General features: G+C 41.5%; 1 protein-coding gene across 1 annotated transcript; it reads right to left on the minus strand.

Moving 5' to 3' along the window:
• Positions 1-9,814: 9,814 nt before the first annotated feature.
• On the minus strand, positions 9,815-29,747 carry ZNF365 (zinc finger protein 365). The gene is made up of 4 exons (XM_028124020.2): positions 29,005-29,747; positions 17,221-17,401; positions 10,818-10,855; positions 9,815-10,076 (listed from the first exon to the last, which is right to left on the minus strand). The coding sequence occupies exons 1-4, from the start codon at positions 29,745-29,747 to the stop codon at positions 9,815-9,817; spliced, it is 1,224 nt and encodes a 407-aa protein (XP_027979821.1).
• Between the last annotated feature and the right edge of the window lie 42,342 nt (positions 29,748-72,089).

A 72,089-nucleotide genomic window follows, 5' to 3' on the forward strand; every position in this document is an offset into this window, starting at 1 on the left:
CCAAAGAGGCAAAGGATCTGTACTCAGAAAACTATAAAATACTCATGAAAGAAATTGAAGAAGACACAAAGAATTGGAAAAGCGTTCCATGCTCATGGATTGGGAGAACCAGCATTGTGAAGATGTCAATGCTACCTAGAGCAATCTACACATTCAAAGCAATCCCCATCAAAATACCATCCACTTTTTTCAAAGAAATGGAACAAATAATCCTAAAATTTGTACGGAACCAGAAGAGACCCCGAATAGCCAGAGTAATATTGAAAAAGAAAAGCAAAGCTGGCGGCATCACAATTCCGGACTTCCAGCTCTCTTACAAAGCTGTCATCATCAAGACAGTATGGTACTGGCACAAAAACAGACACATAGATCAATGGAACAGAATCGAGAGCCCAGAAATGGACCCTCAACTCTATGGTCAACTCATCTTTGACAAAGCAGGAAAGAATGTCCAGTTTCTTCAACAAATGGTGTTGGGAAAATTGGACAGCCACATGCAGAAGAATGAAACTGGACCATTTCCTTACACCACACACAAAAATAGACTCCAAATGGTTGAAAGACCTAAACGTGAGACAGGAGTCCATCAAAATCCTAAAGGAGAACACAGGCAGCAACCTCTTCGACCTCAGCCGCAGCAACTTCTTCCTAGAAACATCGCCAAAGGCAAGGGAAGCAAGGGTAAAAATGAACTATTGGGATTTCATCAAGATAAAAAGCTTTTGCACTGCAAAAGAAACAGTCCACAAAACCAAAAGACATCCGACAGAATGGGAGAAAATATTTGCAAATGACATATCTGATAAAGGGCTAGTATCCAAAATCTATAAAGAACTTATCAAACTCAACACCCAAAGAACAAATAATCCCATCAAGAAATGGGCAGAAGACATGAACAGACATTTTTCCAAAGAAGACATCCAAATGGCCAACAGACACATGAAAAAGTGCTCCTCATCGCTCGGCATCAGGGAAATCCAACTCAAAACCTCAGTGAGATACCACCTCACACCAGTCAGAATGGCTAAAATTAACAAGTCAGGAAACGACAGATGTTGGCGGGGATGTGGAGAAAGGGGAGCCCTCCTACACTGTTGGTGGGAATGCAAGCTGGTGCAACCCCTCTGGGAAAACAGTATGGAGGTTCCTCAAACAGTTGAAAATAGAGCTACCATACGATCCAGCAATTGCACTACTGGGTATTTACCCCAAAGATACAAATGTAGGGATTCGAAGGGGAACGTGCACCCCAATGTTTATAGCAGCAATGTCCACAATAGCCAAACTGTGGAAAGAGCCAAGATGTCCATCGACAGATGAATGGATAAAGAAGAGGTGGTATAAATACACAATGGAATATTATGCAGCCATCAAAAGGAACGAGATCTTGCCATTTGCAACGACGTGGATGGAACCGGAGGGTGTTATGCTGAGTGAAATAAGTCAATCAGAGAAAGACATGTATCATATGACCTCACTGATACGAGGAATTCTTAATCTCAGGAAACAAACTGAGTGTTGCTGGAGTGGTGGGGGGTGGGAGGGATGGGGTGGCTGGGTGATAGACACTGGGGAGGGTATGTGCTATGGTGAGCGCTGTGAATTGTGCAAGACTGTTGAATCACAGATCTGTACTTCTGAAACAAATAATGCAACATATGTTAAGAAAAAAGAAAAAGAGGAAGATAGCAGGAGGGGAAGAATGAAGGGGAGTAAGTCAGAGGGGGAGATGAACCATGAGAGACGATGGACTCTGAAAAACAAACTGAGGGTTCTAGAGGGGAGGAGGGTAGGGGGCTGGGTTAGCCTGGTGATGGGTATTAAAGAGGGCACGTTCTGCGTGGAGCACTGGGTGTTATGCACAAACAATGAATCATGGAACACTACATCAAAAACTTATGATGTAATATATGGTGATTAACATAACAAGAAGAAAATTAAAAAAAAAGAACCACTTCTCTATATGGGTGCAAATGAATCATACAGAAATCCTATTAAAATGCAGATTCCAATTCAATAGATCTAGGGAGGGACCTGGGGTTCTGCATTTCTAACAAACTACTAAGTGATGCTGGAAGCTGCTGGTTCGCAGATGATTTTCAGAACCAAGGTTTTAGGTAAATTCAAAAATAACCTAAAAATTGGCCACTCCCGCTGTTAACTGTGAGCCACTTTAAGATAGAGTGTTTGAAATTCTCCTAAGGAGAGAGAGGGGTGCCCAGTGGTTGTGCTTTTGAAGTGTTTACTAAAGTATATTCTGAACACTACTCTTATAGTCACAGAAAAATGTTAATGCATGCTCCCTAGAACTAAACAGTTCCATGGTCAGATAAGTTTGGGAAGCATTTGTATCCTTTTTTCCCCTCTAGGAGATTCACAATGCACATTTGCATTTTAACGATTCTGAACCATCTGCAGTAGGGAAACATGTTTACCCTGATAATTCATTTATTTAACTATTAACATTCTGAGAAACCGGTGTTCCATGGAAGAAACTTCGGGAAATGACAGCTATACACATCAGTAGTTTTCAAACTCTGGTGCGTATCAGAATTAGCTGGAGAGCTGAGAGAGAACACAGGTGCCGGGGTTTGCTGAAGTAGGATGGGTCCTAGGCCTTTGTATTGTCACCCAATTCCCCAGGCGATCATGATTCCCACCAATGTTTGAGAATAACTGCTATAGGTTAATCCCAGAAGAGTTCATGACCATCTGGGGACACACAGCCCCTGTGAGTCCAGTTTCCATCTTGCAGAAACTTATGCTATCTGGGGGAGGACCAGCATCAGCTGTGAAATACTGTCATCTAAGAAAGAACATTAGGACCACATGGGGCACCCCAAAGATTCCTCTCTGTATTCTACATACTGGAGGGATTCTTCCAACTCTCTTTTCTTCTTTTGTAACCTCCCAGTCAACAGAAAGGGAGCTATTCCTTAGCCCTGCTCCAAAGCAGATCTCCTGAGAAGGGGTCTCTCTAGAACCAACTCATTTGTTCATTGAACAAATCTTCATTGATCAGCATTTTGGCAGTATTCAGGGGAAAAGACAGGCAAGGCATTCCCATGAGGCAGGGGTAAGGGGACAGACAATAAACAAGTAAATAAATAATTTCAGATACTAATCCATGTCATGAAGAAGATAAACAGTGTCACAGGACAGAGGGTGACTGAGTCAGGATTTTGTTTACATATTGCGCTCCTAGAAGACTGCCAAAACCGCAAGGCCAGTCAGGGTAATGTGGACACCATTCCAGATGCCAGCAGTGACTGAGATTGGCCTTGACGGTTCAGAAAACTTCACCAGCCACCTCCAATATATGTGGTCAAGAGGCAGCCTATATCCCTTGTACCTACTACAGTGTTTGGCTTATACAGAGTCCCAGTGAATACTGAATGGCTAGTTGGATGGATGGATTGTTGGATATGTCCTTAATTCTGGTGATTTTGACAGACAGGCAAACATGGCTTGTATTTCACACAGGTGAAATAACCTTATTTCCCAGGTCTCACTGGTCCTGTGCCTTCTCCCTCTATGGCTCTGCTCAGACTTCCTAAAATGCTCTCCTTTCTTCTGCCACCCCCAAGCCTACTCAGCCTTCAAATGCTACTTCCTCTTTGATCCTCCCCAGCTGGAAGAAAATGTACTTTCTCGCTGTTCTTTCTTTTTTTTTTTTTTAACATATCTGATGGTCACATACTCTGCAAATACTCCCTTACTGAAGACCCACTCTGTGCCAGGTACTACACCTGGCACTGGGGACATACTGGGGATAAAAGACATAAACATGTCTTCTTGTTCATGGAATAATGGGCTAGTGGGGGAGGCAGGTCTGAGTCAAGGAATCACACCATTAGATCTAAAGGGACACCTGGGATTCTTCCTACAGGGGAAAGGTACATGGTGTTATAAGAGTTACAAGGCTGCCTTGGGGAAGTGACAATTGACCTGGAATCTGAAGGCTGAGTAGAAATTAACCAGGTGGAGAAGAAAAAGAAGGGCATTCCAGACAGAGGGCATAACCTGCCATAACTGCTGTGTAGTGGGAGAGCAGGGTATTGGAAGGGAGGTTCTGGAGGGAAGCCAGTGGCTGTCGAGGGGCAAGTCAGCACTGAGGGGCTAGAGGAAATAGGAAAGGCAGGCCAGAGCCAGAGCACAAAGGCAAGCTCTGGGCTTTGTTTTGCATCCTATTAACTGCATCCCCACTCATTTGCCCTGACCATCCCCCCACCTCAAAGTTATCTGTGTTTCTGCTGGGGTGTCCCTCACCTAATAAGAATCCTGGTTCCCTCCACCAGCCCCATGTTTAGGATTATATAAGAAATTGCAGCTATGCTGTCAAGTTAGAGGTAGACTTAAAGAGGAATAAAATCAAAAGGGTGCATTCTTGAGAATGAGGGAAATGGACACCCTGCCTTGAACAAAGACAAGGAACTGAGATCTAGAAATCAGCTCTTTCTCTGATACATCCAGTCAGGTAAATGCAGTGCCTTGCGCATCAGTCTGCAAACTACCAATCTGAAGTGTCCAAAAATGTGTGCCCTAAACTCTGACAGATCTGACACTCTGGAATTCTTTGCCAAGCTGGGGTGGCTCTGTTATAAGGAAGGTGTCTAGAGATTACGAAGTGGTGATATTTATACCCCTCCACAGCAGCTTGCATTAAGGCGGTGAAATCATTGATAATAAATATAAAACTGAATTTTAGGACATGGGGAACCACTGTGCGATCAACAAATGTGCAGATTTAGGGACATTTTCTGGGACTCTTGTCAAGGAGATGGCACAATGTGGTGAAAAGAGCCCAGGCTGAGATTCGGAAAGATGGTATTCGGGATCTCACTCTGGCTCTGTCGTGAAGGAGCTCTTGGGCCTTGGACATTTCCCAACAATTATAAGCCCCACCTTCATTGTAAAATATGGTGAAGTCAGGTTCTTAAGTATCATCAGGAAGCAAAAATCAAGTATCATCAAAACCACCTGAAAAATGCTTGAGGAAGGCACGATATTGGAGCCTGATGTACCACACGTCATCTCTTCCTAAGTCCAATGTTGCTGATTCCCCCTACCCCCATCCCCAGCGTTGGACAGCATTGCTGTTGACTCAACTGAACACCAGATGAAGTGGCTGGCTTGCATTCAGGAGCCACATTGTAACCAAAAAAGCATACTCTTTAAACACTGAAACCATGTTCAGTGAGGTGAGATTCTTCCCAAGAAGCACAGGGTCCCAACTGAGGCAACGGGGCCAGGGGTCTATCTCCCATTTCCCCGATACTGTTTCTGCACATGCTAAAAGGAGAAAACGATACCTCCTCATCACTACCCACCTCAAAAACATTTTATGAGATTAGCTGTGGAAACACGTCACAGGAAACTTCACAAAGTCCACGTCAGTGAAGTAAAATTTCCAAAACCAGTTTGTCGCAACCACATTGACGCAGCCAACATTTACAATAATGAAATATCTGTACTTATGATAGAATCTCAGGGCTCAATGTTCTTTGAAGAATCCAGTCCAATTCCCTACCCGAAGTAGAGTCCCATCAACCACAACGAAGGGAACTGCACAGAGAGGGAGCACACTTTTCAACGAGGTGACCTACTCTGCGTTGCACTTAGACATGTTTCACTCAATGACTTAATGTCTGCTTTTGCAGAACTTTCATTGATTTTTGTAGTGCCTTGTGTAGATACACAAAATAAGTATTCTTGCATGCGACAGCACTTCAGATATTCAGAGATAGCAATCATGTCTCCTTTTCCCACAGGACATGGGTACCAAAGTTTCATTCACCATCCCCGACACCTGCCTCCACATATACAAAATTTACCAGTGTCCCCACTACAACGTGGGCAGGAGAACCAGGCCTACCTATATGTGAGGTTCCTCTAAGAGAAAAACTCATTTCTTAGAATGGCTTAGAATGTCTTAGAATAATGGCTACAAATGCAGAGTAAACACATCATAGTGCTACAGATTAAAGATCCTTTTCTTTTCTCTCTTTAGATTTATTTATTTGAGAGAGAGCGCGACCGTCAGGGGGAGGGGTAGCAGGAGAGGGAGACAATCTCAGGCAGACCCCACTTCTGAGTGTGGAGCCCGACGCAGGGCTCGATCTCACAACCCTGAGATCATGACTTGAGCCAAAATCAAGAGTTGGACCCTCAAGCAACAGCCACCCAGGCATCCCGAAGATCTTTTTCATAAATGAAAATTTCAGGTGTGTCCATTTTATTGATACAGAACATGGACAGAAAAGAACGGGAAAAAAAATTCACCACCTTAATTCCACGCACACACACACAGAATCCAGTATCTAAAGCTCCCTATTATTTAAAGTTTGAAATGGTTCCAGGGTTCGTGTTTGGGCCTGCATGTATGCTGTCTCCAGAATTCATTTTTTAAGGATCCAGCCTAAACAGAATCAAGATACTGGGATTTATTTATGTTTTCTAACACCCAGAGATAATTGAGAATGTCACAGTTATTTGTCAAGAACATTATGACCTGGTGAATCCATCAACTTTAACACGAGTAATTATAAGAACAGACTAAGGTTATCTTCCTAAAAGCCCTAACAGCTCCTAAACAAATGGCATCCCCTAAATTTTCTTAATTCCATGGCTCTTAAAGGACCAATGGCTGAGTAATCTACCAGTGATATACAGTACTTCTCTCTGTTATCTATTGTAATCACTCTCTGGGTCTTGCAAAGACTGAGATGTATGGCCTATACAAGTTGGGATATACACTGTGAAATCTGTCCATGGTTTTTGCTAAGAGTTGCCAAGTTTAAAATAGAGTGTAGGAAAATTACTCATAGTGTGGAGGAAGATGGGAGAAAAGCACCAAATGGGCTTTTAATGAGGACTTCTCAGTGTGAACATATGTAAAAAGAACTTCTAGATATAGGCATTGTGATAAATAAAAATGATCCAGCTAAGTTCTCAAGAAAGCTTATTAGGTACAAGATCATGGTGATTATATGTACAGTGAACAGCTTATTCATGAAAGACCATTTTGTTCACTGTTCAATGGACCAGCACACTTGGCTCCCCAGAAACACTTCAACTAGACAAAATATACCAACACATTAGTCATAAATATAGCTTTATTATTATAATATTTATTTCATAATCTAAAAAGTTTTTCTTTTGAATTCTGGGAAAAGAAAATTCCAACTTCCATACAACTGATCTACCCTGCAGAATGCTGGAAAACAGTGTCTAAGCAACCTGAACTTTGCAGTTGAAAATCTATAACCTAGCTTGGGAATAAAAGAATGAAAGACCAGTTCAAAGAAAAATTTCTTCCTTACAGAACAAATAATAAAATTAGATCCATTCTTCAGTTTAGCCTTGAACACGTTTTCCCAGAAACTTTGGTAATTTCTCCAAAAATCAACTCGCAGGCTGACTGCCCATGTGGACAAAATATATATGTATATATATATTTGAAAATAAGACCCAAGTGGGACACGGTACATGGCCCAGGCCATGGCATGTAAGGGAAACATCCCTTAGAGTGAGCCAGCTCCCATGTTTCAACAGCAAATTTACGTCTCTAAGGAAGCACAACATATATAATGCATTTCCTTGTATGATGGTCAGAATTGAGTTGGAATTAAAAAGAATTTTTAATATAATAAATCTTAAAATCAGTTGTCTTGTGTAATGTATGTAGAGTAGATATGACATTATGGCGCTTTCTGAAGATAACGGAGTACCACTGTCAAAGAGAGCTATCACGCCCTCTAGGCATATTAAATAAAAACTGAAACTGTAGGTTACGTTAAATCAAACAAAGAAAACCTGGCTCTACCACCTTTAAAAACAAGTTGTTGTCATTGCACACACGTGTTACGGGACAAAGGGCATGCAATACAACCAACAAGTCAATTTTTTAGTATGTAAAAGGCTAGAGTGCAATCATGGGATAAACATCAATAATAAATAACTTCGGAGGAGATTAAGTCTCGAAATAAACAATAATTGTAACACTACAATTTTTACAATGTTAGCCTAAACAGTGATATTCACTTCACAGCAATGTTTTTTCCCACTTGATAGTTGCCTATACACCAGATGAATGGCCCTCCCCCGTGAGCCAGATGTCAAAGTGAAGGTTCAAAAATCAACGTTTTAACTATGATAGGTTCAAAATGTTTGTATAATGGTAAGTTACACTTTTCAACTTACTGGCATTTTAAGTAACTGTGTTATACCTATTTTTAATGCATTGCTAATCTGATGTTTATTGCAATAACAATTATTCTACAAATGTTAATTAGGTTACACTTTTAATTTTCAAAATAAGAGAACTGAGCTTACATGAACTAATGTATATAGTTTAAAAACCACCCACTACAAACACACACCTTTTGCATGAGTATTTAAAAATAAATTATTAATATACCTGACATATATATTTTGTGTTATATATATATATATGTATATGTATACATTTGTGGACATAACTACTCTTTTTTCCAGAAGGATGTCAGCACTCGTAAACTCTGTAGAAGACCTGATGATATTGTTAACATTAAAAAAAAAAAGTAATGTGGAAATTCATTCTTGATGAGAACCATAAAGCAGGAGGTTCTTAACAGATGGTTCTTTATGGAATTGAAGGCTTTTTTTGGGAGGGAGAGGACAGTCTCAGACTGTGGATCCCACATGCACTGTTTGTTTCAGAAACTACTTTAGAAAGCAGTGTCCAGTGAACGCCTCAAACACCTGCTTGGAAGGTAAGAACGTATATCTAGTCATCAAAGGGCACAGAAGCAGCAGGAGGTGGAAAAGAGAGGCCAGCAAGATGACAGCATGCCCAGAGCCCCCAGCGGCCACTGCTACTACCAGGGCAGCAGGAAAGGGCTGAGGAAGGTCTGCAGTGTTGCCAGGCCCTGGCTCACGATGCACGAGACGTGCAATCCGCGGCTGCTCCAGCCCTGCAGACCCGGAACTGTGATGGGAGCTGATCAAAGAGTTTCATGGCTGTAAGGTTTGTTGGGGTTTTCTGTCCCAACCACAGACAACACTAACGGCTTTGAAGACAGAGGCTGCAACTTGGTCTCAGGGTGCAGAACACTCAGCCGAAGGAGAGAGCAGAAGCGACCCAAAGTCAGAATAAACATGCATCCAGAGAAACAACAAACCTGAATCGAACAAACTGGAAATGGGAACTGAAGTCTAACGAGATGAGTCCTGGAAGCAACCCAAACGTTGAAATATTGATTAACCAGAATACTTGGGGAAACAGGAATCCTTATTTTTGGAAGCTTTCAAATTAATAGAGGGCAAAGTTAAAAACAAATAAAAATATTACTATTTCACTGCCATTAAGAAAACTTTGCATTCCCATTCTTTGCCCACAATTTAGACAGCAGTAGACACAGAAGACTTTCTTCCTAGTGCCTGACATCTTGTGTGGCCTTGGGCCTTGGCTGAATCACCCCTGCACAGAACCCCAGATGCAGACACTATTGGAGAGTGTTCTACTTATTTCACAAGTTGGAGCCTTCTTTTAACTAAAATTTTGGAATAAGACTGTTGTCATTTTTTTTTTTCAATTCTTTCTGTAATCTGCCTCTTGCTTCTAAAAGGGGCCTGTAATAAATTTCTGGTTCCCCGAGATTCCCGTTTGTTAAATTCTGGTTAGTCCAGGTGCCTGAATGGCCACGAAATAAATGTGTTATGCCCTTTTTTCCAACGTGTCTTACTATGGGATGTATCCCAAAGGGCATTATTGTTGGCCCCCAGAATAACATTCTGCAAAGCCCGGCAATGATAGTCCAGGGCCACCACCCTTTTAGATGATGTTCACAATTGCTGTTGGCTTTTTTTTGGCCATTTTGGGCCTGATGTTGCCTTTCCGGCTAAACCCCAGAGGCTCCCCTTTCTTCGATGGTCTGCAGAGTTCTCTTGGGGACTCAGCCTGTTCGTGAATGGATTTAGCAGGCTGCATGCTGGCTCTGTCATCCTTGGCTTTTCTCAAGTAGCTCCTTCCTTTTGGATGAAAATGGGTCTTGAGATCAGCGTGGTTACACACAGGATGTGGGTGCCCTCTACTTCTACAGATGGCCGAGCAGAGGGAGATGAGCAGAAAGAAAGATTTTGTTTAGAACCTTAAAAGAAAAAAACAAAACAAAACAAAACCATCCACAGCACAATCACTCCCGCATGCCAGAGTAGCAGAAATGCTGCCAGTTAAGTCAAATACAAATCGGTATTTTTCTTTCAAAAAGTCCTGTGGCCTTCATGAAATGATCTCATGATGCTGAATTCCCAGGGAGATGTTACTCGTTCTCTCACCAGAGACAAAACTGAGACAATGAAAATGTAAGGGACTCTCTAGTATAATACATACAGTTGGTCTATGGGAAAGATGAGACCAGAATCCAAACCCCTTGACTCTTTAAGTGACTGTATATAGTAGTAACAGTCATGTAGGCATCATAAAGTATGTGATTCCTAGCATAAATTTATACATATATTATATATGATGTAGTATACATGCATTAATACTACTATAGAGCTATTATGATTACACTATACCTCAATAAGAGAAAGTTACATTATAGAATACTGTAAAAATACTCCTGGACCACTACCGTACCACCATATACTAATAGGCTATTAGCATAGTTAAAAGTTGTATCCACAATTTACAAAATTAGGTACCCAGGCAGGTACATTTTCATCGGAGACTCTCAAATCCATTTCGAATACAGATGTTATATACATAAAATGTAACAGGAAAACACATTATGCAAACATTATCAAATGGCCCAAGTATAAAAAGATATACATACAGGCATTTGGATTTCCTATTTGAGATGATATCTGTAAGCTGAAGGAAAACAAATAAGAAAAAACATTACTTCGCTTGAAGGTTGGATTTGGCTTTAAAAATCTTTCTTGCTTGTATTTTTAAGAAACTGTTCCCATTAAGGAAGCCGGGAACTGTTATCAGTAGCACGGCCCACGGCACCTTCCGCCACAGCAGGGAACAAGAACATCTCGTGCTCGGCCTCTGCTTCCTCGGGGAGCCTCTGTGGCTCGCTGTTCTGAGATTTTCAAGAAGCCATTATCACTCGATCTAAAAAACTTCAAAATGTCAAAGGGCCCTCTAATGGAGCAACATCTGAAGAAACATGTTTTTTAAAACTAGAATGATGTGCCATTATTTCTTGATTAATTCAGGCTGCATGTGCAGCTAATTTACTACAGCTGTGCTTGGTGACAGTGTATCAACTAAAGGGAAAATTGGCATAAAATGTTTATTGCCTAAAATACATCATTTCTAAACTGAGAGCCTATGAAGACCAACTCCACAACTGTCCCTGAGGCCATCTATCATTGAGATTATTTTCCACTCCCAATGAAGTATCTGCATGCCCTTTTGTGGCTGGGCTCAAATATCATTTGCGGAACAAATTGAGAACTATCATTTTGTGACCATTCACTTTAGAGGCAAACCCAGTGTACTCCCAACCTTCATTCCTGACCTCCCTCATGTAGCCTTCGCTAAAAGAAGTGCTATCACAGAAGGAGGCAGACCCACAGAAGAGGATAATAAGGAAAATGTGCAGAAAGGGCCATCTTGGTGTTGGGGCCCAGTGTGACCAAGACGAGAGTCCTACCATATTCAAATAATCAGAGAAACCAAGTTCAGTATAACAGGGTCACTCTCCCCGGGTCTCCTGTCTGCAGCTTGAGCTGTAGTCAGAAACAAATCAGAAAGAAGTTTCCTTAAACAAACTTTTGAGGGTCATGTCCCCAGGAAGGCAAGATGAGATTCCTGGCTTCTGTCTTCTGACTCAATCAAAAGTAAGCTTTACTGTTGACCCTGTTCACACTGGCTGGATTCAACAGATTAATAGAGGTGGACAGAAAAAGGCACCCTCAAGGAGGGTCTTGAGATTATGCAATATACAAAGAAGGTTGGACAGACGGCTCACGCAAGCGTCAGGCTGGCAGCTTCTGGGAAACCCAAAGGTTTCAGCATTTCCATCTTCCTGCCATGGCCCCGCTACCACTAGTAAGGGTTTCTTAGCTCGGCTCCTGGAACGGACTTTAGTATTATGCATAAATTGTAAAAAAAAAAAAAAAAAAAAAAAAGCTTACAGTTTTTCTTCCTTTAAATTGCTTCCTTCTTTTTAAAGTTATTCTTAAAGGCATAACAAATTTTTTTCACTTTATATATGTATGTAAGCATATAGTTTGATGATTTGTTGCATATGTACATATAATACTCTTTGGAATTTTATGTAAAGTTAAGTGTGTGTGTGTATGTGTATTGTGTGTGTGTATTTACATGCATATGCATACTTTCCTCCCTGGGGAAAAGCCCAACAATGTTATCTAATCCAAAGAGGTCTGACTTCCAAAATGTTTTAAGAAGCAAAACCTTGGTGCCTATGAATGTCACTGATGGACCCTGCTGGGACCTTAGGAAATTAGAAGAGTTTACTGTGTGTATTACCGAAAGGTAAATGCACAAATAAATATGGGTAGAGATGAGCCATAAAGCTCACCTATACACAGATATATAAGTACCATAACCTGTGCAGGTCTATACGTCACACACTGGATAAAATGCTGACTATATAACCACCACAATTAATCCTCAAAACAACCCTATGAGGTAAGCATTGTCATCCCCATCCTACAGATGTAGAAAGTAAGGCTGAAAAGTTAAGTAGCTGGTTTGAAGCCTGAAAGCTTTACCAGTTTTAGAGCTGGGCTTCAAACCCAAGTTAGGATATTCCACGTCCGAGCAAGACTTCACACTGTTCTGCCTCCTTAAGGAGCATGTGTTTGTGGAAGAACCAGCAAGTTTGTACACAAAAAGCTCAATGGAATCCATGGCTGGATCTGAATCTCTCCAGGGATTCTACAGATCATGAGGCTTGGCTGGAGGCAGGGCCTGCTACCACCTTCCCAACAGAACCTCACATGCTCTCCTCCCTGTGAACACAAGAGGCCGCTGTTCCTTCTGGCCCCAAAGCCTCAGGCAGATGGAAACCCTCTGCCCCCTTAGGTCCCCTCATTGGCTCTATTTTCTCATAGTCCAACTACTTTGTAGGAGGATGGGGATCAAGAGAGTCCTTAAGGAAGGTTCTGGAAAAATATAAATAGCTGCACAGAGAGCCCATCTGAGTGCAAACATGGTGTCTCAGTTTGTTTTGGGTTGGAGAAACTAGGCACCCGGCCCTCCTCCCACCTCCCCTCTGTAAATAGCAGCACTGTATACTCAACTGTTCAGGCCAAAATCTTAGATTCATTCTCGATTCTTCCCTTTCCTTCACCTGCTAAAACCTAATCCTTCAGCAATTCCAGCTGGTTTAGTCAACACTGTCCTCAGGATATATCCTATACCCGCCATTTCTCTCCGCCTCCGCTCTCCCCAAGCTGCCGTCCCCCTTCCCCTGCCACACCATAATGGCCTTCTAAACTTCTCTCAGTCCCGTACCCCTCTAGTCTATTCTGCACCCATCAGCCAGAGGAATTTTGCTAAAACATAAATCACCTCCTGCTTACAACCTACCAACGGCTTCCCTCTGTGCTCTGGAACGGATCCAAATTCCTTCTGTGACCCAGAAGCCCCGGCATGATCTGGAACCTTCTCACATCTGTGACTTCAGCTCATCCCTCAAACATGCCAAGCTTGTTCCCTTCTAAGTCACTTCCCAATTTTCACAGGGCCGCCTCAGTCCTGTTATTCAGGTCACAGTCCAAATGCAGCCTCCTCTGCAAGGCTTCTCCTGACCACGGAGGAATGGGGGCGGCCACTCACACACCTCCTCTCACTTTTTTCTTTACAGGGGTTATCACCCTCTGAGATCATCCTAGTTATGTGTGGACTTGTTTCTGGAGTCATCACCCTCCTCACTTAGGGCAGGGGCCTCACCCACCTCATTCACCCTGTTCCCCCAGCGCCCAGTAAGTGCTGCATTCCCAATAAACACATACTAAGTGAATGGCTGCTAGCCCTGATGTACAACCTGCAGGAACTAACTGCAACACTTGAGATGATCCGAGCTTTTCATGACCTTCCCTTTGAGCAGGTCTGTGCATGATTTTGGCAGATGGGATATTAGGTCACTTGATGTCTAATTCGACAGCATTTTTTAGAGCACAAAGACAAAGTATCTGAGTAAGCATGTTACATTTTTAGAAATCAGCCAGGTGAAAACGCAAATGCTCAAGGGAATCAAGGGGAACTACAGATGCCAAAACATCATTTCAGAAAAGGCATTTACTAAACATGAGGGGGAATTTTTCTAGGGCATAAAAGAATCTTAAAGCTAGAACACACCTTGGAAAGAAGCACCTCCTCTATCAATCTAGAAATTTCACTGCTGTCTGGAGGTGGTAATGAGAAAACGAGGGATGGGACAGACACTGCTTCTCAGTGCGGCCTTGGTAACCATGAAGAGCCAGGTCGGCTGGGGACGGCATTCCAGGCTGTCCTGAGCTGCACCGTGGAAGGCCTGGGTCAGAATGTTCTGCTCCATCTCAGGGTGCACTGGAGCAAGGAGCTCTCCTGGGAGGGGCTGAGGCTCCAGAAGCCAGAGCTCCTCACTGTTCTGTGGCTTCACTAAGCTGGACCAAGTCAGTCAATAAAGCGGCGATTCAAAGCTTTTCCTGCTAAAAGCATCCAAGTTCTTCTGTGTGTGGATGGCCACAGGAACCCTGGGAGGCCAGACTTAGCACTTGCCTTACATCAAAGACACTGTTCCTAATTTCAGAGGTGCGTGTATATTGTTAAGATTAAACAGCTGAAGGAAAAGGGAGAAATGGTCTGAGGGTCTGCCGACTGCACCATACATAATGTGCTATGTTACGGTCCAAAGGGGAGTCTGGAGGACTTCCATGAACACAGGGAAAGTGCGTCTATGCTTGATCCTTTCAGAAACAAAGCACCTCATTCTTGGTCCTCTGAGGGCGATGCGTCTTCCCCACAACAGTGACAGTATGCCTCACTGCAGCCTGACTGTGCCTACTCACAGACGGCTCTCACTTCTATATTCCCCACTACCACCTCAACTGCATTTTCTTTTATTTCAATCAGTCAATTCTTCCTCGGGTAGATCAAGTCTGACGAGGGCAGATCGTGTCATGTTTGGGACACAGGAGATAGAAACATGGATTAATTCCCTGCTGTATTTGTATGTACAGATGAATGTGTGCATGTGTGCCTGTAAATCTGTATTTATGTGTGTACATGCGTGTGCACACACACACAGAACTTCGTATATACACAGCTGACTAGAAGGCCTGAGGCCTGTCCAACTTTTGATGGCATCTACCATCTCGGTGAAAATAATCACTGGCAATGTCTCGTAAAGGATGTTTAATTTTCAAGCTGGAAAAATAAACTGAGCAGAGGGAAGTGAGCACAGAAATATAAATCAGAGAGAGAACGAATGGCTTCCTCTCTTCCTCCTTGCCTTCCATTGCTTTCTTTCTTTAAGATCCTCTTGGCTTTGTACAGAATTTTACCCATTTCTTAGCTCTGCGTTACTTGTAAGCCTAAATGCTAAGACTATTCATGCTACATTTTTATTTTAGAATTCTTAACCACCGAAGTCAGGTGACGATCAGAGAATTTAAGAGGCCAAAGACCCTAGCGAGCATCTGGTCCAACTGCTTCATTTAATAGAATTATAGGCCCCAGAAGACAAGGAGCAGGGCAGGAATGATCTGGAAGCCAGGCCTTTTCACCTCACATCTGGGCCCCGTGACCCCATGCCACACTATCTCCTGATAGCAGGATGGGAAGAAGGCAGGTAAGGGTTCAGAGCGTCCGTCCAGCCACACTGAGTTAGGACGGCACTCACAGATTCCCAAGGAGGTGAGAGAGGAACTGAGGAGGGAAGTGCAAGCTCCCTCTCAGGAGATCACAGACACCAACAGGAAAATAATAAACATGTCAGGTGGCTGAAACTGCTTTGATTACAGTTACGAGAATCTCACAGAAGTAACAAACTTACTTCTTTCCAGCCCACTTTTGTTCTTGACTGGAAAGTTCTGGAGCTCCCGTTGCTGCCCTGCTCTAAAGTTGAGTGTACATTACAGTAAGATTGTATAACGTTTCTTCACTTCTTCCTTCCCCCCTCTCTCCTTTTTTTCCTGTTGTCTGTCTGTCCCTCCGGCCTTCCTTCTTTTATCTACCTTTTTGTCATCTCATTCCTTCTTTTGTGATTTAATCATGCTTCCCTTTAATCTTGGCTTCCAGAATGCTCAAACTAAACTTTTTAATCAACCAGTAGCAACTTTACCCACATTTTGGTTAGCATAAATGTTCCCTATTTTTCTTTCCGTTATATGTACAGTCCATTTGCAGGGGAAGTAAAAGAATCATTTTAAAATCTTTGGGGAAGGGGCTAAGCATAAATAAAATCAAACAGATCATGAAAATGTTATAAATAAACCACTTTGGGGTTTCAAAAGTCCTTTTTTTGGCTTTGTTATCAAAAAAACTGTTTAGAGGGCAAACACGAGCCCCCATCTCCCTCATCTAGAGCGTGATTATTTTTACCTCCTCCCCAACCCCCAAAGAGACCAGGGAATCTTGATCAAGCCACTTAGCAGAATCTGGACCTTCAGCCATATCCACGGTTCTTGTCTGGGCTCTGGGGGTTTCTTAAGTCCCTGAAACAATATACAAACTTGTACGCAAATATTTATTATAGAACTGCCACTTGTGAAATTCCCTAAGACTTTGTGAAAATCTACTTAAAGAATGTTTCACCTATAGAGACTATCAGATGGTGGTGTCCTTCCTCTTAAGGAAAAAAAAGAGGTATGTGGTTAGATTTTGCTACTACAAAGAAAGGCCAAAGCTTTCTTAAGATTGTCTTGAAGAGCTCCCAAACAGGATAATACCTCCCCATCTACTTGAGCACCCGGGTTGAGACCGATGATTTCTTCGGCAACCTCCAACTCTGTTATTCTCTAATATAAAAATATCTCTACCTATTTATGTTGGTGTAGCAGTGGTGGGGTAAAGACGACCGTGCATCCGGAATTTCTCTTACTTCCAGGTGTCTTGGATTCACCTGTATGACTTCGTAACACAGGGATGGCTGATGCTGATGTCTAGGAGGTTCCCGCAAGTCATTCCCCAGCTCCCCTTTCCTCTGTCCTTGACCCAATCTCACCATACCCAAGGACCGCAGGCATGGTGGCTGGACCTGTGTGACTTACCACGTGCTCGCTGAGGTCTCGGCAGAGGCCGGCAGCCTGCTGGCTTTGATAGTACTCTAACTGCTTTTCTGCCAGTTCTACCCGTTGCAACAGATTCTCAATAAAGTCCTGGAGCCGGGCTTTCCCTTGGACCTCCTTCTCAGCGGCTGCTTCCAGGAAATGGTTGAATGTAACAACTTCTCTGCAAGGCAAAAATGTCAGAACACAAAGCGGAAAAATGAGCCAGGACTTCATATTCATTTAACACATATTTATTGAGTGCTGACTCTCTGTCGGGCACTGCCCTTGGCACTGTGCTCGCAGTGATGGCAAAAGAGATAAAATGACATTTTAGTGATTCTATTTCGAGATTGCACTGCAGTAGAAAGAGAGTGTCATTATCGAATATCCCAAATAAATATCTAGGTCAGGGGTGATAAGCACTAAGGAGGAAACTGAAATCGGGTGCAAGGGGACAGAAAGTAACAGAAGAAGGGAATGTGTGGGTGGTATTTTAGAAAGGGGTCAGGGACAACCTTCAGGATAGGGAAACAGGGCAACAGATACCAAGGAATAAGCCAGGTGGGTTCGCAGGGAGACAGGTCTGACGGACAGCAAGGAGGGCTGCCTGGCTGCAGGCGGGGACTGGGAAGGACAGAAGGAGTGGGGGCCACTATGATGACTCCAGATTTTCTTATAAAGGAGATGGGAAACCAATGGACGCTTTTGAGAAAAGTTCTGACTTAACATTTTAAAAGTCGAGCTGCTGGGGGAGAAGAGAGCACAGGGAGGGAAGGTGTGGAAATGAAAGGGCATGCAGAGTAAAATGAGTCACCTTGTCCAATTGTGCATTTTTGAGCTAAAAGTGAAACAGTCCCAGAAATGCCATCCTGAGGTTGACCCAAGGTCCGCCGGGAAAGCTATGTTAGCTGACATGCCCTTCCCCTCAAAAGTTGAGCAAAATACCTCAAATAATATTCCTTTATCTACATAATTCATTGTCATTTACAGATCCAGAAAAATTTTAATAACTTTATTACTATTTGATATCTTTTTATTTATAATGCATGGATGAAATCAACACTTTCCTGACTTAAAATGAAATCCATTCTTTATAAAGATTCAAATACATGAGGAAGGAATATAAAGAAGAAAATACCATCTGAAACCCCATTATTCTGAGACCACCACCTGTAACAATTTGGTAGCCATTCTCATGAGCAACTCTGCAAAAACACACATACACACAAACACACAGGTGCTTGGCCTTTTTGTCAGGCCAAGCACCAGGTAATCAGCATGACCAACAGGTGCATATTATCACAACTCTCTTCATCCAATTCTCAATAAGAAATTATGAAGATCTTTCAGCCTTCCCCTTGGTATGTCCTGCCACACCCACCAGGAGTAACGAATTCCATCATTTTACCACCTGTTGGATATAGTACTTCTTGTATGTGTCTTCAGAATCTCTCTTGACCCTCAAGGTGTACCCCCTCCTTTACCTGGCCACTTTCAACTTAATACAGAACCAAGATTCTAAAGACTGCTCATTCTCCTCCCAGCCTCTTTCATTTCAGATTTAGAAATCCCATTTTAAAAAAATCTAACTCCATCAGTTGTTCTAGATAGTTGATGAGATCCACTGCCTTCTCTGCACCTTCCACTTAGGTCCATAATTTCTTGAGAGCAGAACTTCAGGTAAGTCTGACCCAGGAAGTTTTGCAGAAGTTTTTTGCAAAATAGTTGGTAGTGGTTTCTTGCTCCTTTATTCTGTACAGTTAGTCAGTGACTCACTTTTACAATTATTTGTGATTTTTTTTCTCTCACAAATATGTCACACTTGGCTATATTGAAACTTTTCTGACACTTCCTTCAGAGTCAAACATCTCTGCAAAACCTTAGAAATTACATATTTATAAAATAGAAAAGAGACTGGTTCTGACATGATTCATCACAGAATTGCTTATTATACTAGCCCCCCTTTTTTCTAGTTTCCAGGATCAAACATAAACCCCAATTCCATAATAATTCTATTATCTTTCAGTAGCTAAGAAAAATTCACATAAAAGAAATGAATCCCTTTGGAAAGGAGTTTTCTCCCATCATCAAGTCTCAAGTTTATTTCCAGATGTTTCCGTATGAGCCCTGCACGGAGGACATGAACTTTTCAAGCTGTTCAGGCCATGGACACAAGCCAATTTTAAAGCTCTACTGTCATTCAACCTAAGTAACCTTAAACTAGCAGCAAAATAATGGAGGGCCCGTCTGAGGGCCCGTCTGGGTGCTACATCCAGCATGCCACATCTGTTCATGGCTCTGAGGAATGGCTGAAATCCTTTAGATGGAGCTCAAAAGTACCACTAGAAAACAGAACTTGAGCAATGGCTATTCCTTCGTCTTTCTGACATTAAGGCTTCCATTCATTCAGAGTCAAGTCCACTGTAGAGACTTCGTAGAGGATATTTAGGATATCTGAATCATGACAGGAGTTTCCAAACTCCTGTCCACAACCAAAACCCACGACCCTCTCCCTTACCCAAAAGAAAAACATAGACAAAGAGCCAGTGTATTTTTTTCAATTCATTTTGGTTTGTAATATTTACACCTCATTACAGAAATATTTTACATTTATTTTGGGAAAGATAAAAATAGACCTATTAAAAGATCTAAAACTGAGGAAGGGCCAAATCAGCTTTTTTGTTCCCTGCTCTAAGCCCATCATTGATATAATACATGACATATAATGTTCAATATATATTCGTTGTAATGAATATTTTAAAGGACAAGGAAGAAACAAAAAATGACCCATAATCCCAACACCCAGAGGTACCGACTATCAACATCCTAGTATATTTTTCCAGTCTTTTTTTTTTTCTATGCATATTTACTATTTGGGGGTTCTCAGGCTGTAAAGCTTAGAATGTAAAACAGCAATATTTGACAGCTTAATCCCACAGCATTAACATCTCAAAAGCAAGAAAACAAACTTGAGTGCAATACGGTTTATGACTGTGTCTATATTTTTAAATCATGGAATGTTTTGCTACTGGTTCTATATAAAACTTTTGCAAATTAACTTCAATGCTCCTAGCTGATCCCGGAGTGTTATGTCATGTTGTAGAAGAGAAGCATCTTTTTTCTAACCTCTTCCTCATGCAATTACCTTGTGCCCTGAAGCTGAGAAGTTAACACCCTTTGCATTTTTCAACCAAACTGGTGTCGATACTAACTTAATTTCAGTTTATGAGTGGTTCACATCAACTAAAAAAAGAAAGAAATAGAAAAGACAGTTAAAACAAGCCTGATGATTTAATTTCAAATAAGATGTTATATAAGATGATGGCTGGAGAAGTGCCTCATGCTGAGAATATGTCTGGGTGTCTGTATTAGATAAAAACGGTAACCAAAGCCAGTGACTAATTGTGGACTAGCCTGTGTGTACAACTTCAGATTCCCCTTTCACATCCTGTTCAATCTGGACCAACAATATCCAGAAACACCTCATATTTCCCCAAGGAATCTTGGGAATTTCCTGAATGAAAAAGAATGATGTTTAACCACATTGCATTTATTACTGCTTTAATAATTAGACCAAACTGTCAAATATCCATTCAAAGTGGAAGACAGACCAACAGGTTTCAATATAAGGAAGAACAAAATATTCCCTGATAGGATTTCAGATCCCGTATCTCAGTGAATCTTGAAGAAACTACCAATTGTCAACTTCTGGCATAGTACCAAAGCAGAATATCCTGTTCTCAGACAAAGCTATTAGAGCACCCCTCCCTTTTCTTACTACATATATATGTGAGGTTGGATTTCCTTCATCTACTTCCACCAAAACAACAGATTTGCAACAAATGAAATGCAAAAGTAACAAGGTCCAGTTGCCTTCTATTTAAATCAGATATTAAAAATATTTGCAAAACTTATAAAACCATGCTACTCTTTTTGCTAGAGTATTGTTATCTTATTGTTATTTTTAAATAAATAATTGTATTTTGAATTAAGTTTTAATTTCTTTTTTTTTTAAAGATTTTATTTGGGAGAGAGAGAGAACTCAAGTGGAGGGGAGAGGCAGGGGGAGAGGGAGAAACAGACTCCTTGCCGAACAGGGAGCCCGACGCAGGGCTTGATCCCAGGACCCCGAGATCATGACCCAAGCTGAAGGCAGACGCTTAACCAACTGAGCCACCCAGGCGCCTCTAAGTTTTAATTTCTAATACAGTAAATATTGATAGATAAAACTCATGCTAACAAAACTTCTGGGGATCCTTAGATTTTTTTTATAGCAATATAAGGAGAAGTGGGGCCAACCAGTTTGAGATACTGCCAGGCTGGGAACAGGTGCTCCTGAATCTCAGAATGTGGGTGAGAGGTGGGCAATGAGGGCTGGAACCCCAGGAGAATGTGGTCACAGTCCACACATTTATTTGTTCCACTATTCGGTAACTCAACAAACACTTATTGAATGTTAGCGGGGCATTCCTGAACCCATGGCTATCCTCATGAAGCTTACTGCTGAATCCAGCATCAGCCCACGTTTCTTGAAGGACTGGGGAGTATATATTTCAGGCTCTGCAGGCCATCTGGTCTCTGTCACAATTACTCAACTCTGCCTAGTGCAAAAGAACCATAGAGGCTGTGTAACAATAAAACTTTATTTATGGACACTGAAATTTGAATTTCATATAATATCCATATGTCGTGAATTATTATTTTTCTTTTGGATTTTTTTTTTAAATTAAAAATTCTTAGCTCACAAGCTCCTCAAAAACAGGTAGCAGGCTGGACAGGTTGGTGGTGTGCTAACCCTGGATACAGTGGGAGAAGCAAATATTAAAAGAAACAAATACTGAAATAAATATGTAATTACAAAGCTGAGCTGAATGACTAAGACAAAGAATAATATGACGTCATCAGAGAGAAGAGGAAGAGACTTGTGTGGTTTTATTTTAGGTTCTCAACCCTGTGACCTACAATACAGGGGGAAGCCTGGAAGGTCAGATGGGAGAGAATACAGAGGGAACCTGAGTGAAAACCCGTCAGGCTGTGCACAAACCAGCTTCGGGGAAGCTAACTGAGTCTACGTCACTTCCAGCCCCATCTTTGACTTCTCATATACGTATTTTTTAAAAAGGTTAAATACTATAGAATACAAGGTTTTAAGCTTTGGTGGAAAATATGCTTTATTTAAAATCAATATTTGATACTAAAGGAAAAAGTACCAGTATAGGATAAGAAACTGGTCTGAAGCTCAGTTATGCAGAATGAGATGCAGAGCTAGAAATCTGTCCACATCCTGAGATTCACAAAGAAACAAAGGGACACCGAGTGAAAAAAAACCCTTTCAGTGTGATCAAAGCTTTATTTAGAAAACGTACTTGTTCCCTCAGGCACTTGTTCATTTACAGGATGGCCATAGGTCTGAAACACTGATGATATTTAATTTTTTACAGATCGAACTCCTCAATTACTTCTTCTGAGGTGGGTTAAAGACAGGATAATTCAGAGAAATTAAAGATGCACTGTCAGGTGATGAACCCACTCTAGAAGCAGGTGTAGAGATAGAGGGAAATGTGTATTAATGTGTCGCGGTGTTCACTACAATGTTACAAAGCCATCTAACCATGCATTGTTAATAGGAGACAATGCACTGATCATACTGCATACTGTAATTTACAGTCATTTCCCTATGTTTCCAGCTTTTGTGGCCATCCCGTAGCCTGATGTTCCCCTCGGGCCTCATAAATGCACATCACCTCCGTCTCTGCTCCAGCACCAGGGACCTCCCTTCATTCAGCCTGTGAGCCAGATTCTTACTTCTGCACACGCTGTTTTTCCACTGGGGTCCCTCCCACTGCCTTTCCCTAGCTCCCGTTCTTAATGAGTCTTCTAACCTCAGGGCTCTCCTGTTAGGAAGCTTTCCCACACACACACCTAGGTGTGGGTTAGGTGACCTGCTGTGTTCTCCTGCAGAACGTTGCATCCTACCACAACGCACAGAGAGGACTGTCATGCCATGTACCCCATCCCATTGGGAAATCTGTGTGGTCAGGGACCTTGCCTGCTCCTTCACTGTGGTAACCCCAGTGCCAAACACTAGCCCAGCACACAATAGGGGCACAACAAATTTCTGCTGAGTGCATGAAATGTACAACCACAGCTCTGGCTGAAAATTTTTAACTGAACAAAAAGAGCCTGAGGTTTCTTTTTATCTTTTTCCAGACAAGTACTAGGGCACAAAACCAAAAAGTAATCCACAATACAGGTACCTCTCACAGGACTGAGGGTGGGATCTAAAATTGATGCTTCTCTCCTATCCTTAAACAACACTTTAAAATCAGCTTCTCCTCCCAAAGGCAAAACTCTACCAAGTTATTTAAATTTCATTTTACATTACTGATTTATGAACCTCTTTGGAGGTATGTGAAATGGTAAAAATACCTCTGGCTAAAAATAGGCTAGCTATTGATCACAGAGCACGTCAGACAGACCGTAATGTCAGCCGCGAGGCAAATCCTGAAGCTGGAGTCCACTGCCTTGCAGTGCAGGGAGCCGGGCTGCTAACCTGGAGCTCAGGGTTGGCTCCTGTGCATCCCAAGGGGCCCCACAGGGTGGAATGGGCACCTGTGGCCCATCTGAAGCTATGCCATCTCTACTTTTGTTGGCCCTTTGCCTCACCTTTCTCTTTTGGCTTCTTTGACTAAACCAAAAGGTATATACTTCTCATTAAGAGCTTAAAAAATAACTCTAATGAGAAAGTCAAATGACTCTCACTGGTAATAAGTAGATCAACACTACATCTAAGCCGCTTGGTCCAGACAGAAAGAAGGTACATGGACATTAGACAGAGAAAAATGGAATATTTTCCTTGGTCTCCAACTTTTAACCATCCCTAAGAAGGCATGTTTGACGTCTAGTTTTTCCTACATTACTTTTAAGTCTGCATGGTAAGCAGCCTGGAAAGAGAGGACCTCATTTACATAAACGCACTAAAATGTGGAGCAAACAGACCCCTCCCTGTCCCACTGAACCCTACATGTAACATGATTTTTCCTGGCCTATTTCCTAGCTATGGATCCATCTGGAGACCAAGTTGTCTACTCACTGCTTTAACTGATCAAAAATAGGAATGCTGTAATTAAGTGGCAAGAGGCTTTTAGCTGTGCAAAGCAAGGTACCAAGTCAAACTCTAAAAGGTCAGCATCCCACAGCCAGCTTACGATAGAAACCTAACTCATGTTACCTGGCTCAGGCCATCCCTTTAGGCCTCTTTCATCATACCCCTAATGATCTGTTTAATGTTTAATTTTACCTTCTGGCCTCTTCCTGCCATAAATGCAGAAACGGGACTCATGGGTATACCACGGTAGGACCTAGAACAGTACCTGGCACACGTCAGGCACTTAGTGCAAGATTTGTCTCCTGGGCTGACTCCCAGCTGAGAGCAGGGCAAATAATGAAGGAAGAAGGGAAGGATTATACCTATTGTAGCCCGCAAGGGAGCAGGATGGGGATTCGACAGAATTATAAGGGGGCCCCTCACTACAATCAAGGGTTGGCATGCTCATGCTCCATTTTGACTGGCCATGGACAACCAGAGAGTCGCGTTAAAAGCCCTGGGCTGGTATTCCGGAAGCTGAATAGCATAACCACATTTAGGATGCCAGCATTTCCCTATTTCCCAACACCTTTGATGCCAGCTGATATCTCCTTTAATCTCATCAGAAAAATAAATGATGTCACCGTAGCAGCTCTCTTGAAACAAGCAAAGAAGCTGGCCCATTCCAAAATGGGCCAGATTCAGTATTACATAAGTCGTGATGCTTTGGGCAAATACCCCATTTTCAAAAGTCTGGCTGAGACACAGTGAATTAATGGAAAAAGCACTCAGCAGAGAGGGAATATGGGTTTCAATTTCAGCTCTGCTACCAAATTTTTGTCCTTGGGCGAGGCATTCCACTGCTCTGGGCCTTATTTTCCACGTCTGTAAAATGAGAGTGTTATCCTGAAGGAGACGAGGAGTACCTTCTAGTTCCCAAATCACACGATCTCCTCAGGGGCCATCTCTAATAGTCTTTCTTCTCCCTGCTGTCCCTTCAATGTCGCTCTCCTCTGGCCACCGATGCAAATACTGCCCTTCCTCCTCACTTCCTCAGTGTGGCCTCTCCACATTAAAAAAAAAATCTGTTCTCTAATAGTTTATCAACTTGAAACCATGCCTTGTATTTAAGCACTTGTTCCAACTACCTTGGGTCTGAACATGGACATGATCACAGGGATGTTTCATGCTTCCTATGCAGGATGTTAGCTCCTTAGAGGAAAATAGCATGAATTTTATGTTCCCCATATACACCTAGCACAGTGCCAGGCACATCACAGGTGCTCAGTTAGGGCCTTCCAGTCTTACCAGAAGGGGGTACAGAAAAACTTGGGATTACTGGTATACACAGGTGTGCTCCAAACCTTGGATGACCCACTCAGCCACAAATTAGCTACCATCCAAACCCATCCTTTCTTGTTAAGGGATACCTTACCGCAAGGCTGGCTGGGATTGATTTACCTGATTACAGGCAGTGCTAACCTATAGTTCTGAATACTCCTGAATAAGTAAATACCTGCTTCAATAGGACTTCTAAAGTTGCAGAGACTTCGTGAAGATGATGGACAACATGTCCCTTGGATTTGCACCCCAGAAACAAATAGACACCTCTCTCCAGAGGTACAATGAGACTCACCAGCCCAAAAAGTACAAGATATTGCCTATTCAATCTCCTCTGTTATAGAGCTTATGTAGACCCTCTATAATGCAAGGCCATTCAGCCTATAGACAGCTTCAGGGCAGAAGCGGCCCTGGAGTCTTTCATTTCAGTTTGAAGGAAAGGATTTTAAAGTTGAGAGAACAAATCCGTAAGCAGAAGAGCCTCCTAAGCCTCACTTGAAAGGATTTTAAAATTGAGGGGAAAACAATCCGTACGCAAGAGAGCCTCACGTAGGCGTTCGGGTTTTTTTTAAACTGAATCTCCCATCTGTGTCTCAAAGGGTCCCCAGAGTTGAAGTCCATGTCGAGTAGGACTGCAACCACGCGCTTTCTCTCACAAATGAGTCTTGAGAACTCATCTGGAGGGGTTTAGCGGGGCAGCACAACTGGTTTGCTCTCTGGCCAAATAGCATCTTCCCATATCTAAGAGGTCACCTCTTCTGTCAAAGATACAGCTCCGTGAGGGCTGGTGAGGAGGGAAGGGGCTCGTCCCGGGCAGGCAAATCTAGTCGAATGAACTCAGTTTCAATGGTGCAGCAAACAGGCAGCTGGCTTGCTCTGCACCCCCATTTTGGGAGGCTGAACACTACAGACCCTGAGGGAGCTGGCCAGTCACCCTCTCAGACCAAGAGCTCCAGTGTCCTTTCTGGAAACAAGACTCTTTCAGTGCTATTTTACGTACAGAAAGAGTGATTATTTGAGACCTGAATACAGAAACTGACAGGCCAGGCCAAATGAAGGCTTAAAAAAAATGAAGACTTTGTTAATTTTATGTTTAAAAGTTTAAGGCAGTTTCACTGTATTTTCCTTTAAAGTGTTTTTGTTTTTAATGTTATTGCTGCTGCCCCCCTCCGTAGTCCAAAATGACATACTAAAAACCAATTCATAATTTATCTTCAGATATACTCATAAAAACGTGAACAAAGATATATGTACAAGGCCGTTAACTGAGGCACTATTTTTATTACTAGGAAAACAGAACAAAACCATGTATTCATTAATAGCAAGCTGATGAAATCAGCTATGAATGCATCCACACCACAGCCATGCAATAGCCAAAAGGAATGACATAATCCTATATTTAGTGCCTGAAAGATGCCTGCAACATACTATGTTAAAACAAAAACAAATTCCAAACATAAGTGGCAGAAGAGTATGTGTCACGATTCCATTTGGGAGAATATAGCATCTCTCTCTGTGTATAAAGTACATACGATTGTAACTACATAGGAAAGGTCTGGAAGGACATTCACCGAGCTAAACAGTAGATATCTCTGGAGGATGGAGCAGGCTATGCTTGGAGAGGAAGGGACGCTTTTAACACATAGAGTTCTACCCTGTTAAATTTTTTTTTTTTAATGAGTATACATTACTTTTTCAATTGGTCTTCAGGTAACAGCACTGGGTTAACATTATCATAATTGATCCACGCATGGCTCACTTTTACTAAGTTATATTAAGATATTCTTAATAACAAAGCACTCTTGAACCCAACACCCCAAACAAAAGTTAGATCCTTGACAATAACCTAGATCTAACTGTATGATTCTCCCTGCCATCATACTGGCTTCCGTCCAGGCGACCACCAGCCCAAATCCCATATTCATTATTTACTTGTGTAATCAATAAGTAAAATATGACAAATCAGTATGTGCAAACAGTTTGTTTTCCTTTTAAATTCACTGCTCTTCAAACAAACAGAAATACCACAAATTTAATTCTGAGCTTGTCTTTGCACATAGGGGAACCCCATCTGCCATTTTTCCAGTGATGCAATGTTAATCACTCTGGCGGCCGCAGTGGGTCATCATGGCACTAACTTCCCACGGGGAAACTCCAGAAGCCAAGAAAGAAACATTTTTCATTACAGATCATTTCCCTAAAAGCAAAGTAAATCCGTGGCTGATTTGAATCTGTCCTCACTAGGTAATTAAAAAAATTTCTAGTTGATCAGAGCAGGCTTTCCCTCTAGGTAGAATGTAGGCATTCAGTGATACTAGGTAATGATCTCTTTAATATATAGGGTTTCTCAGCCTCTTGCCAAATGGAGAAATTTAATTACTGCACTTTAAGGGACAATACATGATAGAAGAGTGCCAGTGGACACAGAAAGTATGAAATTAAGTCAACCTCTATAATATAGTCCAAGTTATTTGAAACCTTCCTTCTAGGTTATCCTAGGGTATCCATTTTTATGCCCTTTGATTCTATGAATTCTGAGCCTCCATTTAAAATTAAATCCAGTATTCTGCATTTGGGAAATATACTGCATTATTAGGTATGCTTTTCTAAGTCTGAGTTGAAGCCATACTTCCTGATAAGGAAATGCTTTTCCAAGTAGGATGTCTTTCACCTCTATCTTGTGAAAACCACTTGTCAACTCTGCAAGCAGGCCTGACTGACTCTAGTATCACATACCGTTCTACAAAAAGAAAATTCTCAAACTAAAATCACAGAAGCCAGCAGGATCAGAAAGTCTCCTCTGGGTTTACTAATGCCTGCTTCTTCCAAATAAAAACTATAATTAAATGGATTCTCAGCGACCAATATTTAATTAACACAAGCAGATAATCCAAAATGGCAAAGAAGCCAGAATTACTGGTATTTAGAGCATATTTATATACTTGAACAAGACAGCATCTCATGTTCTTGACTCGGTTACATGGAGGGAGGCTACCAAGGAGAAATGGCTGGGCTAGAGCCCCGTCTCTGCCTTCCCATTCACCTCCCCTCTGCTCACCAGCTGGTGCCGGGAACCGATCCCACCACAGATAACACTGCTACTCCTCTCTCTCAAAAAGAACGTTCCTATAATTTCCAAGGCGAGAAGGGACTGAATATTTGACTCTCCTGCTGGCGGGTTGCAGACTATACACAGAGAGGGTCAACGGTATCAAAAGCCTTGTGCATCCCACGTTCAGCTGTATCAATGAGAAAGGCAGCCAAAGTAGCTGCAAGTAATAAAAACCAATCGTGGCTTGACCAGTGCTTGTAACTCGGGGGGTAGGTGCCTAAAGCGATGGCACAACACGACTTACTCTTCCTTCCGGAGCAGCTCCTCCTCGGACTCGCTGAGGCGCTGCCTGAGCGCAGCGATCATCTCCACCGCCACGTCCACCTGGCGGTTCAGGGCCCGCTCTCGCCTCTGCACCTCCTGCTTTTTCTGCGTCAGCTGCACAAAGGCCGCCCGAACTTCCAACAGTTCGGCCGTTTTCTGGGCCAACTCTTTGGTGAGTTTATCGATTCTCTTCTCGATGGTCCTGTCCACGGCCTCGACCATCCGGTTGAATTTTTCTCGGACGTGGGCCTCGAAAGCAGCTTTGGTGTCCGAGGTGGGCAGTCCGGGACTGGAGCGCGGCCCCTCCAGCGAGTCTGCACGCAGGTCCAGCGCCGTGTAGGTCTGCACGTAGGACACGGGCCGCTCGGCCACCACCTCGAATGGCTTCCTGTCCTTGGAGTGTTCGTGCGAAATGCTGTATAAGTTCACATAGCTGGGTTTCTGCTTCACCACGTGGCCCGTGCCCTGCAGTTTTCCCTGTTTCAGGGGTTCTGAGGCAGTGACTAGGTCTGTGTCTTTGAGGGACGGGAATAGGCTGCATTTGGTCAGAAGAGTTCTTTCCTGGTAGCTGTGACTGAATTCCAGATGGGCCCTCAAAGAGGACAGACTTCTAAATCTGGTATGGTCTCCACACCTCGGGCAGCGGAACGGCAGGCACACGGCAACATTCTGGAAGGACTCCTGCCAGGGGTATCTGCTTGCCTCAAAAGCCTGCTGTTGCATTACTCTTCAGGTCCTGGGCAGGGCAACGTAAAACAGGTAGTTTACACGTCTGTTTAAAAAATGCTGCTGACAAGCTTGTTGGCCCCTCACCTCTACCAGGGCAGAGGCTTTTGGCTTCAAATGCCTTTGGCATATAATATCTCACGTTAAAACTAAAACCTCCGATCCGTGGGCCAAATCCAGCCGCATTCACTCCTTTCTGTGTGGCCTACTACTGCTTTTGCACTGAAGGCAAAGGTGAGTGACTAGTTGGGACAGAGCCTCTATGGCCTGCAAAGCCAAAACGACTTACTCCTTGGCCTTTAGGAAAAGCTTGCCAAGCGCCGCCCGCACCGCCCCCCACCCCCAGGCCAGGATGAAGGTGGGTAACATTCTCTTTTTTGCAGATGAGAAAACTGGAGCAAGGAGGTAAAGTAATGAGTTCAAAGCCAGATGGAAAGTGGCAGATCTGGAAGTGGAATTTAAGTTTCCTGCCCTCCTGAACTGAGTACACTCACTGCAAACCTGTGCCCTGTTCTACTGATATAATCCTGATAAGCATGAATTCCAAAAAGGAGGAAAACTCACACAAATTGTCAAAATTTGTCCTGAGAGAGTGAGTTCAGTGATCTTTCTTCAAACATAGTAATGATATTACTCAAGCTAGGCGCAGTGGCATTAAACACAGAATCAGCTGGAAATTTTTCAACCTGAGATTTTGCCTTTAGTTATTGTTGTGATGGCATAAATCAAAATATTATGGTTGATAGCCTTCCATATTCCAGATTTACTGACATTTGGGAACTCAAGATATCAAATATATTTTGACCCAAGAGGGGCCATGGTCAAGACTTCAGACAAATACAGTGTTCTGAATGGATTTATCTCGTCTCTGATCCTGTTTTAATATGATAACCTTTAGAGATGGCCAATATTTGAATCCGGCAGGTATCAGCATAACTCTTTTAATAACAGGAAGTTCTTATTTCCTTCTAGCAATTTATCTTAGCCCGAGCAACAGATGACTGCCAGCAACCCTATTCTGCAAGCAGGGCATACCTATTCCCTCCAGGAATGGTTTCTACTTAAATGTAACAGGCCCTGGGCCCCAAAAAAGAGGAAGCTCAACTAAGGGTCGAGACTGGAAAGTGTTGTTATTGGGCCCTCAACCTCTTCAAAAAGCAGAGGCGCAAACGGTCCCCAGCAGGCTAGGCAAAGCCTCCGGGTTAATAAGCCTCTAGCTCCCTAGAGAGGGGAACCTCTTCCTGTGCCACGAGCGGGCTGTTTAACGACCGGTTTTGTGGAGATAGGATGCAAACCCCGACCGAAAACGCAGCAGAGAGGTGAAGGCAGGGGAAGTCAGGATTCCAGGGGGGTCAGTGGGGAAGGGTTGGCATCCCCAAATGGGGAAATGGGTAATCACACACACTGGGAGTACTCGTGCTTTCAAGGGCCCAGGGGAAACCCCAGTCCATAGGGTTGGCGGAAAAGCCCTAATTCCCTCTGCCCGCGCAGGGCAGGCGGGCAAAGACGCTGCCCGGAGGGTCCGGGCTCTCCCCGCCCCCGCTCCGCTGCGGGCCAGCCCTCGGGAGCCAGAGTGGATTCGTGCGCACAGGAGTTCCCGCAAGTGGGGGCCGACAGCCTAACTCCCCGCCGCGCGGAGGGGACGGGACCCGTCCCCAGCCCGGGACCGCTCCGCCGGCACCCTCTGCCGCGCCCCCGGGGCCGGGCCGCAGGCGCAGAAGCCCCGCTGCCGCCACTTACCCGACTTGTTGCTGCAGCTGCAGCCGCTGCTGCTGCCGCCGCGGCCGGTGCTACTGCTGCGGGAGCGAAGCGGTTTTCAGCAGAGCCGTAAATCAGGCTTAGCCCGGGCCCGCTCCCACCCCCCGCGCACCCCCGCGCCGGGACCCGCGGCGTCCAGGGCGGAGCGTGGGGCGGGCCGGCGGGGTCGGCGCGCGCGGCTGCGGGGGACCCCGGCGGCCGAGAGCGACCGTCCCGGGGCGGGGGAGGCCTGGGGCACCAGCGGCCCCGCGAGCGACACCCCGCTCTGCCCAGCGTGGGGGAGCACCGTCTGCCCGCCCCCAGCCGTGAAGCGGGATGGGGCTCAGGATCCCACTGACATCACGTGGGGAGCCGCTGGGCTCGCTCCCCGGGGGAGGGAAGGGGAAAAGCGTGCCAGGCTCGGAGGCGCTGCGCTTTCTGCAGGCCCTGGCCAGCTCTTTTGCACTTTACAGTTACTGGGGAGCCGGAGAGTGTGGATGAGGATGAGGCGCTGCTGTGTGTCTTCGCTAGTCTGCCGGCAGGAAGGTCCGGGTGTTCATTTTAGGACCTCCTCATCTTAAGCAGCGGGGCCGAGAACGTCCCAAAATAACCCAGAGTCTACTCTAGCCTCACCAGCTGAGCATCCTGGTGCTAAGTTAACCGGCAGAACTAAATCTAGTAAAGTATGTGGGTTGTGAATAAATAAAGCGAGAAGACCCCCCACGCCCTCTCCCGGATCTCTGAGGGACACGCCTCCTCCCTCCCCTAGTCCTCAGGCCTCCAGGCCCCGCCCCGCAGGAGCGAAGATCTCTCATCCTACAGAGGTTTCTTTCCTTCTGAAAGACCCTGATGACTCAGCTTTTTATTTTAACCTGTTTTGGGGTATTCCTGGTCTAACTCTTGAAATATGAAACCAGGATAAAAGTTACTGTTGGGTTTTCTTGTTAGAAAGAGAGATTCTGTTCATCTGTGTAGTTATTTCAGTGCATCTTCTTGACTCCTAAGGGTGTCTCTGTTCTCAGAGTTTACCATATTACTCCTTTCAACGCTGATTTTATTTCGATTGTGACTATCTCATTAATTATCTTAGAGTTTATTTATTTATTTTGGGCAAACTCTGGAGTCAGACAGGATTCAAATCCTAATTCTGGGATTCAAATCCTGACTTCTAGGACCTGCATCAAGTTAGACTTTTCTGTGCCATGGATTTCTCATCTGCGAAATGGAGATAATCAGGACCTACCTCTTAATGCGATGAGGATCAAATGAGGTTGTGAGGGTAAAGCACACTCTCTGACCCAGAACTACACTGATAAAATCAGCTCTAGTTATTTCAGGTACAAGAGAGGAGCCTACACGTCTATAAAAAAAACAGAAGAAAAGGGGAACTAAATATGTACTCACGTCCACATAAAGGGTGATATAGGCTGTTGTGCTGGGGTGCATTCTCTTTGAAAAGATTATATTTCATTGAATTCATCTGATGACTCAAAAATACGTTTTTTTCAAAAATCAATTCACTTAGTAAAATATTTTTAAGTGTGAAATGTACATGTAATGGAGGGCAACCTCATCCTGGTCATCTAGAGGATGGGAGGAGCATACAGGGTAAGCCTCTCTCAGGGGCTGCCTGCCTTAGAACAAAATGCCCCAAAAGTAGCTCTGGAGAAAAAAAGCTCTTGGGTTCAGGCCCCTCCCATTTCTTAGGCAGCTTCCTGCCTCTGGTCCTTGAGTTCCTCCCCCTGTAAAAATAAAAGGTGGGGATTTTCAAGGTCCTTTTTTCACCCTGAAAAGTATCAAGGATGGTATCAAGTAATTATGGAGAGGTTGTACTATTCAGGGTCTAGAGTTGAGCACTGTGGGAGATTCAACTCTGATAGAAGGCATTCAGGACCTTATAGTTTACACCAGTTGCTCTCAAGGTGTATCCTCTCACTTCCAACCAGCAGCACAAGCATTAGCTAGTAACTAGTTAGAAATGCAAATTATGTGCCTTGCACCAAACCTACCAAATCAGAAACTCTGAAGTGGGAGCAAGCAATCTGTGGTTTAACAAGCTCTGCAGGTAATTCTGATGAATACTAGTTTTGAGAACCTCTCATTTACACAGTACTTCATTTACGATCTACAACAAATCAAAAGTTGTGTTATCTCCATGATCATTGTGTTTATGCTGGGCACTGTGCTAAGCATTTTATTATCTCATTTAATCTTTCCAACACCTGTGAGGGAGAGGGGCCCTGTGCACCCGGTTTCAGCCAGGCTGGTATTCCTTTCCTTCTCTAAGGGTCCAGTTTTTCCATTTCAGGTCCTTCTTTTCTGGATAATGCCTACTTATCCTTCAGGGCTCAACTTGCGTGTCCCTTTTCCCAGGAGGTCAACCCTGATCCTGCCCAGCTAGGTCAGCTCCTGCTAGTAAAATTTACCACAACAGAGTTTACTCACAGTGGAATTTTTTGTATAGTTACCTATTTAGTATTTATGTCCACTATTAACCATAAATTACATGAGTAGCTTGTCTTACTCCCCATCGTATTCGCAGTACCTATCATGGTGTTGCTCAGTAAATATTTTTTGAAGGAATAAATGTTGAAAATGAATTCCCTTTCTACTTAAGGGGAAGCTGAGGCTCAAAAAAGTTAAGTAGCTTTCCTGAGATCACACACGTAGAAAGTATTAGAGCCAGGACTCCAAACTGCAGATTTTTTTTTTAAAGATTTTATTTACCTATTTGACAGAGAAACAGAGCACAAGCAGGGGGAGCAGGAGAGGGAGAAGCAGACTCCCTACTAAGCAGGGAGCCTGATGCTCCATGCAGGGCTCCATGCAGGGCTTGATCCCAGGACCCTGGAATCATGACCTGAGCCAAAGGCAGGTGATTAACCAACTGAACCACCCAAGCGTCCAAACTCCAGATTTTAACCACTATTCTCATAGTCTTTCCAATTTTTGACAAAGAAAATAAAGTTCTGAGAGAGAAAATGACTTGCCTGAAGTTATATAGCTAGTAAATAATAGAATCAGGATTAGACTTCATGTCTTCTAATATGTATGTTCTTTCATACTACATTACGCTGCTTTACCCTGCCCTTCAGGAACTTAAAACCAGTGGGATGGACAAGGTATCCATACGGGACAAATTAAAAGAAATTAAGTGGTACATATCTACAGGGCCTGGTATCATACCTGATACATAGTAGATGTTCAATAAATGTCTATGGAATGAACAATGATCATAGCTTCCCCCTTTGGAATATTTACAACATGTCTCCTGCTTCTAAGTGTTTATAAGCATATCTAATGTTTCTGAAAGTAGGGCTCTTGAAGTCTGGGAAGCTTGTTAAAATGCAGATGTCTGGGATTTAGACCTAATTCCTTGGAATCTATGGGTGTGGGTCTTGAGAATCTGCATTTCCCCCTATCTCCAGGTGACTCTCACATCCACTAAAGTCTGAGAAACAATTCATTGTTAAAATCACCATTCAAGGCAGACATTGGTAGCACAAGGGGAAATGCTGCTTGAGATATCATGAAAGTTGTTGCAGGTCACACCACTAGCAAGCATCAGAGGTAGTAAGGATTTGAATTATTTTGACTCCAAAAGCCTGTGCTGTTCCCACTGCCACTGCTAAAGGAGGGAGGGATGGGGAGAGGAAAAGACAATGGGCAGGATGGAGGAACAGGCAAGGAGGAAGGAGAGAAGGAAGGCTAAATGATTACTGGGGAAAATGAATTTCATTGAAGAGGGAAAGAGACTATCAGCAGGGTTGTCAGACCATCCTTGCTGAAAGCCCTGGGAACTGAATGGAGATTTATGGGCTGCCTTGCCTCTCTCCTTATCTAATAACATCTACTCATCGTGACCAGAAGGACAGCCTTTCAAACACAGGTTTCTTGAACCACAGAGGCTTTTTAAAAGGCAAATGCATTTTATTAAGTAGAGTGGTTACCTTTGCCAAAAAGTGACTTTAAAAGGACCAAACACAGACCCTCTCAAATGTGACTAAGCTCCCCAGATCAAGGAAGGGCCCCAGATCAGCATCGGTGTGCAGCTGGGCCCCCTGAGTTGCAGAGCTAGTAAGTGGCCTGAAGATCAGAGGGAGTCCTCCGCAGTCAGACAAATCATTTCACACAGAATGTCAGGTAATTATGAAAATCCAGGGAGGATATGAGTAACCTTGCTCCAGACTGACTTTAAGTATTGACTTTATGTAGCTGATAAGTTCTCTGCTGCTACATCTTCATCTCCCTAACGAACCTAATTGCATTTATGTATTCTGTTTTTCCAACCAGTAATAATGGCACACCTACTATGTTCCATTACTAATTGCTTGCATCATTTCAGCTTCAGAGTCAGAGCTCTAATCTGGCTTTAAAGCCTCCACCAGAATAATCTACTAGAAAACTCTTTCTGTTAAATTTCGTTGGCATGGCAACCACCAAGCAACACCATGGAGAGTGCCTTAAATCCCACAGCAGTCTGTTAGCCTGAGTGAGTCTGCAGAGAGGAGGCCGTATAGAGAGGCTAAAAATAGACAACTTAGAGCAAGGTGCCCTGCACCCCTACCACCCAGGAGGATTGTCACTTTCTTGCTCCCCTTGTTGGGGTCAAACGTGAGCCACAGGAGAGAATGGGCCAGGCTTCCAGTTGGCAGGGTTTTCTAGCCCAGTGCCTGGGCTGAGAATGTGGAGACCCGAAGTCTAAGGCCAGCTTCATCCCCTAATGAGCTGTGTGAGGTTCTGTTCAGGGATTTAGTGTCCTCACTTGTAAAGGGCAGGGGCTGGTATGGATTAAGTACTTCCCAGGGCCATAGGCCTAGTTATTAGTCCAACGTGTTTGTCATTGCCTTGCTAACACAGATTGGGGGGCTAGGGGAGAAGACATGGCAGGCAGATGTGATGGTGGCACAGTTTGTCAACAGGCAATTTGGCAAAAATCTTTAGTTGTCATCTCTTCTGGTAATAAGAGCTAATGTGTATCAAGTGCTTACCAGGTGCTGAGGAGCGTTCTAGGTGATTTCACAGAATATGCTATTTTACCTTCCTAACATGGCTAGGGGAAAGGCATTACTGGTACCCTATGTTATAAATGAGTAAACTGAGTTACAGAGCGGTAAAGTAAACATCATTTTCACAGAAATAGCAAATTATGTAGCTAAGATTTTGAACTTGGAACCACCTAAATTCAGAACCAACATGCTTGACCATGATTCCGTTGTATCTCTAGTGCCTCAATCATTGCCTGGTACCTGAAGGGCTCTCAAAAATTAATTGTCGAATGTGCAGTAAATGACTGGTATGCTAGAAGGTTCTCAGTGCCTATCATTCAAAAATCTTCAAGCCCTTTTTCTTTCTTGGTAGTTTATTATGTGAAGAGAAAACTTTGAGACATCTCCCCTAAGCAGAGTGGTTGTGGGAGAGCTAGAAAGCATGTTGCTATGGAATAAAATATACAGAAAAAGATACAGTTAAAATAAGGGGATTGTTAGATAATGAGTTTGAATTATGTAATTATGTGAAGAATGAATTATGAAACTGATGTTCTGTCAAAATAGAGCCTGTTTTCTAGGACCTAGAATGCATAGGCAATTTTGTTTCACTATTTTAGGTGACATTTTGTTTTTAGAAGCAGAGAGGGAAAAGAGAGCACTTATAACTATAGGCAAGAGAGAACTAAACTTGAAAATAAAATACAGGCTATAGAAATAATTCTTCTTATTAGGCAGAGGGATTGCCCCCTTTCCTACTCCCCCCCTACCTCGACCCCCAGCAGTGCAGGACTGATTTTTTTAGGTTATGCTAAGAGATGTATTGTACTAGGCGGCTCACAGCTAAAATCATAAGATAATTTAAAAGGACAGCTTCTGTGGAACATGACTCTTACAAGGTGAAAATAAGTAGTGTTTTTCAGTCTCTACCATCTAGTCTAATTCCTCTCTAAAAATGAGCTGTTAGATTAAACATTTTATTGGAGACAAATATACAGATAATAATTTTTCATATCATAAGTGTAAATCATAATGAATTTTCACAACTAGATACACTCATGTGACCAGAATCCAGATCAAGAAACAGAGATTCTGCTTCCCAGAACACTCCTTTGTATTCCTATCAAGTACTCACCCTTTCCTCCCCTGGTGTAACCATCACCCTGACTGTTAACATCGTGGGTTAGGCTGGCCTCTGTGTAATTCACATTAATGAAATCATATTGCATGTACCCTTTTTGGTTTGGGTAGATACTGCCTAAAAGTATTCAAAAGTGTTATTCCAATTTATAAACCTACCCTCAATGTGGAAGGGTCTTAAACACTACACATCCTCTCCAACTCTTGGAATTTTCTGATATTAATTGAGCCTTTCTGGTAGATGTGTGCTGATAATCTCATTGTGGTTTAATTCACAAGCCCCTGATGGCTAATGAGGTTGAAGTGCTTATTCACACATTTTTTTTTTTTTTTTGGATGTTTGATATTGTCTTGTGAAGTGTCTGTTCAAATCTTTTCTTCTTTTTTCTCTTGGGTTGTCTGCCTTATTCTTACTGATTAGTGGAAGTTTGTGTGTACTCTAGATGTGAGTCCCTTGTTACATATACATATGGGGATTTTTTCTTTATGGTTAGCACGTTTTATGTCTTATTTAAGAAATCTCTATCTCCTTCAAGGTCATGAAGATGTGTTCCTATGCTATCCTCTAAAAGCTTTATTGTTTAATTTTCACATCTAAATCTGCAATCCATCTGAAATGATTGTTTGAGTAATAGGAGAGGAATGGGGTCCATATTTTTTTTCACATATCCAATTCATCCAGCGACATTTACTGAAAATATTATTCTTCACCCATTGCATTATTGCCTTTGTCATGAATCAGGTGACCATTTATGTGTGGGGTCTCTAATCTAGTTAACTGGTTAGTTTATATAACTTTGGGCCAATTCCATAAGGTCTTCATTACTATAGCTTTATGATGGGTTTTGTTCTCAGGTACAATGAATCTTCCAGCTTTGCCCTTCCTCTTCAGTTGCCTTAGATATCCTTAGCCCTTTGCATTTCCGTATAAATTTTAAAATTTATAGAATTCTTAGAATCAGCTTGTCAACTTCTCTTAAAAAAAAATCCTGCCGGGATTTTGATTGGAATAGTGTTAATTTATAGTTTAATTTGGGAAGAATTGACACATTGAGTTTTCTAAATATTAAAAGTGTATTTCTAAATTTATGTAGATATTTAGTCTCTCAAGAATGTTTGTTGGGCATTGCAAATCTTTTGTTGAAATTATTACTATACAGTTTATATTTTGATACTATTGTAAATAGTACATTTTAAAACATGATTTTGTATTTGTAATGATATATAGAAATACAAATGATTTTTAAATAATGATCGTGTATCCAACAACATTGCAGATTTCAATTATTATTTCAAATAGTTTATGGATTCTTTTGAATTTTTGTGTAATACAATCATGCAGTCTACAAATACAAAAGAAAATAATTTTTCTTTTTCTTTTCTTCAGATACTCAAATCTGAGAATCTTGTAAAAAATATTGCAATAGTTAGGACCTCCAGTAAAATATTGAATATAAGTAGTAATAGCTGGTGTCCTTGTCTCATTCCCAATCACAGAAGGAAAGTTTTCAATATTTCACCATTGGGTATGATGTTTGTTGTTGATTTTCTGTAATATTCTTTATTTGTTTTAGTAAGTTTGCCTTTTATTCTCAGTTTGTGAAGAGTATTTTTTTAAGATATAATAAATGAGGGAGAGATAAGTTTTGTCAAATTATTTCTCTGTATCTATTGAGATGTTAATTTTAACTTTCTCCCTTTTTTAGTTAATATGGTTGGGTTAATTTTTAAATGTTAAGCCAATCTTACATTCCCAGAATAAGTTCAATTTATGTCACTAGATTCAATTGTCTAAAATTTTGTTAAAGATTTTTACATCTGTGTTCATGAGAGATTGGTCTATACTTCTTTCTTTCTTGTAATGTCCTTGTCAGGTTTTGGAATTGTGGTATGTTGGTCTCATAAAAGTTGCGTTTGAAAAACAGTCTGTTTTTCTGGAAGAGTTTGTGTGAGATTTATGTTATTTTTCTTTTCCTTAAATTTTGCAAGAATTTACAAGTGAAACCAAGAAGTGAGCCTAGAATTTTCTTTGGGGGAGATTTTAAAATAATGAATTAACTATCTTTAATAGATACTGAACTGTTCAGATTTTCTACCTCTGACAGTTTGGGTAAATTGTATTTTTCTAGGAATTTATCCATTTCACCTGAATTGTCAAATTCATTGTTAAAGTGTTTAATTACCAAGTAGTTGTATTATTCTAGTTATATTTTTGTTATTGATTTGTACTTTGATTTTATTGTGGAAAAATAGCACACTATGAATGACTTTAATGTTTTCAAATTTGTTGGGACTTGCTTTATGATTTCAGTAAAAGATCCATTTGAACTTGAAAAGAAGGTGAATTCTATCATCCTTTGATGCAGTATTCTATATAAGTCAGATCAAGTTGGTCAATTGTGTTGTTTTTACAGATTTTTTTGTTAGACTATTTTGTAAACTATTAAATGAAATATGTTAGTTTTGCATTAAGAGTATGGATTTTTAAAAAGATATTATTTATTTATTTTTGAGAGAGAAAGAGAGAGGGAGAGAAAAAGCACAAGCCCGGGGCGGGGCGAAGTGGGGGGGGGGGGCGGGGGCAGGGGGGGAGGGGCAGAGGGAGAAACAGATTTCCAGCTGAGCAGGGAGCCAGATTCGGAATGGATCCCAGGATCCTGGGATCATGACCTGAGCCAAAGCAGATGCTTAACCAGCTGAGCCACCCAAGCAACCAAGAGTATGGATTTACTCACTGCTTCTTTTAATTCTGCCCATTTCTGCTTCAATATTTGAAGTTCTATGACGGAGTACATACAAAGTGAGGATTGTATAATAGCATCCTGCTGGATTCCCCCTTTTATAATTATGAAACCTCTGTCTTTATCCGTGATAATCCTTTTCTGCATTAAATCTACTTTGTCTGAACACCACTTTCGTTTAGTGTTTTTGTCGCTTTGTTGTTGTTGTTCTTTTACTGTCCACTTTTCTGTGTTTTTATCTTTCAAGTGTGAGTCTTTAGGCACAATATAGTTGTTTGATCCAATCTGACAACCATATATCTTGATGTATTTAGTTCATTTATGCTTAATGTAATTACTTGCACGGTTGAATTTATATATACAATGTTGTCTTTCATTTTCTTTTAATTTTTTTTAGATTTTATTTATTTATTTATTTATTTATTTATTTATTTATTTGAGAGGGAGAGAGAGCGGGGAGAGGAGCAGAGGGAGAGAGACAAGCAGACTCCATGCTGAGCACAGAGCTGGACACGGGGATCAATCCCACACCCTGAGATCATGATCTGAGCCGAAATCAAGTCAGACGCTTAACTGACTGAGCCACCCAGGCGTCCCACCATTCATTTTCTATTAAAGCTATCTGTTTTATGTTGCTTTTTTCCATTTTTCTTTCCTTCCTTAGGACTAATCACACTTTTAGAAAATTATTGTTCCACTTATCCCTTCTATTATCTTGTAATTTTTGTCATTAACTATTTATGCCGTGGTTCACCTAGATATACAGCATACGTTCTTGTCTTATAATAGACCAAGACAAATTGCAAATTTTACTATTACTTATTTCTCACTTTTGTTTTTGTTCTACATATAATGTTAAACCTCGTGTGACATTATGATTAGTGTTTTGTACAATTCATATTTGTATTGTACCAGTTTAATTTCACTTTCTGGTGTTCTTCATTCCCTTCTGCATTTTCATGTTTTTATTTGGGATCCTTTTCCCCCTGCCTGAAGATATTTCTTTAATTTGCTTTAGAGAAGACCGTCTATCAACAAATTCCTTTAGTTTTGTTTGTCTGAAAAATGTATTTATTTCACCATCATTGTTAAAAGATATTTTCACCGAATATAGAATTATAGGTTAGGAATCATTTTATTTTAGCTCTCGAAAGAGTTCATCATGAATCATCTTTCATTGTGTGGGGGCATTTGCAGTGTACTACCAAGTTTCTTCTTCTAAGATGGAGGTACTGACTCTCCCCTAGCCAGAAGTATTGCATACTGACAGAACCTAGTTTGGTCCCTCCCCAAGAATCAACCGTGGATGAAGACAGTGCCTTGTTCAAGGTTACAGCAAATATCTTTGATATGGAAACCATCTATGTACTTGAGACAGGACCCCTTCCCAAGTGTGTGAAACTGCAAAAGATTTCACCTTGCTTTGTAGAAGCCTAACTCCCCCAACGTTGACATAGTTCCAGAATCCCCTATGCTTTTGAGGCTCCCCACAGCTCCAATTTGTTGCCCCAGCCCCCATGATCCTAAAGGCTTACTGGTTTCCTTTTCCCTGAGCAGAGGCTCTCCTTTTGGCTAAGCCAGACCTCTATCTTGAGCCCAGGATCAGCAATGCCTCCAAGGAGGGAAGAGCTGGTGACCGACAGCTCATCTGGGAAAGTTCTTTACTCTCTGTGAATGCACCATATTTACCTCGTCCTTGTTATCAACCAAATGTTTGCATCCCCACAAAATCCGTATGTTGAAGCCCTAAGCCCCAATGTGGTAGTGTCTGGAGATGGGGCTTTGGGAGATAATTAGTGTTAGATGATGTCATGAGGGTGGGACCTTCATTATGAGATTTGTTTGCCCTTAGAAGAGACACCAGGGAGCTTGCTCTCTCCATCTTCATGAGAGCGCACCAAGGAAAGGCCAGGTGAGCACACAACAAGAAGGGGGCTGTCTGCAAGACGGAGAGGTCTCATCAGAACCTTGGTCATGCTCACACCCTGATCTTGGACTTCCAGCTTCTAGACTGGGAGAAAGTTAATTTCTGTTGTGTAAGCCACCCAGTCTAAGGTATTTTTTTATGGCAGCCTGAGCAGACTAATATGGCCTTCATTGCTTCCATAGCTCACTGAGGTTCTTAAAAGTATGATTTTTAGAATTTATTTGGTCTTTTCTAGTTTTTGCAGTAGAGCATTAGCCTGACATGACCTATTATGTCCTACTGGGAAAGGGTTGAAGTTTTTAAACCAGATTTTTCTATTGCTTTCAATATGTAAATCATTTCATTGGTTTCACTGCGTACTTACTGTTTTTCCCCCAATATCCATTCTCCCCTTCTTCCATAGTGAAAGAACCCTCAACCGTTACCTGGGTACATGGCTACCCAGAATAAAGACTGCATTCTCCACCCTCCATTGCAGCTAGGTATGAATCTTTTTTTCCCTTAGAATGTGGGCAGAAATTATGTGGACAACTTCCTGGTGGTATCAGCAAAGGAAAGGAATCTGCTCTCTCCCCCTTTCCCCCTTCCCACAGGTGGGAATACACATGTGGTAATGTGCCATTTTGTACTGCATCTTGTACTTGGGACAAAGGCAACTCCTTCAGAAAAGGGGAGAAAAAGGGGGGCTGGTCCCCACATTTTCAGTGAGCAGAGCCACAGTACCAGCTCAGAATTTTACTTGAGAGAGAAATCTCATTTTTATGGTTTGTACCATTAATGCTTTTTCCCCCCATTTATACCCTTGCCCTTAGTTTATCTCCTTTTAAAAATAGTTCTCTTGAGATATAATTAATATACAATAAACTGTACATATTCAGAGTGTACAGTTTTACATCCCAAACAATATACTTACAATATCCTCATTATTTGGTGTTAGAATGTTGGTATTTGTGAAAACATGAATTCATTCAACGAAGTATTTACTATGTGTTTTGCCAGGCCTTGCTTATGCAAACTTGAAAGATTGTGGCCCAGAGACTAAATGTGAAGCCCAGATATGACTAATTTGGCCCAATTTTGTGGGGCCCACGTGGCAATAACTGCCAGGGACTGAGTAGAAGTTGCCCTCATTAGATGACACTTTGGCTTTTTCATCCAGGCTACTTCACTCCTTTAATTTACCTGCCTGGTAACTATTAGAATGAAAGTTTGAGACTCTTTAGTTAGACATTCTAAGATAAACGACATACTCCTTGTCGTCAATATGCTTATATTCTAGAGGAGTGATGATCAGGTATGACAGTCTCCATATTATAATGTGGGTTGTCAAGCCACAGCCTGTGGGTCAAATCCATCCTACCATCCCTTTTTGTAAGTGAAGTCTTTATTAGAACACAGTCTTGCCCATGCGTTAATGTACTGTCCACGGCTGCTTTCACACCACTGGGAGGCAGAGGGTCATAGTGGTGGCTGAGGATGTATAGCTCCTGACATAGGTTTCTGTGGTGGCTAGAACAAGCTGGTTGGCTAAAATAGCAAACATTAAACCTTTCATAGTTGTGAAGGTCAGAAGTGCAAAGTCTCAAAGTATTGGCAAGGCCACACTCCCTTTGGGGGCTCTAGAGAACAATCCACTTTTTGCCTCATCCAGCTTCCGTTGGCATTACTTAATTCATGGCTTCATCACCCTGTTCCCTGTCTCTGTGGTTACATGGCTTCCTCCTCTTCTGTCTGCTCCTTTGTGTGTCTTTTATAAGTCATTTGTCCTTGAATTTAGGGCCCACCCAGATAGTTCAGGATGCTTTTCTCATCTCAAGATCCATTACATTGCAAGGATCATTTTTTTCAAATCCTGTGACATTCTCAGGTTCCTGGCTTTAAGACATGGATCTTTTTAGGGTCCACCATTCAGCCTACTACACTCTTAAAACCGAAAATACTAATTACTTAGCCCTTCACAGAAAACAATCCCCAATCTTCACTATAGGGTAGTGCAAAGAAGAAGGCCATTTAAGTCAGACTACTGGAAGTGGGGGATCAAGAACACTTTATTCCTAGAGGAAGTGATGTTTGAGCTGAATCTTGATCGTCAGACACGATTTTGCCAGGTTTGAGAAGTGTTAAGAGACTTGAGAAGAATAAGAGAAAGAGGGAAAGTGCTTCAAGCTGGGGGGATAGCAGTATGTAAAAAGGCCAGAAGGAATAAAACAATTGGTATGTAGGTCGGTACAAGTAGCTCAGCATGGCTATTGTCTCCAGTACGTATGGGAGAGAGGCAATGGTCAGTTCATTAGACACCAAACTAAAAATTTTGTATATAACCCAAAATACCATAGAGAACAATGATGGATTTTAAATCAGGGAGAAAGGCAATGAGATTTGCATTTTATAAGGATCAGTTGGGACTGATACATACCAATAATTTGGAGAAGAGTAAGAATTAAGTCAGGAGACAATTACAAGGCTATCACAGGAATCTGAAAGTTGTTATGAGCGCCTGAACTGAATTGAAGTGGTGGCAGCAGAGATGGAGAAAATATGGGACTTAAATCGAATTTAGGAGGTAGAATCAACAGGACAGAGAGAATTTTTTTTTTAATGGATGTGGCAAGAGCTGAAGATATAAGATGATTCCGAAGTTTCTGGATTGGGAAAGTTGGTAGATGTTTGTGCTGAATATGGAGACAGAAAATATGGAAGAGTAGATTTGGAGGGAAAGTTGGAGAGTCCCATGGTGCACCTGTTGAGCTGGGGGAAGACGATGTCTCACATTGTGAATACGTGTGAGTTGTGGACATCTAGCTGAATCCACTGAATAAGTCCTTGTATATATGGGTTGGACAATTAGGAAGATAGTAGGAGTGGAAGGATGGGTTTCATTATGATTTTTATCCCTTTTGAAGACCACATTTTAATTATCCTTATCTGTTCCAAATCTTTCCATGTAGAGTGAGGCAAAGACATTTTCTTTAAATTGGTAAGATTAAAGGACGGTAGGATGTTACTCTTTACAATAATATTGTGATATGTTCATTACTATCAGGTAATGAAAATCAACCACCACTTCACTTATATTTCTCCTCCTACTTTACAAATACTAATTAGTATTCAAATCACTAATGCATGGTGAGTAAGAGCTTCACAGAGATTATTCATATACTTCCTAGTTGCTGGGGATCCAATTTATCCACACAGTGGATTGGACACACAGGAAGTGACTAATGCAAGGGTTAAGCTGCATGATGAAATAAGCGAAGCAAGTAGAAACCTCCTGATTTGAAAACTTATAAGGAAGAAAGAAAACAAAAATTTCCTCTTTGGAATCAGTTTTCAGATATTTTCCAGGGTTTGATTATTCAGTTTTTATCTACATATATTTTTATCAAATATATCTTAATGATGAGATGAATTTCTTATTTTTCCTTCTTGTTGCCAACTTGTGGCGACTTGCAAACAAAGATTCTGTGACATCATTCATTCTCTCAGGCATTGCGCTACCCCACGTGATGCTGGTTTATGGAGTCCTAGACATGGAAACTGAGTTTGGCATACCACGCTCTTTCTGACCTCACAAGGAGTCTAGAAATCTTCCCATCACCACCGTCTAATGTCCTAGACCTAGACTGAGTCCCTCTCGTCCTTAGATTAGGAAAACTTTCCCCCACCATGCTGTCATCATTAGTTCATCTGAGTTATTTTTTCATCACAGGACCTTGTTTGTTTCCTTGTTAGAATTGAGTACAATCTTTATTATCTACACTATTTTTTCTCAATCAGACTCAAGAGGAATTTAAATTTATTGATCTTTTCTATTTTGAAAGACTAGTCTTTTGAAAAATTTTTAGCTTTATATTTATTGTTTCTTTTCTACTTTAAAACCTCATCTTTCTAGTGATTTTTATTTTGTTGACCTTTTCAATGTTCTTAAGATGTAGTCTAAGAATGCACTCCATTTTTGTTATTTCTTCTGTTTTTTTTTTTAAGATTTTATTTATTTATTTGAGAGAGAGAGAGCATGAGAGAAAGAGAGCACAAGCAGGGCGTAGGGGCAGAGGGCGAGGGAGAAGCAGACTCCCTGCTGAGCAGGGAGCCCGATGTGATACTCCATCCCAGGACCCCAGGATCATGACCTGGGCTGAAGGCAGATGCTTAACAGACTGAGCCACCCAGGCACACTCTTATTTCTTCTTTAATAATGAAAGTATTTAAGGCTAATACTTTCACTGTTTACTACAGCTTTTGCAGCAGTGTCTCATAGATTTTGATATGGAGTGATCTCCTTGTATTGCTTTCTAAACAGTTCCTAACTCATTTTGAAATCATCCTTAATCCAATGGTTATTTAGAAGTGTATTTCTCAGTGTCTGAATAGTTGGAATGTAAACACATTTCATTATGTAATATCTGATACATTCAAAAGACTATTTGTAAGAGTGAGTACCCATCAACAAAACCAAAAACCAGAATATTAACAATATCACTGAAGCCCACCTCTACGCATTCTTTTCTTTTCTGCTGATCAATTTGACTAACCCTAAAATAAAACCACATTATCTCATTACTCTGGTTTTACAATAACTCTTAATAACTTATGGGAAGCCCCCATGTTATTTCATTTCTTAAAGAGTGTTTAAGGACTGGGGCGCCTGGGTGGCTCAGTCATTAAGCATCTGCCTTCGGCTCAGGTCATGATCTCAGGGTCCTGGGATCGAGCCCCTCATCGTGCTCCCTGCTCAGCGGGAAGCCTGCTTCTCTGTCTCCCACTCCCCCTGCTTGTGTTCCCTCTCTCACTGTGTCTCTCTCTGTCAAATAAATAAATAAAATCTTAAAAAAAAAAGAGTGTTTGAGGACTATCAGGAATAATGGCACAGTCAGGAACTCCAAGGTCCTGTCCCTCAATAGAATACTGAAAATGGACAAAAACTGTCAGAATCAACTTTATTGGAACTCTGGAAAATGCTCAATGGCTTACAGCAACCAAGCAAACACTTAATCAAGAAGAAACAACCAAAACCTGGTAGAAAATCTTTGTGGCATTTCTAACTGACCCTTACCCCCGGGGTAAAAATACCCCACTTGTTCTGCTTAGTGGTGCTCTGGAAGACCACAGCCCATGGAAGGAGCAGAGCTGACCTTTTCTCAGAGAACTGTAGTTGTGCTTTGACCTGTCTGGTTACTCCCTGAAGGACGAGACAAGAGCTTGCCTTTATTTTGCCAAACCTGGAACTCAGGATAAAAAAGCTGCAGCATGGAAGGATGTTTCAAAAACATTCACAAGCAGAAATATTACTTTCTGGGACTGAGGCTATCAGTTGAGGCAAACAGTTGACACTCCAAAAAGTCTGGGAGAAAGGCTGCGAAGTGAGATCCTTTGAGGAAGAAGAGTTTTGAAAATCTTCTGCATCAAACTGGGGATCGAGAAGGCCACGTGGGTGCCCAGGGCGGAGGGCTTGCGCACTGCCAGTGAAAACGGAAAATAGGATATCCACCGTGGAAGGCGGTTTGGGAGTTCTTTAATAAGTTAAACATAGAATCACCATATGACTCAGCCTGTAGCATCCTCAGAAGAACTGAAAACGTATTCAGACAACTTTGTGCAAAAGTGTTCATACCAATATAATCGCAATAGCCAAAAGGTAGAAGCAACCCAGAAACTGACAAACAAATGTAGCATATTCTATACGGTGCAGTATTATTTAGCCATAAGGAGTCATAAAGTCCTGATATATGTTACAACATGGATGAAACATGAAAAAAGCCACATACTCCATATTTCCATTTATATTAAATACCCAGACTAGGCCAATTCATAGAAACAGAAAGCAGATTAGTGTTTGCCAGGAGTTGTGGGGAAAGGTGAGTGGAGATGAACTACTTAATAGGTTTGGGATTTCCTTTTGTAGTGAGGAAAACGTTCTGGAATAGATGATGACGATGGCTGCTCAACAACGAATGTACTAAAAGTCTTTGAACTGCTCGTTGCAAAATGGTTACCAAGGTAAATTTTATGTCATGTGTATTTACCCACAATTAAAAAAATAAATGAAGGGGCGCCTGGGTGGCTCAGTCAGTTCCACGTCTAACTCTTTTTTAAAAATATTTTATTTATTTATTTGACAGAGAGAGACACAGCGAGAGAGGGAACACAAGCAGGGGGAATGGGAGAGGGAGAAGCAGGCCTCCCACAGAGCAGGGAGCCCAATGTGGGGCTTGATCCCAGGACCCTGGGATCATGACCTGAGCCGAAGGCAGACTCTTAATGACTGAACCACCCAGGTGCCCCTGGTTCCACGACTAACTCTTGATCTTAGCTCAGGTCTGGATCTCAGGGTCATGAGGTCAAGCCCCACGGGGTGTGGAGCCTACTTAAAAAAAAAAATGAAAATAAAAAAATAAAAATAAAATTAAAAATTAAAAAAATAAAAAATAAGTGAAAAAATGGTGTCTAGATTCAGTTTAGGTCATTGTTTCTCCATATACAGTTTTTAAATAGACCTGTCAGTATCCTGACCTCTTCAAATTAGTGAATCTTTCAATCTATTAACATAGTATCGGTCTCTAAGTTGTCTTTACACCTTTTATTTCAGTTTAGTTTTAATTTTTTCTCTTTAAAGAAGTTGCTTTCTTTGTTAGATTTAGTCCTAGGCACCTTACATTTTACAATAATGTTTTTGAAAATTTCATATACATGACTGTATAACTCATAATGTATGGCTTGATGAATTAACACAAGGTACACTCATGTGAATACTAACCAAATCAAGAAATAGGACATTACCAGCACACCTCCACCAGAAGTTTCCTTTGTATTTCTTCCCAGTCACTAACTCTACCCTCTGCCCAAAAAGAGCTACACTTTTCAATTCTAATTTAATGTAGTTCAATTTCTCAATGGTTTCATTGTAATGAGTGCTTTTTGTTTCCTGTTTAAGAAATCCACCCCCAAGTTTATTAAAATATTCTCTCATGTTGTTACATTTCACATACTTCCATTATGACTTCTTTTTTGACTCATAATTTATGTGAATGAATTTGCTTAATCTTCAAAAATTGGGGGTATTTTCTAGTTTTGTTTTCTTTATTATTGATTTCTGGTTTAATCTCACCATGATCAAACAGCATATTCTCTATGTTTTCAATCCTGTCACATTTGTAGAGACTTGCTCTATGGCCCAGGATGTGGTCAACAAAGGTTTATTTTACATACACCCTGAAAAATGTGAATTTTATCACTGTTGGGTTGAGTGCTCTATATATGGCATTTAGGTCAAATCTCTTAATCCTATTTTTTAAGTCTTCTTTACATTTGATGAGTTTATTTTACCTTGCCTCTTTCTTTCTCTCTCTCTCTATTTTTTTAAAATTTTTTTATTGTTATGTTAATCACCATATATTACATCATTAGTTTTTGGTGCAGTGTTCCATGATTCGTTGTTTGTTCATAACACCCAGTGCTCCATGCAGAACGTGCCCTCCTCAATACCCATCACCAGGCTAACCCATCCCCCTACCCCCTCCCCTCTAGAACCCTCAGTTTGTTTTTCAGAGTCCATCATCTCTCATGGTTCGTCTCCCCCTCTGACATACTCCCCTTTTCTTCCTCTCCTGTTATCTTCTTCTTTTTCTTTTTTCTTAAAATATGTTGCGTTATTTGTTTCAGAAGTACAGATCTGTGATTCAACAGTCTTGCACAATTGACAGCGCTCACCGTAGCACATACCCTCCCCAATGTCTATCACCCAGCCACCCCATCCCTCCCACCCCCAACCACTCCAGTAACACTCAGTTTGTTTCCTGAGATTAAGAATTCCTCATATCAGTGAGGTCATGTGATACATGTCTTTCCCTGATTGACTTATTTCACTCAGCATAACACCCTCCATTTCCATCCACGTCGTTGCAAATGGCAAGATCTCATTCCTTTTGATGGCTGCATAATATTCCACTGTGTATATATACCAGATCTTCTTTATCCATTCATCTGTCGATGGGCATCTTGGTCTTTCCACAGTTTGGCTATTGTGGACATTGCTGCTATAAACATTGGGGTACACGTACCCCTTCGGGTCCCTACGTTTGTATCTTTGTGGTAAATACCCAGTAGTGCAATTGCTGGATCGAACGGTAGCTCTAATTTCAACTGTGGAACCTCCATACTGTTTTCCAGAGTGGTTGCAACAGCTTGCATTCCCACCAACAGTGTAGGAGGGTTCCCCTTTCTCCACATCCCCGCCAACATCTGTCGTTCCCTGACTTGTTAATTTTAGCCATTCTGATGGGTGTGAGGTGGTATCTCATTGAGGTTTTGATTTGGATTTCCCTGATGCCGAGCCATGTGGAGCACTTTTTCATTTGCCTGTTGGCCATTGGATGTCTTCTTTGGAGAAATGTCTGTTCATGTCTTCTGCCCATTTCTTGATTGGATTATTTGTTCTTTGGGTGTTGAGTTTGATAAGTTCTTTATAGATTTGGATACTAGCCCTTTATCTGATATGTCGTTTGCAAATATTTTCTCCCATTCTGTCGGTTGTCTTTTGGTTTTGTGGACTGTTTCTTTTGCTGTGCAGAAGATTTTTATCTTGATGAAATCCCAATAGTTCATTTTTGCCCTGGCTTCCCGTGCCTTTGGCGATGTTTCTAGGAAGAAGTTGCTGCGGCTAAGGTCGAAAAGGTTGCTGCCTGTGTTCTCCTTTAGGATTTGGATGGACTCCTGTCTCACGTTTAGGTCTTTCAACCATTTGGAGTCTATTTTTGTGTGTGGTGTAAGGAAATGGTCCAGTTTCATTCTTCTGCATGTGGCTGTCCAATTTTCCCAACACCATTTGTTGAAGAGACTGTCTTTTTTCCACTGGACATTCTTTCCTGCTTTGTCAAAGATAAGTTGACCATAGAGTTGAGGGTCCACTTCTGGGCTCTCGATTCTGTTCCATTGATCTATGTGTCTGTTTTTGTGCCAGTACCATACTGTCTTGATGATGACAGCTTTGTAAGAGAGCTGGAAGTCCGGAATTGTGACGCCGCCAGCTTTGCTTTTCTTTTTCAGTATTCCTCTGGCTATTCTGGGTCTCTTCTGGTTCCATACAAATTTTAGGATTATTTGTTCCATTTCTTTGAAAAAAGTGGATGGTATTTTGATGGGGATTGCGCTGAATGTGTAGATTGCTCTAGGTAGCATTGACATCTTCACAATGCTGGTTCTCCCAATCCATGAGCATGGAACGTTTTTCCATTTCTTTGTGTCTTCTTCAATTTCTTTCATGAGTATTTTATAGTTTTCTGAGTACAGATCCTTTGCCTCTTTGGTTAGATTTATTCCTGGGTATCTAATGGTTTTGGGTGCAATTGTAAATGGGATAGACTCCTTGATTTGTCTCTCTTCTGTCTTGTTGTTGGTGTATAGGAATGCCACTGATTTCTGTGCATTGATTTTATATCCTGCTACTTTACTGAATTCCTGTATGAGTTCTAGCAGTTTTGGGGTGGAGTCTTTTGGGTTTTCCACATACAGTATCATATCATCTGCAAAGAGTGAGAGTTTGACTTCCTCTTTGCCGATTTGGATGCCTTTGATTTCTTTTTGTTTTCTGATTGCTGTGGCTAGGACTTCTAATACTATGTTGAATAGCAGTGGTGAGAGTGGACATCCCTGCCGCGTTCCTGACCTTAGGGGAAAAGCTCTCAGCCTTTCCCCATTGAGAATGATATTCGCTGTAGGTTTTTCATAGATGGCTTTTATGATATTGAGGTATGTACCCTCTATCCCTATACTCTGAAGAGATTTGATCAAGAAAGGATGTTGTACTTTGTCAAATGCTTTTTCTGCATCTATTGAGAGGATCATATGATTCTTGCTCTTTCTTTTGTTAATGTATTGTATCACGTTGATTGATTTGCGGATGTTGAACCAGCCTTGCAGCCCAGGAATAAATCCCACTTGGTCATGGTGAATAATCCTTTTAATGTACTGTTGGATCCTATTGGCTAGTATTTTGGTGAGAATTTTTGCATCCATGTTCATCAAGGATATTGGTCTGTAATTCTCTTTTTTGATGGGGTCTTTGTCTGGTTTTGGGATCAAGGTAATGCTGGCCTCATAAAATGAGTTTGGAAGTTTCCCTTCCATTTCTATTTTTTGGAACAGTTTCAGGAGAATAGGTATTCATTCTTCTTTAAATGTCTGATAGAATTCCCCTGGGAAGCCATCTGGCCCTGGGCTTTTGTTTCTTGGGAGATTTTTGATGACTGTTTCAATTTCCTTAGTGGTTATAGGTCTGTTCAGGTTTTCTATTTCTTCCTGGTTCAATTTTGGTAGTTGATACATCTCTAGGAATGCACCCATTTCTTCCAGGTTATCTAATTTGCTGGCATAGAGTTGCTCATAATATGTTCTTATAATTGTTTGTATTTCTTTGGTGTTGGTTGTGATCTCTCCTCTTTCATTCATGAGTTTGTTGATTTGGGTCATTTCTCTTTTCTTTTTGATCAGTCTGGCCAGGGGTTTATCAATCTTGTTAATTCTTTCAAAGAACCAGCTCCTAGTTTCGTTGATCTGTTCTACTGTTCTTTTGGTTTCTAGTTCATTGATTTCTGCTCTGATCTTTATGATTTCTCTTCTCCTGCTGGGTTTATGCTTGTTTTGCTGTTCTTTCTCCAGCTCCTTTAGGTGTAGGGTTAGGTTGTGGATTGGAGACCTTTCTTGTTTCTTGAGAAAGGCTTGTATTGCTATATACTTTCCTCTCAGGACTGCCTTTGCTGTATCCCAAAGATTTTGAACAGTTGTGTTTTCATTTTCATTGGTTTCCATGAATTTTTTTAATTCTTCTTTAATTTCCTGGTTGACCCATTCATTCTTTAGTAGGATGCTCTTTAGCCTCCATGTATTTGAGTTCTTTCCGACTTTCCTCTTGTGGTTGAGTTCTAGTTTCAAAGCATTGTGGTCTGAAAATATGCAGGGAATTATCCCAATCTTTTGGTACCGATTGAGACCTGATTTGTGACCTAGGATGTGATCAATTCTGGAGAATGTTCCATGGGCACTAGAGAAGAATGTGTATTCCGTTGCTTTGGGATGGAATGTTCTGAATATGTCTGTGAAGTCCATTTGGTCCAGTGTGTCATTTAGTCTTTACTTCCTTGTTGATCTTTTGCTTAGATGATCTGTCCATTTCAGTCAGAGGGGTGTTAAAGTCCCCCACTATTGTATTGTTGTCAATGTGTTTCTTTGCTTTTGTTATTAATTGCCTTATATAATTGGCTGCTCCCATGTTCGGGGCATAGATATTTACAATTGTTAGATCTTCTTGTTGGATAGACCCTTTCAGTAGGATATAGTGTCCTTCCTCATCTCTTATTACAGTCTTTGTTTTAAAATCTAGTTTGTCTGATATAAGGATTGCCACCCCAGCTTTCTTTTGGTGTCCATTAGCATGGTAAATTGTTTTCCACCCCCTCACTTTCAATCTGGGGGTGTCTTTGGGTCTAAAATGAGTCTCTTACAGACAGCATATGGATGGGTCTTGTTTTTTAATCCAATCTGATAGCCTGTGTCTTTTGATTGGGGCATTTAGCCCATTTACATTCAGGGTAACTATTGAAAGGTATGAATTTAGTGCCATTGTATTACCTGTAAGGTGACTGTTAACTGTCTGTTGTCTGTGTTCGTTTCTGCTCTTTGCTGCTTTTAGGTTCTCTCTTTGCTTAGAGGACCCCTCTCAATATTTCTTGGAGGGCTGGTTTCGTGTTTGCAAATTCGTTTAGTTTTTGTTTGTTCTGGAAGCTTTTTATCTCTCCTTCTATTTTCAGTGATAGCCTAGCTGGATATAGTATTCTTGGCTGCATATTTTTCTCGTTTAGTGCTCTGAAGATATCTTGCCAGTCCTTTCTGGCCTGCCAGGTCTCTGTGGATAGGTCTGTTGCCAATCTAATGTTTCTACCATTGTAGGTTACATATCTCTTCTCCCGAGCTGCTTTCAGGATTTTCTCTTTGTCTCTGAGACTCGTAAGTTTTACTATTAGATGTCGGGGTGTTGACCTATTATTATTGATTTTGAGAGAGGTTCTCTGTGCCTCCTGGATTTTAATGCCTGTTTCCTTCCTCACATTAGGGAAGTTCTCTGCTATAATTTGCTCCAATATACCTTCTGCCCCTCTCTGTCTCTCTTCTTCTTCTGGGATCCCAATTATTCTAATGTTGTTTCGTCTTATCGTATCACTTATCTCTCGAATTCTGCCCTCGTGATCCTGTAGTTGTTTCTCTCTCTTTTTCTCAGCCTCTTTATTTTCCATCATTTGGTCTTCTATATCGCTGATTCTCTCTTCTGCCTCATTTATCCTAGCATTTAGTGCCCCCATTTTTGATTGTACCTCATCAATAGCCTTTTTGATTTCGATTTGGTTAGATTTTAGTTCTTTTATTTCTCCAGAAAGGGTTTCTCTAATAACTTCCACGCTTTTTTCAAGCCCAGCTAGTATCTTTAAAGTCATGAGTCTGAACTCTAGGTCCGACATCGTACTAATGTCCGTATTGAGTAGGTCCCTGGCTGACGGTACTACCTCTTGTTCTTTTTGCTGAGGTGATTTCTTTCGTCTTGTCATTTTGTCCAGAGGAGAATAGATGAATGAGAGAACAAAATGCTAACAGGTTTACAACGTCTCCAGCAAATATACTGTATACAAATCAGAAAAGACCTGAAACCAGGGGAAAAGAAAGGGAAAGAAAGAAAAAAGAAAGAGAAAAGGAAAAAAAAAAAAGAAAAAAGATAAAAACAAAAACAAAACAATACAAAAAAAGCAGAATATGATCAAATATGATCAGGCTAGTGCATAGATCAGTGCCACACACTAGATTTTGGGCTATTTTGGTCTGTTAGAAAAAAGTGCCTCCTAAAATTTTAAAGGAAGAAAGACATATATGTACAAAATAAGGGTTGATACAATGAAGGGATGGAAGATGACTGTAAAGATGAAAATTATAAAAGATTTTATAAAAGGACTTGGTAATATAAGCTGTTTGAGAAAAGAAAGAAGATTTAAGAAAAAAAAGAAAAAAAAAGGAAAAAGGGAGAGAATGTGATCAGGCAGGAGACTAGAACAAAGCCATACACTAGTGATTTAGGGTATATTTTGATCTATTAGAAGAAACTGTACCTCAAAATTTTAAAGAGAGAACAACTTATATATATATGCCAAAAATAAGGGTAACTACTATGAAGAGATAAAATATGACTCTAAAAATGAAAAATAAAAAAATGTTTTTTTTTTAAAAAAAGGGATTGATAAGATGTTGGTTGAAAAAGGGAAAAAGAAAAATAAATAATAAAAAAAAACAGTCAACAAAAATTAACTTTGATGAAATAATGAATCATGGTAAAAAAAAAAAAAAAGCCATGAATCTATGTGCAGTATTCCCCTAGCGCTGGAGTTCTCCCATTCTCCTTGATCGATCAACTTGGTCTTGGCTTGCTGGCTGTTTGTGCTGATCTTCTGGGGGAGGGGCCTGTTGCTGTGGTTTCCAAATGTCTTTGCCGGAGGCGGAATTGCCCCGCCCTTGTCGGTCCGGGCTAAGGAAGCTCCTCTGGTTTGCTCTCAGGAGCTTCTGTTCCCTGCAAGCCCTCGGTACAGCTTTGGAGGACCAGGGCAGAAATGGTGGCCTCCCAATCTCCGCCCGGAGGAGCTGAGAACTCGGGGCCCCGCTCCTCAGTGTGCCCCCAGAGAAAAGCAGTCACTTCCGTGTCCCCGGTCTCCGGCCGCACTCCGTGCTCACCCGGCCTGTGATCGAGCATTGCTATCTCTGGCACCTGACCCCGCACGGAGTCTCCAAACCCAGCAGATCCCTGCAGTGCGTTCCCGCACTGCTCCTCCCCGGGAAGGAAGGGGAGTCTCCCCGGATCTGCTGCTTGTTGGGTCCCTGCTGGGGGAGCCGTGCCCCGACTGGGCCGCGGATCACAGTTTATGGCAACCCCGAGCTGAGAGCCCGCGACTCTGCTCCGTCTCTGCAGCCGGCTTCCCTGCTCTGGTACCTGGGAGCTCTGGTGCACTCAGGCACCCCTGGTGTCTCTGTGACCCCAAGGGTCCTGAGACCACACTGTCCCGGGAGGATTCCACCCCCCGCTTAGCCACTGCAGCGACGGCCCTCCGCCGAGCCAACTTCTAAAAGGTCCGATTTTGTGCTCCGCGGCTCTAGCACTTGCCAGAAGCGGCCGGCGGAGGCCCCTCCCCCGCCGTCTATCCTCCCGAATATCGCCTCGGATTCACTTCTCCGCACGCCCTACCTTCCAGTAAGTGGTCGCTTCTCTGTTCAGAGAGTTGTTGCTACTCTCCTGTTCGATCTCCTGTTGAGTTCGTAGGTGTTCAGAATGGTTTGATCTGTATTCAGCTGAATCCCTGAGACCAGACGAAATCTAGGTCTCCTACTCCTCCGCCATCTTGCTTCGCCCCCTCTCTCTCTCTTTTTTCTTTCTTTCTTCTTTGGTAAGAATGGTTGAGATTACTCACTCAACAAATTTCAAGTATACAATACAATATTGCTAACAACAGTCACTAAGGCTATATATTAGATCCTCGGAACTTATTCATCTTATAAATGAAATTTTGTACCTTTGACCTACATCTCCCTATTTTCCCCACTCTCAGCCCCTGACAAACACCATTCTACTCTGTCTTTATGAGTTTGATTTTTTTGTAGATTTCACATGTAAGTGGTACCATATAGTATTTGTCTTTTTCTGGCTTATTTCCCTTAGCAAAATGTCTTCCAGTTTCATCCATGTTATTGCAAATGTACAATTTCTTTCTCATGGCTGAATAAGATTCCATTGTATATACATGCCACATTTTTATCCATTCATCTATCCATGGGCCTTAAGTTGTTTTCATATCTTGGCTATTGTGAGTAATCCTGCAGTAAACATGGGAGTACAGATATCTTCTGAGATCCTGCTTTCATTTCCTTTGAATATACACCCAGGAGAAGGATTGTTGGATCATATGGTAGCTCTATTTTTAATTTTCGGGGGAACTGTTTTCCATAATGGCTGTACAATTTACATTTCCACCAACATTGTACAGGAATGAATTTTTGACTGCTTGTTTTATCACTTAGTGAAAGAAGGATGTAAATTTTCTCATTATTCTTGTGGACTTGGATATTCCTCTTTTTAGGTCTGTAAGTATTGTTCTACATACTTAAAAGACATATAGCCAAATGCAGTATACAGATCTTATTTCTACTCTGATTGAAAACTCTATGTTAAGATACCAGGGACGTTGGAATACAGGCTATACATTGGATGATATTAAGGAATCATTGTTAAATTTGTTGGATGTGATGATATCTACTAGAGAAACAGACCAAAGGGTTTATGGTTAAATTTTATAGCATTTCATAGAATTTGCTCATAGAGCAAATTGAGAAGACTGAGAAATATATTTAAGATTTTTATACCAGAGACCTCTTCTTACTCACAAAGATATGATAAACACATGATTGACTTATCATATGATAAATAAATCAAGCTGCTTGACATGGAAAGCTAGCCTGATATTTTCTCATAGGCCTTAGACAAACATGGACAAAAATTGCATTTTTTTAAACTACTCGTATATGATTTTTCTTTCTATTTCTATATGAGCTAACAAACATTTCGGGAAAAAGTAATCGAAAATATACAGTTATGGATGGGTGGGAACATTTTCAGAGTAAAACTAACAATCCATGTGATGGTAAATTTTATGTGTCAACCTAACTGGCCTAAGGGGTACCCAGATGCTGGTCCAGTATTATTTCTGAGTGTATTTGTGAGGAGGTTTTGGAAGAGAATTTGATTCGTAGCATTTGATTCAGTAGACTGAATAAAGAAGATCCACCCTCATCAATGTGGGCGGGCATCATCCAATCCAATGAAGGCCCAAATACAACAAAAAGGAGGAAGGATGAATTTGCTCTTTCCCTTCTCAAGTGTGAACACCCATATTTCCTGCCTTCAGACATCAGAGCTACTGGTTCTTGGGCCTTCTGATTCTGGAACACACACCAGCGGCCCTCTGGTTTTTGGGCCTTTGGCCTTGAACTGGGATTTAACACTATTGGCTGCCCTCATTCTCAGGCCTTCTGACTCAGATCGAATTACACCACTGGCTTTCCAGGTCTCCAGCTTGTGGACAGCAGATTATGGGCCGCCTTGGCCTCCCTCAGACTAATTCCTACAATAAATATCTTGTATATATCCATGTTTAGCCTACTGGTCCTGTTTCTCTAGAGAATGCTGAGTAATGAAACCCATAAGAAAAATTTTATTTATTAAAAAAAAACCCAAACTAAAAACATGGTCTGACTGAGGTGAGATTTCTGACTAAAATAAGTTTGGTAAGATGTAAGCTGTCGTCAGTGCTAGCCGTCTTCAACAGGAATCAACTAACAAGGCTGTGAGCCACCCAATATAAGAAGAGAAGGCCATTGTGAGGACGTTCAACTCAATGTGACTTTGGTAGGCTGGCCATGCGGTGGGTGAAATGGAAACGAATATTTTTCCTCTATTGCATGAGTTTGAAACCACCCCCAAGCAGCATTTTAGGCATTTGTGCAGAAGTACTAAAAATACTATTTGTCAATTGCCTGAGCCCACCTCTTTATAGCCCATATAATAAGTACTAACTTTTCTGGTTTTCAGATGTGGAAACTGAAGTTGAGACTTTCTTAAGACATTAGAGCCTATATGTCGTGTAATGACAGCAGCTACCCTTTACTGAGGGACTACTGTGGGACAAGCGGGGTGCCACGTATTTTATCAACATAATTGTAAGGAATGAGCTCACAAGGAAGGTATGATTATATCCATTTGACAGATGTGAAAACTGAGTTTCTGAAGGCTTAAGTGACCTGTCCAAAGCTCGTACTCTAAGTACTGGGTAGCTGGGATTTAATCCTGGATCAGTTTGGCTCCAAACCCTACATTCTTTCTTGTGTATAACAAAACCTTCAATTGCATGTGCTTCAAATTAAAATGATCACTTAACTACATTCATATGGGATTGTTTTAGAACACATTATCTTTAAAACGTTCTTTTTCATTTTCTTTGCTGGTTGTTTTCTTTTTTTGCCATTTAATTAGTTTTGAGAAATTAAAAAAGTAATTCTGGCTTGTGTTTTTTTTTTAAAAAGATCAAAAACTAAGAAAGATATACGTAAAAGTCCCCCAAACTCTTTCTAGGGATGATGGCTATTAAATTTCTTACATAGTCTTTTTCAGAAATTTTCTGCCTGTGTTCAAACACACACACATAGATTTTTTTTTTACTTAGATGAACACATATTTTGCCTACTATTCTGTACCTTTCTTTTTTCACTTAATATATCTTGCACATCTTTCTGTACAAGTATATATAGCCTACATTTTCATTTTAATGGCTACCTACATTGGTGTTCCATTTATGGATGTACATCATTCAAGTGACCAATCCCTAATAGAGTCATTTCCCCATTTTTAAATTGCCAACAGTACTGCAATGATCAGTCCTGTACTGATATCTTTGCGTACTTATGTGAGTTTATCTGTCAAATTGAATTAGATGCTTGAAAATCAAGGTTTACCCTATAAGCAAGTCCTAATTTGGGTTATAATATGTAATGGGGCATAAATTTCAGGGACCCAAGAGACTCAGCCATCAGTTAAAAAGAGTTACTATGCAGCATCTTTATTTTCTACTCAAAGCAACATTATTCAATAATCAGATATTTCCACACTGTCTTCAGTCTGCTGCTGGTGAGCAAATTCTTTTGCATACCTGAGCTGTCTGGACTCACCATGTTTTACCAAGATGATTATGGAAGTTTTGTCTACAGGTAAATGACACCTTCAAAGGGAAAGTAGGTTTTCATTCTTTTAATTAACTTCCTTAAGGTAGAAATCACCGGGGGGGGGGGGGGGAGTTCCAAGTCCCTCATGCCAATTTGTTAAAGTAATATTAAACAGCATGGATCAATTGTTTTTTGTTTTTGTTTTTTAAGATTTACTTATTTATTTGAGAGAGAGAGAGAGTAAAGGGAGAGACAGAGGGAGAGAATCTCAAGCAGACTCCCTGCTGAGCACGGAGCCAGAGGTGGAGATTAATCTCACGACCCATGAAATCATAACCTGAACAGAAACCAAGAGTCGGAAGCTCAGCCAACTGAGCCACCCAGGTGCCCCTGGATCAGTTTTTTGAACAGAGATTTCTCATAAACTCTACAATCATTGGATGTTCAATTTGTGATGTGAAGTTCTTTCTAAGAAAGGAGCATGCCTATCCTGATGTGACTTACTTGCAAACAATTGTTATCTCACAACTTGATATTTCTCTTTTTCCTCAAGAGACAAAAAAGATCATTAAACATAGGGAGTGTGTTAAAATGGGAATTTACTAACATGGATGGACCTAGAGGGTATAATGCTAAGCAACATAAGTCAGAGAAAGACAAATATCATATGATTTCATTCACATGTGGAGTTTAAGAAATGAAACAAACAAACAAACAAAGAGACAAAAAAACACTCTTAAATACAGAGAACAAACTGGTGTTTCCCAGAAGGGAGGTGGGGGGATGGGTGAAATAGGGGAAGGGGATTAAGAGTATGTTCATCTTGATGGGCACTGACAAATGTAGAGAACTGCCGAATCATCAGATTGTAGACCTGAAACTAATATGCTTAAATAAAAACAATTAAAACTAAATATATAGTACGATAAAAGGGGGATTTGACCAAGAATGAGGGTGAAATTCCTCTAAGTGGAAGTGTTGACCTAAATAACAAGCCTTTTAGATTTTGAAAAATATGGTCAAAATGCTCTCTAAAAAGTTCTCCAAATGTATATTCCCACAAGCGTATAGTCCTCTGGGTCCCATCCCTCTCCACACACAAATTCTCATCCTGAAAGTTATTAATGTTCTAACTATGGACAATGTAATTTGTAAAATAAGATATCTCGTTTTTCAATTGCATTCTGAAATTATGAATGGACTTCAGCATTGCAGATTTCTTTTACTTACAAATTGCCCATCTAAGAATTTCTTTTAAGCACCTCAAAGCAAAGTGGGGAAATCACCTCATGATGTGTAAGTATGAAGGGAGATAAGTCCAAATTGGCTTTGAAAAACAGCTTCTTTTCTGCAGGACTGCTCAGGTTTTTAGCACACTCTTGTGCACTGTGACTGTCTCAGAGGCAGGGTGGAAGAGGGGTTTGGAGGAGAATCTTCATTTCATACCCCTATCCCCACCTTTCTTACCACAGCAGTTTATAATGATTCCACCTCTGGGTCCTAGATACTTTGGGAATATTATTTATGACTATGTATTACTGGGTGTAAAAACTGTAAAGTAAAAGTTTATTTGCTGTTATTCATTGCACAGTTGTGTTATATATATATTGTTCCTTAAGAACTGTCTTATGTGATGAGCAGAAAGGGGGTTAGATAGTGTAATAGATGGTCTGCAAAGATAATGTCCCTGCCATCAAGCAGTGAAGATTATTTTACTACCCCTTAACTCCAGTTCCTCTTGGGACTTGCTGTAACCTACAGAATGCAATGGAAGTATTAGGCAGGAAGCTAGGCACGGGTGGCAGGAGGATGGACCTTAGAGATCTGTCAGAGAGCCCTAACCCAGGACCCCAGGGAGACCACCCCATTCCACCCATCCAGCAGTCGATCTGGGCTTACAGCAACCCGGCAGAAGAGTTCAGTTTCCTGTGCTTGTTGCACTTATGCAGAAAGCAGCCTCCTGTCCTTATTTGACCTATGTCTCTAGAATAGAAATAATGTCGCCTGTTTCCTACCCCTGCAGGCATTGCGAATGCATTTTGCAAAAGGACATGTGCAGTTGGCTAATTGTTATATAATCCAGTCCTGTCGCTCAAATGTGGCCCCCCTACGACCCACCCAAAAGAAAAAAATTGTTAAAAGCCCACACCTTGAGTTTCTGAGACCTTTGTCTCTCTTGACTGGCCCGCTCCATCCTTCGAGTGTACTTTAATAAAACTTTGCTCTAGAGCGCCTGGGTCGCTCAGTCGTTAAGCATCTGCCTTCGACTCTGGTCATGACCCCAGGGTCCTGGGATCGAGTCCCACATCGGGCTCCCCGCCAGGCGGGAAGCCTACTTGTGCTCCTGCTCTTGCTATCTCTCTCTCTGTCAAATAAATAAAATCTGAAATACTTTGCTCTGCTTTACTTTCATTTTGCTGTCCTATGATTCTTTACGGCGGCAGGGAAAAGAACTGAGGCTTCTTTCCTTTCCCAGCTCACTCTCGGTTAACAGAAGCGATGTTGGGCAGGTTCTAGCCCCAGCCCTTAAGTCTGGCGGCTTCTGCTTTCACTTGTTTATACGGTGAAATAAGAGTTGAGCCATAATGGAAGAAAGAACGAGAGAGACCCAGCCAGCTCGCAGCTATGCCAGTCGCCTAGCTGATGTGCCTGGCGGTAGCTGACGCCATCTTGGACACGCCAGGTCACAAACCGCTTCCAGCTGCCTGCGGGCACACGAGGGAGCCTAGTCAATCCCATGACAAGGGGAAGAACCACCAGCGAAGCTCGGCTAACTCTCAGAATCATTAAAATAAAAGATAACTAAACTACAGTAGAAACTAAGAGAGCACCTGGAGAGAGAAAATCACGTGAAATATAACATGAAAACCAATCGCCAAGGGTGCTCAGCGTAGGTAGATGGGGGAATGTCCCAGACCAAGAGCAGAGTACAAAACTCTGAGCCTGAGTTAGGGTTCAATTGCTAGGACCCGTAATCGAGGCCTGCGTTTCCAAAGAAACTTTGTGTGATGATGGAAACGTTCATCTGTGGCTGTTGGGCACTTGAAATGTGACAGTGCAGCTACTACATCACGTGTCAGACTTCACCCTGATGAAGGGATCAAAACCAGCAACTCGTTCCCAAATTGTGTCCTTTCATCGCTTCCTTCTCTGAATTCTGACCGGAACCTTATTACTTAGACCTTGATCTGCTCGAGTCCCAGAGAACTGCTTAGAATAACCATATAATCTGTCAACATTTCCATTTGGATAACCAAGAATCAGAATTGGGTTCCCCCTTGTTATGGTTTCTGAGTAAGCAGAGGTGAGGCTGGGAATAACAACTTAAAAAAAAAAATGTCTTTGCCTTTTATTCTATGTCTATAAGTCGTCTTGAGGTGAAAGCACCTATTATAAAGGACATTTCTAAGAACTTTAAGGTGTTGAAATTCAAACCCAAACTTATATAGATGACAGCTGTGTTTCCCAAACTTCTTTCTATATAGAAATATTTCGTGTGTGTGACTTCTATTAACCCCTTGCAGCAGCAATAGGACACATTTTGGGAATGCTTTTTTAGAAAACTGCAGAATTTTTATTAAACTGGGCTAAATGTCATTATGAAATATTGAACACTTCAACCATGAATACTACATGATAACTTTCCAAAATCAATTCTATTTCCTTAATTAGAAAATTAATCATTTGAGATTATTAAACAAATATGAGGCAAGATTAAAATGATGATTTTCATTTCCTTATGGGTTAATTTTTAAATATTTAACAAAAATCGGATAATACTCCTCTCAGAGAAGGCAAGATTTTAGCTGAGATTTAGTTTAATTATATGGTAACCAGGCTCCAAAATTTTTTAAAACACTGTTTTTAACATTCCTACCTCCTGAAGGCAATATTGACATTCACATGAACAAAATCATACTTCTTTTACACCCACCACCTGGCAATCAGCCATGATTTTACAAGGAGCCAAGGACAAACAATTATTTCAAGGACACTTTTTTGCTACAGAGAAATTCTTGCTTTCTTAAAGAGAGAATAGATTTGGTTCTGCTTCACTGTCTGATTTAAGACCACTGAAATTGAAAATATGTTATTTCTACTTCTGTGAATCCTCAAAAGACTCTCCCACCCTCCAGAGTTTGTTCCAACTGGATTGTCAAATTAAGGTACTCCTCCCCAAATTCCTATTCATGTGAATTTTATTGTTGGTCGCTGTCCTCAAAGATCATCTTCCTCAATGGTTCTTGTGTTGGCTGAATATTAGAATGGGGTGGAGGGGGCTTTTAAAAAATACAGATTTCTGGGCCCCACTTCAGACTCATCTCAGCAGGGGGTGGGGGGAGGAGCAAGCATAGATTTCCTTAAAGTCGCTTGGGAGATTTAATGATGATTACACTATTGAGCTAGTCCATCCTGCTCACTTAACAGACGTGGGGACTGAGGACCTGCCAGCTAAGTGGGTTCCAGCTAAGTGGGATGTCACCATTTTGTTTCTTACTTATGACGCCATCAAGACCGAAGCAGCCTGAGCAAGTGGTGGCTTTCCAGCTTGTGCACGAGTCACCAGGGTTGCAAGGCGGTGTCTCCAGGGCCACCTCGGGGGTGAAAGGTGGCAGTGAGGGAAGAGGAAGCGCTGATCTTCCACAGAACACCCCTCCTGGCTGTTTGTATATTGAAGTCCTTCATATTTTGTTCAAAGAGAGTGTTCCACTGCTAAAGTACGCCAAGTCTGAAAAATCACCTCTCAAAAACTGTGAACATCATGTGTCCATTTCTGAGATGTTTATAAAAATATCTTAGAGGCCAGACACCAGTTCAACTATTAATGAAATGTAAAAACACTTAAAAGAATGTAGGACTGTTTATTCTTAAATCACATTTTTCCCCAAGTGTTTGATGAGCTCTAAGGGGCTATCTAAGCCCAAATATTTGTAGCCATGAAAAATCTGTGTACCAGGTAAGAGTGTCAGGACACAAGTGCACATTTTAAAAATGTATTTCATTTTTCTGCAACTAACTTAATTTCGATTTTTATGTCCTATTACCCCTGATATCTAATGCAGCCTGCCTCTGCCCATGGTTGTGTCTAAGTCAAGGAATGTAGGGCATTCCAAGGCATCATGGAGGAGGTCTGGTCCCTGGTCCTCTTCTGTCCCCAGACAGAAATATCTGAAATACTCTCTTTCCTACCTGGCCTCAGGTCATGAGTACCTCTGGCTCCTATTTCCTCCTGACCACAAAGTCACTTAGGTCCAGCTCCCTCTATCAACAGCCTTTGCCCATACTTGGTCTCTCAGGAAAGCATTCTGCTGCTTCTCCAGCCCTCCTGGGTTTGGGGGACCATGGGAGCTGACTCAGGCTCCTCTGTGCAGAGACCCCTCCCCCATACCTACTCTGTTGCTTCCCCACCACGATGCTGACAGGGGACCCATAAGGCTTGCTACCTTTCCTGGCTCCGCGAGAAGTAGCCCAGCAGTGGGGACCAAGGCACAGGCTATCTCTCCAGAAAACAACAGGGTCTAAGTGTGCTCTGGTTCTTCTTTCTTATGGATACGGTAGTTGAAAGGATGGGAAAAATTGTCTTGAACTGAGAACGTTTTCTTTATTATTCTGTTCTGAAGTCTTCAGAATCCAGGCTCTTGCAACTCGAAACACCTTTCATTTCAAGACAGTTATTTTTGCTATCATTCCAAAGGTCTATTTTAATACTCAAGCGCAGAGAATCGCCTACTTGTGCTCCTTTCTCTTGTATCATCTTGTCCAAGAAGCCGTCCCAGCGTCGGTGAGGAGAGTCACAAGAGGCAAAGGAGGATGGTGGGGGCGTGGTGGTGGTGGTGGTGGGGAGACATACGCTTCAGTTAATAGCTCAGTGTCCTCTCTTTCTACACACGCATAAAGGGGAAATGTTGATCAGGTTTTGTCAATTTCTCGACCTCCCTTCAACGCTCATCACTGTTTCATCGTTTTCCCCTGGCTACGTGTATTCTCTAGTGTCTAGCAATAGGAATTCATAATATAGATTACAAGAAGTTCCATCTCATAGACAACTATGCAGTCATTTATAATCATATTAAATTGATATTAGAGGACATGAATAATGATTCTGGAGATTGGAAATGTTAGCCTGCCCGCCTGACCACCCTGGGTTGTAAGGGAAACAGCCCCAGCAGCTCCTCTCGCTGCAGGGGGGCGGGGGCTGAGGCTTGTTTGACCACGTGGTCCTCCCTCCACGGTCGCTGATTGGCTAAGGAGTGAGTAACAGATGGAAGAGTAACCCAACAGTAGACTTACCAACAACCCATTATCTGTATGGGCTTGATGGAAAAATGAGCAGGGCAAAATTTGAAATTTGTACGAAAAATCCAGAAATCATGAGACAGTAAGGTTGACAGCTCAGTTAAAAGGTCATAAGGTAAAATTGACATTGGAGCAGGTGCTGTGAGAAGTAGGAAGCTGAAAGTGTGGGGGCACCAAAGTTAAGAACAACTAGGAGAGCGGTTGAAGGCAGAGTGAGAAGACAGATGGAGGGCAGCCCCTGGAGGTTCTTGGCAGCTGCCTCGGATGCAGGCCCACACTGCAGTCATTTTCACAGGGGGCTTGCCCTAAGCCGACCCCGGCTTTTAGTTTTCCAAGACAATTTCCTTGCCATTCTTTGTAAATCCTGTCATTAAGCCCTTTGCACTGTAGGGCCTCAGTGGCTCCCCAGACTGCAACTGTTACAAGAGTATATAGACTTGAGCCCAATTTTATATTTTTAATGTGTGCTTACATATATGTATGCATATGAAGTAGAGTCACAAACTTACTAACAATATTCTTAGGTGTACCAAGATTATATGGCTTCTTTATTTCTTCATTAACTGATTTGATCACCCAAAAGTTACTAATCACTGGGTGCCTGGGACCGTTAAACTTGGCAATGTTCCAGCATGCTGTGGCATAATCCCGTTTATATATTCATTTAAAGTTCAACCCCTTAGGTTTTTGTTAAAGATATATCTCATGTAGACAAAAATAACACATTTATAAAGTCATTCATTGTACCACTGTTTGTAATGGCAAAACGTTATCTATGTCCATCAATAAGGAAAGAGTTGAATAAATCAGGAAGCATCCTTACAATGAAATAGTCTCCCAAAAAACAATGAATACATTATATACTATACAGATATGGAAATCCCAATAACGTATTTTAAATGAAAAAAAAGTGATGCCACCTTTGATTTAAGAAAATGAAAAATCAGATTAAGAATATATATTTGCATTTGCTAGTAATAGCATAAACTCTGGAGAGATACATCAGAAGCCAACTAAAATAATGTCCTTTGGGGGGAGTGCTCTTGGGGGAGTAGGAATGGGATGGAGGGAGACAGGATTCTTTGCTGTAAATCTCTGTACATTTTTTCAGTTTATGGATCATGTGACTATATTGTTATAAAAATGAAGCCTATTTTAAAAAGCAATTAACATTCAACCTATGAAAGCAATTTAAATAGTATCTTTTGTGTGACTCTGGGTAAAAAGATTGGTCCCTTCAGACTTACCCTAATTCTCTGGTTAGGGATAGATGGAGTCATCCCATGGTGGTGGAGTGAGGGGAACTGGGATCTTAGCTGGTGATCTCTCTTTTCTGCCTGGTCATGCTTGCCTTCCTGGCATCTGCAGCTGAAGTTGGCAACTGCTGTCCTCTACTGTCGGGTCTTTCTGAATGGGTCTGGTTGAGTGGTGCGACCAGGCTGAATTGGTCTTAGCGCTTGCTGGTACTCAAGACCTCCTGGGTCTCTCCCATATCTCCTATCTGGCTCTACTTTGAGTCTGATCCCACAGCCTCTGCTATAAGACCATCCTGCTCAGGCCTGCTGATTTCTACAGAGCAATCTTCATATTGGGCCCTTATCCCCTACCTCATTTCCCACCTCCTCTTTCAGGAGACCTGGGACCAATTGGTGACACCCAGGAATTAGAAGAGTTCCTGGAAAGCTATACTTCTATCTTCCCTGTATCTATCATGGAGAGAACTTCCCAATTCACACCGGTGTGGCCAACTCCCAGGTTGGTATGTGGAAAACTCGCAAGGCTATCTCCCCCAGAGACCCAAATGTGAATCTGAGCAAAAACTCCTGCCCTTAGCATTCCCTTCCACTTTTCTTACATAATTGGCTTTGGCCCAGAGAGAGGAAAAATTATAATTTTTACTTTTAAAAGAAACAATTTTTTTTAAGATCTTATTTACTTATTTGACAGAGGGAGAGAGAACACAAGCAGGGGGAGTGCAGAGGCAGAGGGAGAAGCTGGCTTCCTGTTGAGCAGGGAGCCCTATGCGGGGCTCGATCCCAGGACCCTGGGATCGACCTGAGCAGAAGGCAGATGCTTAACCAACTGAGCCACCCAGGCCTCCGAGTAAATTTTTTTAAATGTTAATTTTGTTTTGACTGGAAAGAACACGGGAGTTTGATATATTATCCTTTGTACTCTCCTGAATTTGTTTCCTTCTTGTTTTTTTGTTTTTTTCTTTTAATTTGAAGAAAAAAAATCATTTGGGCCCAGATTTAATGATGTTTTGGGGCCATTTTTAGAGCTATTTTTGGGGGGACAAACTGGAATTTGATTCAGCATTCATGATTAGTTTGTGAACTGCACAGGTGAGATGGGAGGGATTTATAAAATTAAAAATGGAAGATAAACCCCAATACGTACACACACACACACACACACACACACACACACACACACACACACACTTCATCCGTCATTGGTTGTTGTTTCCTTCCACTATCCAGATAATTGTTTCAAATCCCTAGTTTATTTGGCTAGTTCAAATCCAGCCTAGGAAACAGACATGGTAAGATGGTTTACATGGCTCTTCCATAACTATTTTTTCTCAGGTCTCAAAATTTGGATTTTGAACTTCATTCATTTGGTCAAGAGAATGCTGACCTTCTTCCTTAGTAATGGCTTTTTTTTAAGGTAAAAATGTACTCACAAAAATACTACCTCCTTGGAAATCTTGGCAAGTCTGCCTTCAGATTTCTTTTATGTAGAAAATAACTCTTGTGTTCTCAAACCACTGTAGTTGGGTTTCTTTTAATACCAAACTGATTTAATTCCTACCTGACACAATCACGGGTAGGAATTTGTTCATTCATTTATTCATTTAATCAACAAACTATTACTGGGCTTCCAGATTCCAGATGCTGCACTAAATATTGAGTATTCTGGGACCAGATATTGGAATAACGGAAATTTTAAAAGAATAATAATAATGAAGAATATTATGCTGAGTCCCTTTTCCACTTGCCCCTCTAAATCCACTCTTCATGCATCCTGCTTTGTGCCCCCGGGAGGCTGACCCAGTTGGCTGTTATCAGTGAACTCCCCAACTCTTTGGCTCTAGTTGGATTCTTTTTCCCCCAGCTCCTTCCCTGTAGGATTTTCATAAAGTGGCTTTATCCCTCTACTGAAAGTCACAGCTCCTGTCAGGCAGCCCTCTCCAGCTATTCTCTCTGTCTTCAGGTTCTCACAACTGCCCCCTTTTCTTACTAGTTCAGGCCTCCAGGGGTCATACTGCCCAGTTGTACTAAGCTTGGGGTCTCATTACCGTCTTCCCAGGCCTTTATAAAGAGTTCCTTTCCAAAACTCTTCTCAAATTAATTAAACAGGAATGTACTATCTGTTTCTTTTTGGGAACCTGATGGTACAGCTCTCATTTATCAAGAACTTCTTTTGTGCTACACACTGCTAGGTATGCCATTTCATTGAATCTTGTCCACATTTTACCAAGTTAGGCTGATGAATAGAAGTTAACTATAACGAAGTTGTTAACTAGATTCTTTTATTTTCCTAACCAGGAATCTTACACAGAGAGGCTTGACCTTATACAAAACAGCATTTAGCAGGGGTGTACCCCTCCATCTTGCTCCCCATCGCAGCTTTTCTTTCTGTGCCTCTTGCTCAAAGTACCATGTGCTCCCTCTTAGGGTTCAAGGCTCCTGTCTGTGGTGCCTCTCTCTGGCCTGTCATACCAGCAGTGCTCCTTGCCCCAGCCATAGTTACCTTCCCTGTGGAAGGAGGGGAAAGGTATCAAGATAGTCATACCACATACCACATACCACTTGCTGTTAAGTATTAATTATTACCTCTCTGGGGGGTAGCAAGAACTCTAGTTGACCTGTTACCTTAATTCAAACAAAGGGCTTAACCTGTACCGGTAGTTTTAGAGACTGCTGTGATGAGTTAAAGACATATTCTGGTGGTTATGTTCTTATTGACCACAGAACCAATGGTACAAAGTGGTCTTATGCAAGGCACTAGAAAAACGCTAATATTTGGTTTTATGAAAAAATTCTGTGGCAATTCTCCACCAAAGTAATTTGATTCCTGAAATCATTTCCCCTTATGTGTCTTTACAAATTCTGAGTTACATATTCCACATGAGGAGAGCAATTCTCCAGGCAACATGTGGAATTAACAGAGGTAAAAAAGAAAATCATTTCTGCTGGTGGAACAATACTCCCTGTTACCTTTCATTTGAGTAAAAAAAGCCCAGCCAAGTCCATTTATCATTATCAAGGACAATAAGTAATTTTGCTTCATAAACACTTTTACATTCTCTTCCCACATTATAATACAATTTTTAAAAAGCGCTGTGTCCAAAAGTGCATTCAGTATGTTTCCCCAGACAACATATATTCTATAGTTTCAACTTATTTGTTTCTGGTATTATTGGGAGGCAGGGGAAAAAAATCCAAATGGTTTGAATTGTATAACAAAACCTACATGCCGGGAACTCTTTGAGTCACAATTCCAAAAGCAGCCCTCCAAATATGCATGTCCTGTTTCCATTATCCAAACAATTTTGGAGTGGCGTAGTGTATCCTAAATACAGAAGGCTTGTTTATACAGGATGATAATGATGGCAAAGAATTCTGCCAAAAACATTCTGTAGCACAGGTGTGAGGCTTGACTGAACCAGAGAACTCAGGAAACCCAGTAGTCATTTGGTATAGCTTGGTACATTTAATCCCAATATAAAATTTTCAAGACAATGTGGAATCCCTTGCAATATTCTCTCTCCATGATGGTGGAGAGAAATGTACTACTCACACCTATGAATTTTCCTTGACTATTGCAGTAATAAGACAGAAGACTAGAATAACTCTGGCAGTTTTAAAACATGGCTGCAAATTCTTTGACACTCCTCCCCTTGAGAGATAGGGGCTCAGCCCTTCTTTTTGAATTTGAAAAGCTAGTGACAATTTTGACCAAGAGAGTATGGCAGAAGGCTGTGTATGTATGGCTGTGTGATTTAGAAGTCTGGGTCATAAAAGGTCATGCAGGTAAGCCTTGTTTGCTGGAACATTCTTCTTAGAGCCTTGAGCCACCATGTAAGAGTCTTGACTGCCTTGAGTCTGCCATGCTGGGAAAGCCTAGAATAGGCATTCCAGCTGAGGGTCCCAGTTGAGTCCAGGCTCCCGGCCATCCATCCCTACTAAGGACACAGGAATGAAGATGACTTGGACCCTCCAGACAAGCCCAAATTTTCCAACTGAATACCAATAAGCAAACAGAAAATCCTCTAGGCAACCTCTGCCTGAAATCCTAAACCACGAAGTTGTGAGATGTTATTTTAACCACCAAAATTTGGGGAAGTTTGTTTTATAGGAACAGATAGCCCAAATCATTACCTCCTAAGTTATCTAATCACTGATGGGCATGCCACTATTCAGCAACATAGTTCTATCTGATAGACAAGAATCTGAACCACAAAGTCACACAGTAATGCAGAGCTGGAGCTTGATTTCAGTGATTACTGAGAACTCTGTGTTCTTTCTTCACTATGACATCTTTTCATGTTGGTCACAAAATTTTCAAACTAGAATATTAAAAACAACTAAGTCCATTGGCTCTCAAATTGTGTTCTCTGGAGCCTTAGGGTTCCAAAAAAAAAGGTGACTCAAGGATAGAACTGCCAAGCAAGGGAGGTTCTGGCTCTGTTTCAAACCACATTTGTTTT

This window comes from Eumetopias jubatus, unplaced genomic scaffold (assembly GCF_037043125.1).
Source record: "Eumetopias jubatus isolate StellerSeaLion01/CBP00866 unplaced genomic scaffold, mEumJub1_p1.0 scaffold_17, whole genome shotgun sequence".
Lineage (NCBI taxonomy): Eukaryota > Metazoa > Chordata > Mammalia > Carnivora > Otariidae > Eumetopias > Eumetopias jubatus.

Coding starts and splice junctions, on each gene's coding strand:
- ZNF365 (XM_028124020.2), bottom strand. CDS start 29,747: ATGCAACAGCAGGCTTTTGAGGCAAGCAGATACCCCTGGCAGGAGTCC. Junction 17,402..29,004: donor GAGCTGCTCCGGAAGGAAGA/GTAAGTCGTGTT, acceptor TTTGCCTTGCAG/AGAAGTTGTTACATTCAACC. Junction 10,077..10,817: donor AATAGGAAATCCAAATGCCT/GTATGTATATCT, acceptor GGCCATCTGTAG/AAGTAGAGGGCACCCACATC.